This window comes from Perna viridis, chromosome 10, assembly GCF_037379345.1.
Source record: "Perna viridis isolate PV_CMFRI_1.1 ecotype Kerala chromosome 10, ASM3737934v1, whole genome shotgun sequence".
NCBI lineage: Eukaryota > Metazoa > Mollusca > Bivalvia > Mytilida > Mytilidae > Perna > Perna viridis.
In genome coordinates this window covers 21,733,413-21,805,501 of record NC_142454.1, presented here as the reverse complement: position 1 = coordinate 21,805,501, position 72,089 = coordinate 21,733,413, and the positions used below count along the sequence as shown (strand labels likewise).

At 32.1% G+C, this 72,089-nt stretch overlaps 2 protein-coding genes across 6 annotated transcripts in view; both read left to right on the top strand.

Annotated features, from left to right (window-relative positions):
• LOC148604956 (replication factor C subunit 3-like) overlaps positions 1-11,518 on the top strand; it is a 15,520-nt gene extending 4,002 nt beyond the window's left edge. For both annotated transcript variants that reach the window (XM_088548320.1, XM_088548319.1), the window contains exons 2-8: positions 1,541-1,746; positions 3,043-3,140; positions 4,150-4,331; positions 4,943-5,079; positions 5,509-5,607; positions 6,052-6,121; positions 10,036-11,518. In XM_088548320.1, the coding sequence (XP_088404446.1) occupies positions 1,610-1,746; positions 3,043-3,140; positions 4,150-4,331; positions 4,943-5,079; positions 5,509-5,607; positions 6,052-6,121; positions 10,036-10,224 (912 nt within the window). In that variant the 5' untranslated portion in view covers positions 1,541-1,609 and the 3' untranslated portion in view covers positions 10,225-11,518. The remainder of the gene's footprint in view (positions 1-1,540; positions 1,747-3,042; positions 3,141-4,149; positions 4,332-4,942; positions 5,080-5,508; positions 5,608-6,051; positions 6,122-10,035) is intronic.
• Positions 11,519-13,603: 2,085 nt separating this feature from the next.
• On the top strand, positions 13,604-71,098 carry LOC148604955 (uncharacterized). Of its 4 annotated transcripts, XM_088550515.1 has the most exons (32): positions 13,615-13,756; positions 22,428-22,639; positions 24,948-25,246; positions 27,656-27,757; positions 28,903-28,962; positions 31,490-31,536; positions 33,568-33,675; positions 35,761-35,859; positions 39,393-39,497; positions 41,447-41,605; positions 42,506-42,610; positions 42,991-43,323; positions 44,605-44,700; positions 45,261-45,512; positions 46,035-46,127; positions 48,793-48,882; positions 49,834-49,944; positions 50,440-50,700; positions 51,697-51,810; positions 52,140-52,436; positions 53,039-53,191; positions 54,756-54,845; positions 55,324-55,419; positions 56,171-56,266; positions 56,900-57,052; positions 58,538-58,636; positions 59,782-59,955; positions 61,028-61,135; positions 61,919-62,114; positions 63,448-63,534; positions 65,185-65,283; positions 65,895-71,098. In XM_088550515.1, exons 3-32 carry the CDS (start codon positions 24,956-24,958, stop codon positions 66,168-66,170), a joined length of 4,350 nt encoding a protein of 1,449 aa, XP_088406641.1. In that variant the 5' UTR covers positions 13,615-13,756; positions 22,428-22,639; positions 24,948-24,955; the 3' UTR covers positions 66,171-71,098. The 4 variants fall into 4 exon arrangements, with proteins under 4 accessions (XP_088406640.1, XP_088406643.1, XP_088406641.1 ...); XM_088550514.1 differs by lacking the exon at positions 22,428-22,639 and having other exon boundaries at positions 13,604-13,756; XM_088550516.1 differs by lacking the exons at positions 13,615-13,756; positions 22,428-22,639 and adding an exon at positions 21,360-21,493.
• Positions 71,099-72,089: the final 991 nt, after the last annotated feature.

Here is a 72,089-nt window from a genome sequence, read left to right as displayed (position 1 = left end):
CATTAGTTAGAGAAAATAATATGATTTTGAAATTGAATTGAGAAAATAATGATTTTGAAACTGAATTTGAGCAATATTGAATATTTGTTACATTTCATGCAACATTTTACCTCATAGTATGTCATAAATGTTAAGAATCACTTGCCCTTAATCTCCTTTATGGTGTGATAGTATACTGCTTTATATTCTACAAAAGTAATGTTAATTTTTGTCTACACATCATTCTTGTATTATTCAATAAGAATACATACATACAAGAAAAGCAAAAAAAAAATGAATAAAAATGTTTCTGACTTAATGGAAACATAAATCTTAAAGAAAAACTTCAAATACACCAATGTTCCTTTTTGGTGGAAAAAACATGATAAGTGTTAAAGTGCCCTCTTCCCTGCACACACTATTTTCAAATCCTAGCTAGAACACTGATTATGTGTAAATGGAATGAAGCATTCATGAAGTCATGCAATGTCTTGCTGTTATCTGTATGAAATACATGTATGTCACATGCAGCTGAAATATATAAAAAATTAAAGAATCACCATGGGAATACTGTTAAAGAATATATATGAATTTCAATATACAGATAAATGAACACAAGCAGTAAAAGCACTAGTCTGTACATAAATATTTGCAACATGCAAGTGATAGGCATAACTACACAATATGTATAAATGAAATGAAGCATTCATGAAATCATGCTATGTCTTGCTATTATCTGTATGAAATGTCTCACATGCAGCTGAATTATATAAAAAAAAGTAATGTATCACCATAGGAATACTGTTAAAGAATATATATAAATTTTATTTTGCTTCTGTTGATGCCAATAAAGCTTGGGTTTTCAACTCTATGGGTGGAAATATATCACTTCTATGGGAGGTTACCCCAATTTTCAAGTGCCTCCTCCCGTTCCATGTACTGGAACAGCCCTTACAATCTTTTCTATTTTCAGTTCTCCTATTAAAAAAGGAAATTTTTTTTCATCTTTTTATTATTCAAACAGCAAATAATTAGAGTCTGTCTCCTCTTGTCGGTAGTTTTTTTAGTTTCTTGTTGCTATTTCAAGTTTCTTGTCGCTTTTTGTCGCTAAATCAATTTCTTTTCGTTTCTTGTCGGCTATTAGTGAGACCTCTCAATATTTAATGATTCATCTCTCTCACACTTGACGGTTCATTTTCCATCACTAGCATTCATAGCTCTAATACTTACTCTGACTGTGTAATGTATCCTTTGATTATATTCTTTAAACTTCTGCTCAAATCTAAGTGTTCCATATTCATAATTTCAATCCAATGTTTTTCTTATTTTTGTACAAACATATAGCTGAAAAAATTCATAATTTTATGATATTTCTGAAGGCAAGTGAAATACATGTACATTTGTACTTTCAAATTGTGTCTCAAATGTTTTGTGAAGACATCATTCCACTCAGTTTCTCCCATAGAGTGAAGAAGACAATACTTATGCTTGATGTAGTTTTGACCTTAGAGTACTTTTTATTGCTGAGATGACTTTTGATACATGTCTCTATCTATTTCAGGTTCAAGGTGGTGATTTTCCACATCTGTTAGTTTATGGTCCCTCAGGTTCTGGTAAGAAGACCAGGATTATGTGTCTCCTCCGAGAGATGTACGGATCTGGTGTAGAGAAATTAAGGATAGAACAACATACTTACACAACACCATCAAACAAGAAGATAGAAATTTCTACAATATCTAGCAATTACCATATAGAAGTCAATCCTAGGTAAGGTGTTAAGGTGTTTTGGTGCTAGAAAAAAATATTACTGTTGACCACTTACTGCCTTATTAGAGAATTAACGAATTGAATTTACTTTAGAGAGTAAGAGGTTCTGGTTGTTTGCAATGTTCCACTTCAGAAAAATCAAAAGGTCCTGATAAGTTGTACATTTCATATCACTTATCTTCATACATGTGCACATTTACTATACTTGTACGGTGAAACTTCTCCAAACCAAACCCGCAGAAAACCGGTCTTCCCTTCAAACCAGCCGTTTTTAAAAGTCCTGACTGATATACCTTAAAACCTGTGTGTTTTGTCTTCAATAGATTGGCCATCCCCACAGTCTTAGTTACATATTTCAAATAAAAACAACCTCTCAATTCCGGCCATTCAGTTATTGTTTACCTGTAATAAATGTGTCAACAAAACTGTAAATGATTACGTAATATTACAGAATTAATAATTCATTCAGTGACCCGTTTGCATTTCATCGGTGGACAGATGATAATTGAATGGCACAGTATTTTAAACAACAAATTTAATCCAGACATTACATTTTGGTTGGCTTAAATCGTGTTAGAAAAATTAGACTCCAAATCTTATCTATGTGTAATTAGGATACCTTACACACACACATACATGTATAGCTGAAATATCTTAGCAGTGATCAGTTTGCTTCAACCGGATTTTTACAAATGCCAGTCTGATAGAGAAAATATTATTTTATATATCTTCCACACTTAAATGACCTACTTTTTTCTGTACTCTAAAAGTTTACTACAAGTTTTTTTTACAAACAATGGCATTGTTACAATGATTGTACAGTGAAAAGTAAACACCAAATAAACCAGAATCATGTCTTAACCAGACACCACATGAAGTATCTTTATGCCTGTTCTAATCCAATCAGAACTAGTATAATCAGAACACCTATTGTCATAGAACTAACTTGTCAGTCTGTGCCAACAACTTTTTCAGCTTCTGGCCCCCAGTCCAAAATTGACAAGTTTCCCTTAAATATTCAAATAAATTATCATAAAGTTTTACTAGCCCCCACCAATTTTCACCAGTTTGGGGCATAGGGCTAATGGCTGAAGACACGGACTGTTACGTATATGTTACATTGTACTTTCACAAAGAGTGTGCTACAATTTACATAAATTTACACATACTTTAATTATAATAGTTTTAGACACTTTATTGCTGAATACAGGTGGTGGTTTAGACAGTTTTTGCTGTACATAAACACTATCATCTCAGGCTAGTCTTGTTATTGATTATTTTTTCATGTGATTTCAGTGATGTTGGAAACCAAGACAGAGTTGTTATACAGGAACTCATCAAGACAGTGGCTCAGGTCAATCAGCTAGAAACTTCTACACAGAAAGATTTCAAAGGTTTGGTTATCATACTTGTAGTTACCATCTGTTAAAGTATGGTTGCTTTTTTTTTTTTTTTTTTTTTTTAAATAATTAGATACTGTAAAGGTGTTTACTTTCGTGGCTGCTTATTGTCACATATTCTGTCAAATAAGCATACTTGTTGATATCAATTTTTGTAGATTTGAAAAATGACCAGTGTTACAATGTATATTATTTTGAAATTAGTACACCACGAAAATTGATATGTTTATGATAGATATCATCTTACTTTTTTTTTCAAAATGCCCTATCCAACACATATGTAACTTCCTCATGCCGAGATGTTTTTATATGCAGATGTGATTTTCATCAACTTTAAAGTGGAAAAAAAACTTTATCAAATCCACATTTTACTGTTAGATTTCTTTTTTTAATGTATGTTTACTATCTATTTCACCAATTTCCACTTTCTTGTTGGCTTTGTAAAATCATGTCTTTATAAGAGAGGTTAATTATAGAATCGACATGACAGCAATTTGATTTTGGAAACCTCTCACATCGAGAGAAAAAATTTTCATAGTTTTAATATCAAGGCTTGCCAAGATATTAAAACTATGGAAATTCATTTCTTTAGTTGTGTGAATTTCATAATCAACAAGCTACAGATGTAGATTCTGTTATTTTTTCAAAACAAAATCATAGGTGTCATTTGGCAAATGAGATTTTATAGACAATTCAATACAATCACACTACAACCGATTGCCCCTATCTTTTTTGCCAGTAAGGGCCTGAGAAATTGAATCTCAAGAGATGAGGACTATTTTTCTCATACATGTATCAATCAGGAGTTGTAAAAATCTGTTCAAAATTTGAGAAAATTCATTTCACAAAGACAATTTTATTAGGCTTCAAAATGAAATTCTACATTGTACCTTTTATCCAGGGACATATTAAATAAATGAAGTTTTAACCTTGTTCATCACTGCCATACTGCAACTAACAGTTTTTACTCTGTATCTGATTTGTATGGTATTCCTTATTTTAGTTGTAGTCCTGACAGAAGTAGACCGATTGACTAAAGATGCACAGCATGCCTTACGGAGGACCATGGAGAAGTATATGGCTACATGCCGTCTTATTCTGTGTTGTAATTCTACCAGTAAAGTGATCCCTGCTATCAGGAGTAGGTGTTTAGGAGTAAGAGTCCCTGCTCCTTCTATAGAAGAGGTAATCAGATCTGTAATATTATATTAATTGTAATCATTTCAGTCTATACATCTTTTTTATAGCATTTGAAATAGCTGTACCCTTTTACACCCAATATTTGATATGACTTGTGTTTCAGCAGTAAATGAATTAAGTTTGTATTCATTTACTATCATCAGCTGCCTATTACTCATTCCTTGTTTACCGATGATAATAAAAAAAAATGTACAATTAATTAAGTATTAGGCAAAATCAGAAAAAATTGATTCATGCATGACAAAAAATCTCCATTCTGACTTAACTTTCACTCGAGGAGATTGTCTTCATTTATGATGACCACTATTTGATCTCTGCATCTATGGAGATTTTTTGAATTTTTTCATTAGAATGTTAGAAAATTGAAGTTTTGATATCTGTTGTTATCTGCCCTTGAAATGTTCATTTGCAGTGCAATTCAATGAAACTTTGATTAGTTTAACATTAACAGTATGTAAAATCTTATCTTTATTCCTTGACTCTGGTTGTACAAATAGTCAAATTTCACTGTCAAAGTGGTGGGTTATTTCATATCAAGTTTCAATCATTGCCTGATTCTAAGAAAGACTTGCTTTAATGAAATCTATCTTTTACAGGTTTGTCATGTCCTTCAGAATGTGTGTAAGAAAGAGTCTTTAAGTCTTCCCCCAGAACTGGCCAGAAGAATTGCTGAAAAGAGTAACAGAAATCTGAGACGTGCAATACTGATGTGTGAAGCTTGTAGAGTTCAACAGTAGGTTTACAGAGTTCTTCCAATGTCTTACAATGATCATTGAACAAAGTAGTGTTTTTGAAAAAAAAATTTTTTTTATTTCCATTAAGCTTCCTGCAAAACTGGATGTTTTAATGCAATAAATTAAAAGTAGAATTACATATTTACATGTACATATTTCTGTGTGCTTGACTAGATTATCTCCCTTTGACTATATTTATAGCTCTGTTAAATCATGATTTTTTTTTTAATATGGGCATTTCATTTTGATATTTTGTGAATTTACAGGGTATTTAGTGTGCACCACATGATTGAGGATATTTCTTCAACACCAAAAAGTTAAGACATTCCACGACTTCAATAAATTTCTATACTAATGAAAAAGTTGATAAATTTAACTACTTGGAAGTTGGAGTATTTGTTTGTCACATTGTTGCTTTCTTATTTCAGACAAAATTTTAGTGCTGATCAGGAAGTAACTGAACCAGACTGGGAATTATACCTCAGGGAAACAGCTCAATTAATAGCCCAACAGCAAAGTCCTAAAAGGTTCGAGAAATGTATTCCTAATGGCAAGACTAAATTGTGTCACTATGAGAGATTAATGTTAGTCATTAAGTGGTTCACTCAATAAATTCAAACTTTGTATCTTACACCTAGATTAGTGACCATACTTTGATGGCTGTTTGAAGAAGAAAGGTTATTTTCACAGGGCTGACAAGCAGGATGCAGTTAAAAAATTTAGAATCTCACATTACTGTGAAAGTTCTATTGTTCGTGGGGTACCAATTTTCGTGGATTTCGTGGGTAAGGTAAACCACGATATTGGGTTCCCAACGAAAAGGATTATTTTCTTTAAATTGTTTGGCAGGATCATCAATACCACGAATTAAAGAATCCACGAACTTGTGATATTCCCCATAACCATGAAAATTGATACCCATGAATATAAGTACTTTCACATTAAGTTTACAGATTTTTGTTTTGTTGTAGATTACTAGAAGTAAGAGGAAGACTGTATGAGTTATTGACCCATTGTATTCCACCTGATGTTATTATTAAGGTATTTCTAAATTAAGATTCTTTCAACTGTAATCACTGATTAACATACTTTGGTGGAGTTAATCATGGAATATATGTCTTTTTTATTTAAAATCTAAAATCCTGTTGATTTTCAAGGTGAAGAATCAAGGTCACAGTGGGACATAAATTTTGCAACTTGGTAAAAATGACATTCGTTAAATAGATGTTGGGTAAATTTTGTTAATATTTTTAAAAACTTTATCCTCATTTTTAGCTCATCTGGTCTACATGGCTGCTGTTACTGAAAATAGGCCAGTGGTCAAATTGCAGATTTTGCAAATAACTCAAAAACAGTTCGGCCTAGCTAAAATCTGGCAGGGAGTAAAATTGTTCAGCATAATGAATTGGACCTATGCCGAAATTTTCCGAAAGACCTGTTGAAGGAAGAATGAGTTGTGGGTCCTGAAATTTATTTTTTTCCAGAATTATATTTCCAACTTTGAAAATTATCTCCTCTGAGTCTACTAAGAGGATGGAATTGTAACCAAACGTGGCATGAATATTTGTTAGTATATCCTTAACAGTCTTTTTGTGGAGATTTTTGATCTGTGGAAAAACATGGCTGCTGTCACGTAAAATGGAGGATTTGTGAAAATAACTCAAAAACCAATGGGTTAAGCAAAGTTTATAAGTTAAGGTTCAGTCCAAGTAAAGGTCTAGGAGGGACATTTTTTAATGAATAATGGAGGGAAACCTGAAAAGCTTGTTCACAACATTTTTTTTTCATCTAAAATTTATATAAAAACATGGTTTTGGGGGTACATTCTTTTATGTGATTTGTGATTTTTTTTTTCAAAATTAAAAATGCATAGGCAAGGCAAATGCATATTTTTTTGCAGAATGTATGAAAATTTCTCTCTTGACATCTGGGTAAGAAATTCACTGAATTTTACATATTTTAACTATAAAACCAGTCAAAATTTGCTAAATTTTAGCCAGCCCTGTCCAGAAATTACCAGTTACAGACAGGGGGTCGGGCTAGTATTTCCAACTCTGTTGACATCATATTGATGTCCTTAAGTGTTGGTTTGATAAAGTATTGCATAAAAAATATTTTGAAGTATACAGGGTATGAAAGTTTTCAAGAATATTGCAGTTAATTTATTTAAAAAAACGAATATTGGCATTCTTATGTATGAATGTGTGTGTTATATATTTTGACATGGGAAAAATCTTAGTCAAGAAGGTCAAAGTTTCTCCTAAACTGCTCAGGGGTTTTTAAGAAATGTTATAGACCCATTGTTTGCCATCAGGGCCAAAAATAAAATATTCTTGGATTCCCCAATCCCGCCCGACCCAAAAAAATCGTGACCTGACTAATTTTATTGCTGATTGTTTGTAGAAATTATTTTTTTGTTGTTATATTCCATGCTGTGGTACTCCTGTGAAATGGATGAGTCAAATACATACGAAGGGGATGCTTTTCTTCAAAGTGCCTTTGTAATCATTGTAAATGAAAACGCCTCAATGATGCGATTAGCCTTTCTCTGGTCTTTACCATATCCTCTAGATTGTTCATAAATTTAAATGAACACTAAGTTGCTGTTGTGTTGGTTTCTGTTGCCGTTTATTCAGCTGGAAACTTTAAGAAAAACTTGGTAACAAATGTGTTGTGAAGATTTTCGAAGAAGGTTACATTTGAAGAGGACCATCCCACACTAGACTCGTAAAAGCAGACAGCTCATACTTCTCTCCTGGTGGAGGGTAGTAAAGGGATTTTTAGAATTGTTTCTTTTTTTTTCAAGTCTTGATAAACTTGTATTTGCATATAAAGTCTGGCACATACCCGAACACCACTGTCATCGGCATGGGTAGGGTCTAAAATTTATAACCTGTGCCTGTACCCATCTTTTCTCCGTACCCAAATATTGTTTTGCTAAAATATTCATTCTTACAGTACGTTAAGAACTAAAAATTGCATGAGATATGAAAAAGTCTGTTTCAATGCATTTCTAATCAAGAAAATGATATGTATTTTTCTATTCTTTCTTGTTTGATTGTTTTTTTTAAGTCAAAAGGTCTAAAATATGTAACCAGAAGTTACCATACCCACCTATTTACTGACTATTTCTCATTTTCCTGTCCAAATTTTACGTTTTTTTTTTTTTTTTTTTAATTATTAAAAGGTTAAAACTTCACCTTAAGGCTAAGGATAAAGTTTTGAAAGATTTGATATCTTTTTAAAAAAGAAGTGTTTCAGTTTGAATTTCGTAACGTATCTAGCGTCAATCCCCGTACCAGCAAGAATGGATACGATCTTATCCTGAATGAAAAACAAAATCTCATAAACAGAGTCTGATGCGATTTTGATTTATTGTCAATGAAAATTTTAATTATATTATGATGTTTTATTGTCAAATATGCAATACATTAGTACGGATAACAAAAATACCGGACTTAAATTTTTTGAAAGGGAATTTCGGGTTACACATTTTAGACCTTTTGAAAACAGTAAATCAAATAAAATCTATTTTTTCAACAAACATTTTAAAAATCATTAATTCTAGCCTAACCATCATGTCATTTTGTAACTGTGTACCAACTTTCAGCTGGAAATATCAAGTAGTAATGAAGAAATTGGCAAAATATTATTTGGGTGCGGGTAACACAGTTTAGCCCATACCATCGGCATGATAATTTAGTATAATTTTTTATAACATACTGATAAACATGTTTCAGATCGCTTGACACTGAGGACATACTATGTCAATTTGTACTAGGTTTATCCTTGTCCATTTTTTCAGATATATTTTTTAATTGTGCATGTGACTCTAATTCCCACGTACTAAAGAATTTATTCGCTTTTATTTTCCATGCACCGTGGAATCGATTAGCATTCACGTTCTTTAGTGCATTATTCCCTTTACCAATCACGTGGTAGCATTTCAAAATGATTGACATTTTTGGAAAGCATTTGAAAAATTATTTGGATTTCAATTAAATTTGGTACATGTAGGAAGACATGTTATCCTGAGTTGAACGGTGATTTTGAAAATTTGATTGGAGCAGCCATTTTCAAAATTGCTGATATTTTCTTGTTGTTTTTTATTTCCATTTGCTCGATTTTCAACAATAATTGGTTTTTGTAATAAACATGGTATCCTGAGTTGAATGATAATGGTGGATAGGTTAATTATAAACCACGTTTTACTTCAGTATCTGTTTTTCTTTTCTTTCCTGAATATTTGTGTAAAGCAAGCTATATACTCAGTACTAAAGGATATAGCTTTCTCTGCCTTCTGAGGAGCTATTGGGGCAACAAAGGACAAGGAGACCATTAAAACACGTCGTATTGTGTTACCTGTGTGCCGAGACTGCATTATTATTGGCAAAATACCACCTAAGAGAAATCAATAACATAAATGATTTCAAAAATATCCATATAGTTTTATTTAATATATCTGACATGAGGAAAATGATAAATTGATACACCCTAGAACTTAAAATACTGGCCAATAATGCTGGTTTGTAATTTTCTGTTTACAGGTACCAAAAAAACAAATTAAAAAAAAATATATATTTTACCTACCTACCTACCCACACCTGACTTGATAGGGTCAGGTTTGGGGAAACAAACCATTATTTATTTTTGGCCCTGATATGTAAATATAACTGACAAAGATCTCCATGGGGAGATGATTTAAAAATGGACTTCTGTTTTGGAGCTTGCTCACAATATCTCTAGTTAAATGTATATATATAGTTAGTTTCAGCAGGATAGAGAGTACTTTTTAGTCTGTGTTTTTTTCTCTTTGACGTATCAACTTCCTGTTTATCAAACACATTTGTAGTGATTAAAACATATTTGGAATATTTTTTTCTTCTAGTTGAGCATTTTAGTCTACTTTGAATCTTCTTTAAAAAAAAATAACGTTTTATCTTATTGTTTTATAGGGACTTTTACAAGAGTTGATTTCTAATTGTGATGGACAGCTGAAGACTGAAGTTGTACAGACAGCTGCTTATTATGAACATAGACTACAAATGGGACAGAAAGCTATATATCATCTGGAGGCATTTGTTGCTAAATTCATGGCTATTTACAAAAGATTTATGGAGGAAGGACTTGCTGATTTGTTTTAATGTGATATGTATTTTGATAATTGCTTCACAGAATAATAAAGCCACACTCAAAATAAGAATCTTGCAAAATGTGATTCATGGTTGGAAAGCCTACATGTTTTTTATTTTTGATATTTTTTTTAAATGTCATAGTCATTAGAATGTTCATAGGAGATAAAAATTGTGAAGAATGCACAGTAGATTTCAAATTTAGGGGAGATAACTCTGTAAACAACACTCAAATACAATAGAATCTATTGGATTTTCAATGTTGGTTATCTCCTAAGAGCAGACAGATATGAATGAATACTGAAACATTTCACAGTATAGACCCATAATACAACTTAATTACAAAAATAAAGATATGTAGCCTTTTTTGGCGTGTGTCACATTTTTCAGATTTTGCATGATTCTTACAGACTGCTACTTTAAATACATGGATGAAGAATCAAGTTGGTTTAATCTGTTAGAAAAAAAGAAAATACCTAAGTGCCAATGGAGAGGGAGGATATCAAAAGGGGAAATCTATGGGCAAAAGCAGGATACTGTAAAATTACTATTGTACGTGGGGTACCAATTTCATGGTTTTTGTGGTTCGACTTTACCACGAAAATTGGTTCCCAATACAAAAGGAAATTTCCATAGATGTTATTACTGAAAACCTCAAAACCACGAATTCAAGAATCCATGAACTTGTGTTTCTTCCCTAATCCACAAAAAAAATTGGTTTCCATGAATTAAAGAACTTTCGCAGTATTATGTTCGTTGATGTAGTTGCATTTTGTTCTGCTTTCTGCTAATACTTCTTGTATGCATGAGAACCTTTTTTTTTTTGGACATTTTATGATATGTTATCACTGGATCCTAGATTTGGGCTGGCTGATGGAGACAGTGAGTGCTCTTCCAAGTTGGGTGCATCCTTTTTTCTTATATCCTGTGTGTTATAGTGTTTGTGTTCTATATGGGTCTTGGGAGGTGGGTCTGAATTCGACAGGTTTTTGTGATTTGTTTTGTTGTGTTTTCCCAGGTTAAGGGAGGTTTGAATACTGAAAAATATGTTTAACCCTGCCATATACTTAGTATGTCCCAGGCTAGGACCCTGTAGTCCAGTGGTAGTCGTTTTTGTGTTCGTTTTGTGTTTTTTTTCTATAGCTTGGGTCAATTTTTGTCTTTTATGGGTAATTTGATTACAGCTGTATACTCATCTGGCAATAAATGTGGTAGAGAACACGGGTACAGTGACTTTTATGAAGTTGAATGTAAACTCAAAAATTTATGAAAGATAGAAATGAATAAAGGCAACCTTTGTTCTAAAGCTCTATTTTATAATCCTGCCATACCAAATGGCGACGTACACATGTATGCGATATCCTCTGAAAATGTGGGTGTCTGCCTGGTTGTCTTCCAACAGTTTCCAGATGATAATTTGAGAACAGTTCAATGAATGTTTTCATTCAAAGTTGTTTAGTACCATAAAGTACAGGTGATGTTCAATTTTCAGGGAAATCCAAAATGTAGTTTTTCACTATTACATGGCGGATATCACATAATGTTCCATTAATGCCCCATGTTTGAGTTGAATTAATAAGATTACTCCATATTAGAGTAACTGGCCTTGAAAAGTGAAAAAAATGATGTTCTGTTGGTTTTAAAATTTTTCAGTAACCGGTACAATTGATACAGATGTGTTATGCTTTTTATTATCCTATTTATCTAGTCTATCTTGAGTTGGCTACTTTTTTTTTTACCCATTTTCTGTGTGTAACACCAATTTACCCCAAACTCTTATGGCAAAAATCGAAGCGTCTAGTTAGAGGTTTGGCTTGCCATAAAACTTGGTTTAATCCACTATTCTGCTTTGGAATGCTTGTATCAGGTCAAGAAAATAGTGGCTAATTTCATTTGTAAGGTTTATCCTTGTTTTTTGATAGGTATTTACTACTGGTCTCCCTACCTGATGACTGAGTTCGGTTATTTTGATATTACTTCTTTAGAAGGTTTTGTTTAGCTGATTAAGGTAGAAACTTTGTAATGATGAAAATTAGGCTTTAGGATTACATATTAAAAAAGCACAGATATCCTTCAGAAGGACAATCTATCAGAAAAGTTGCCATAGACGATTTTGTTACTACCTAGCAAGCAAGCAAATGTCAATACCGCAGTTCCATTTATAGGGGTAGTATATGTTACACGTATTCTAATGACCCGCCAGAAAGAGTCAAACGCATATTTAGATACAACCAAAACTAATATGACAACTTGTATGCATAATTACTCATTATATTAAACAGCGACGATCACACGGAATATACAAAGGAGAACAAACCTTGAGCAGAAATACTTTTTAAGACTACATTCCGACCTGCTTTCATGATTATATACATTTTTCTAAAATCGTAATCACTGCAATTTTTTTCTACTCGAGAGGGTCGAATCCCTTCTGGGATTCGGCGCTGGAAACATTTTTGATGGTGGTGGTTAAAACGAAATATCTCTCCAGCGCCGAATCCCAAAAGGGATTAGAGAGGGTCCTACTCCAGCAACGCTAGAGGTTGTCTGGCAAACTATTTTCTGACTTGGGGTATGGAGAAACGGAATTCCAACCTCTTGCATTGTAGGAGTAGAGAGGGTCCATGATTGGCGAATATCTTATCCTATACAAAACATATTTTATTAACTTTAATTTCTATATCACAAAACCAAAACAGCAGACAGAAAGTCGGGAAATAATAACAGTTGATCATTAGTCCCCCGCCGTGCAGGTCCGGGTGTTTTTTAAGAATAGGCCTGCAGCAGCGCTAAGCTTGTAAAAGGCGACTAAATAGTGCTCAGAAACCTAGCCGGGGCTAGGCGCTCTGCCCACAGAGCAACTGGGATGTATGCCCCAGGTGGTGGAATGGGTATCCCCATCATACGGAAAACCTGACCACAAACCATAGTGGTGCACCGTGTTGGGAAAGACGTCGCGTTCCTCGCAAGTTAAAAAACACTGCTGTTGTATTCGATAGGACCTTTGCGCTCCGCCACAGGAGGCTAAATTGCCCGACCTTACCCATCCCTCCCTTTTTGTAGTGGCAATTAAAATTTTTCGACCCTGTTATCCTTGTGTCCCATCCTTTTTTTCATTTTATTCATTTCATGTTTATCGTCTGTTTATAGCTGAAATATTTCTGCTCGGACGTTAAACCTCAATAATCAATCATTAGTTTTCAGTTAGTAGGCATTATAAGTATCGTACTGCACTCAGTTGATTTTTTTCTTCTTTTCGGCGAATTTATATTTAAGGAAGCCGGATTTCGTCTGACTCCGCAACCCTTAAAAAATTATAATAAAATAAGGAGTTCAGACGTAATTTAATATTTAGCCAAGAAAACAAACGGAGTTATTTGCTCTTAGTATAATTTTGAATTTAAAATTCAGACTTCTGTAATTTACTTCCTGGTATCATAAAACAAACAAGACAAAACATGACAATTATCGTAGGGTTTAGAATGTGGATAATTCAAATGTTTGTGATGAAGTTGCAGCTAATTTGATCCTCAGGGGAGGGGAGGTATGTTTCCTACTTGTATGAATGCTTAATAATTAATCTGGACGCTTGTGAATGTGTAATTGAGTTTTTCGAATATTAAATCGCGCCAAATTTACTAAACTAATAACCTCTTTCCTTCTTTTCTAACTATTAACATATCGGGGGCGGATCCAGACACTTTCAAAAGGAAGGGTGCAAGCGGAGGTTCCTCAGGAAAAAAGGGGTGCTAGGACATTATTTGCCATTTTTGGTCCATTTTACACATGAGAATGGAAAATTTTCCGATAAAAAGAGGAGTTTCAACCCCCTGAACTTCCTCTGGATTCCCCCGAGTTGGAAAGCAGCACAGAGATAGGAGAAAGGGATTTAGGTGGTAAGCAGTTTTCGCTCGCCGGACATATCTACACTGTAGCAATTAACAAAATGAAATATAAAAAATGAAAGTAAAATACTACTTAGATGCACCTATTCATTTTGTTCCATTCCGGGACTGCATGACTAAGGTTTTGAATTAAGAGAATTAAGCTATGTTCAGTCCTTATCAGGGGCGGATCCAGGATTTGAATTTAGGGGGTGGGCGTTTAAATGCCATGGAAAGCAAGGTAAAAAAGATATTACGGGGTGAAACTTGTGGTAATATTTTTTCTTACCGATTTAAGGGTGCGTACGCCGGCACGCCAGTCCTTGGATCCGCGCCTGCTTACTTACGTACATAAACTATTCAATAATACATCAAAATCAATCTACGTAACCTGAAAGGATTCCCCGGAGTACGTGGTGCGATAGATAGTTCTCACATTCCCATTCGAACGCCAACCAAACATCACGAAAATTACATAAATAGGAAGGGGTTGCACTCTTTTATACTCCAGGCTGTATGCGATACAAGTATGCATTTTCTTGATGTTTATTGTGGCTGGCCAGGATCAGTACACAACTCAAGGGTGTTAAAAAATTCAAATCTGTTTTTCTTAGCATGCAATACCGACACTTTGTTTCCTGGTAATACTCATTTACTAGGAGATTCTGCACACCCATTGCAAGACTGGCTCTTAACCCCATGAAAAGATTACGGAAATTTGAATGCTTCTCAGAAATGCTACAATTACATTCATAGTGCTACTCGTATGTCAGTCAAGAGATCCTTTGGTTCCCTCAAAGGGCGATTTAGGCGGTTGAAATATATAGATATGATGGATATGGAACGCATAGTAAATGTCGTTTTGAGCAGTTGTACCCTCCGTGAATTTTGTTCGGAACACATTCAAGATGGTGGAAGGGATGAGGAAGAAATCATTTCAGTATGTTTTTGGTGTTCCAGTGTCTGCCGAGCTAAAAAGAGAACACATCTGTTCTTAGTCCGAATTTCCTCTTTTTAAAAAGAGGAGGGTTGCAGGGTCAGAGGAAATTCGGACTAATCTGTTCTGGTCTGAATGAATAGAATTATGAAAATGTTGAATTATTTTGTTTGAATAACTCTGATAGTTGTGAATAATACATTCCAGCAATAGCTGAACGAATTGTTTTTTTCAGTAAACATACTAACCAAAACCTATATACCCTCGAATCTTTTATTCTCGGGAGCATAAAACATCCTGTTTGTGGAATTATTGAACATAAACAAGAGGCTCTTAAGAACCTGTATCGTTTACCGGAAAGTCTCCTAGTGTATCGTCTTGCAACCTGCCAGACACATTTTATAAGGAGACCATAGTTTAACTGGTACTTTCAGGAAAAGATCTTTTTGTCCTTTTCCAAAAGGGTCCAATGATAGACTATGAAATGCGCTGGTAGTCACGCTTTATATAGCTGAAGGACCTTCCATACATCAATCCTGTAAGGTTTGGTTCAATTTGACAAATGGTTTTAGAGGAGATGATCAAAATATGTTTTTCCTATAGGGTCCAATATTAAACTAAAATCTACGCTGGCGGCCCTGTTTTTGGCGGAACGGAAAGTATTGTACAATCTTGGTAAAGAACTTTCCATACATCATTCCTGTAAAGTTTGGTTCAATTTGCCCCAGTGCTTACAGAGGAGTTGATCAAAATGTGAAAAAATTACAGACAGACGGATGGACGACGGATGCCAAGTGATGACCATAGCTGTCACTGACCCTTTGGGCCAGGTGAGCTAAAATGCACCAGTTTCATTCAAATATCTCAGTGATATTTTTGGGTTTATGTCTCAGCTAATTCGCTATTCAAGAAAATGTGGTCGATGCAGTGACTTTCTTTACAAAGCTCAGCTGCTGACATACAAATTACTCGAAAAAAGGTATGTTGCTCAAAGGTTGAAGTCATTACTACTGAAGTTTTAAGAACTACATCATGATTTAGTTAATGGCTACGAGACATCGGTCTCTGAAATGAAAAGATATTTTATTTTGACAGCTTGCACACCTCCTTTTTACCAGATTTACTTACTAGGTTACAGACCACCAATTCAACCAATGAGCATTTGGAACGTACGCAAAAATAGTCCTACGCAGGAATTACCCCTGTTCCTCATAGTGTTGTGAAAAAAGTTCTCATCTCATTTAAAAAATTTAAACAGTTTCTGAAAGGAAAAACATTTCTGTACATTTTATAGGTGCATTTTGCTTCTTGTGATGTGAAGCCTAATCTCCATAATGATTTCTAAATATACCCCTATCTTGTGAAAACACTGGGATTTCCCATGCTATTTATAGACACTTCACTTCCGGTGACCAGTACTGCACTGCAAGTCTGCTAACCCCACATGCCATTCTGAGGATTGTGAGCTGACATATGTAGAATCATGCTGATATATAGTCCTCTGCAGGTTAAAGTTAAGGTAAAGTCCAGAGAAGCCATTGAATATTGTGAAATTAGCATAGAAGCCTATGGGAAGTGGAATTAGTGGTTTTTAGCCTTACTAATCGGACTGACATGATCAATATAAGGAACAGGAGATGATTACCTTGTCGGTGCACCTGCTCTTACCCTTGGTTTTATAAGGGTTGTTTTGTTCATATAATTATGTACTTTTTAAAGGGTTTTTTTTGTGTCGAGTTTGTGTTCTGTCTCCATTCTTGGTGCTTCCGATTTTGTTGCTGCCTTTGGATTTTCTCTTACTTATTGCTGATGGTTCGATTTCTTAATTACCTCAATGATAGCGCAAAGTAAGTAAATCAAAAACTACATATGTACATATTCTACGGTATCAGTCCATCGATTCTTTATGAAAAATAATAACATTAATGCTAAAATAGAAACGAATCACGTGACCAAAACATGCCTTCTTCATAAAATATCAGAAACATCAAAAGTCCAGGAGGAAGCCGACCACATCCCATTCTGAAATTTAACATAATTTTTAAGTTACTTTATACTATCCAAAAAGTGCTGTGACTAATTTCTCTGAGATTGTAAACATATTAAAATTTTAGTCCAAAGCAGTGTTTTTACAAATTTCATCAAGATTTTGAACTTCATTTGCTTTTTTTCCTTATGTTAAAAAGTTAAGGGAAATTAGTCACTGTAATTTTTAAAACATTTAAATTTCCACTATCGATCCCACCATAAATGTAGTGAGTCTATTTAACTCTTCCTCCTGGACTTTTGGATCAAAATAGAGTTTTATCGTATAATTATTTCATATCGTAATGGATGACGTAAATCGGCGGGTGTTTCTAGAAAAGCAGAGGACGCTTACCCTACCGGTGCACCTGGTCCATGCTCCCAGTTTTTAGTGGAGTCCGAGTTGCTCATTTACTTTTGTTACTTTGTATGTATGATTTTAGTTACTTTATGTTCTTTGTCGTGTATGTCTGTTTTCCATGTCTGGTCTTGATTACCGCTATAACCTTGGTTCCCTTGATTACTCAAAACGTTCAAGAGAATGACAATAGTAATGTAATATCAAAATCGGACAACGGGAAAGAATGGAATAGACTTTCTAATTGTACTGATGACATGACGTTAAAATATAGAAGTGGCACTACTGGTTAATTAATAAATTTTAATTTCAAAACACTTTGTTCTCATTTTATTAAAATATTAAATTAAAAAAATATAATTTTAATGAACTAATTATAAAATAAATTGATCTTCAATATTACAAACCCCGTGCAGGTCCGGGTGTTAAAAGAATAGGCCTGCGGCAGCGCTAAGCTTGTCGTAAAAGGCGACTAAATAGTGCTCAGAACCCTAGCCGGGGGCTAGGGCGCTCTGCCCACAGAGCAACTGGGATGTGTGCCCCAGGTGGTTGAATGGGGTACCCCTGGCGTGTTACATGCTGGGGTTGTCAGGCTACAATACGGAAAACCTGACCACAAACCATAGTGGTGCGCCGTGTTGGGAAAGATGCCACGTTCCTCGCACGTTAAAAAACCCTACTGTGGTATTTGATAGGAGTAGGAACCATAGGGCTCCGCCACAGGAGGCTAAATTGCCCGACCCTACCCACCTCTCCCTATTTCCAGTGGCAATCAAAATTTGTCGACCCCATTGTCCTTGTGTCCCAACCCTATTTCATTTCATCATCATTTCATGTTCATTTTATCATCAATTTCATGTTCATCGTCTGAATATAGCTGAAATATTGCTGCTCGGACGTTAAACCCCAACAAACAAACAAATCAATATTACAAAGTCGAGTCTCCTTTTTCGCACGGACTGTTGGGGTTTAACACCCGAGCAGCAATATTTCAGCTATATTCAGGCGATGAACACGAAGTGGACGATACAATGAACATGAAATGATGATGAAATGAAAAATGGGATGGGACACACAATTAATGGGGTCGAGAAATTTTGATTTCCACTGGAAATAGGGAGAGGTGGGTGTCTATTGAAGCACGTGTTTCGATGCAAGTACATGTACCTTATAATCAGATAAATGTCCAATGTTTAGGTAAAGGGTTATTGATAGTAGAATGATAATTGCTGCCAACTAGCGGAACTATAAAGCGACCCATAAGTAATGTATCTTAGTATCATCCAGCATTATCTTTAATGATACAATGAAAATAAAAAGAACAATTGAAGATAATAACATAATGTAAATTGGAAAGTAAATCCGATTTTATATCGGGCATTTTAATTTTAGTAACTTGTCGGGGTTTGCCTTGCGAGACCCAAGATTGGTGGATCTGTCTCTTGAATAACGCAGTAGTAAATTCGGAGGGACGGAGGGAACGTTCGGGCCCCCGTTTCTTTGTTGTTTGTTTTTTTTTAGTACGAAAACTTGATTTTCCACCAGTTTTGACACCCGTTTCTTTGTTGTTGTTTCTTTAGTACAAACACTTGACTTTCCAACAGTTTTCACCCCCACCCCCATTGTTTGACACGCTCTGCTCGGCATTGAAGCCATTTTACCCGAACCCTGAAATATTCGCTCTGCTCGTTAAAATTGTAAACAACTTCATAAAAAAATCTAAAATTTAGTCAGCCCTCCCTCCAACCCCGGGTGACCAAGGTCTGGGTCCGACACTTAGTTTTGTTTGGACACTTACAGCGTATACATGTACGTACTATCCAATCAAATGCTAAATGAACTTTGAATTTTCTGACAGTGCCATCTGTAACACAATTAGCATACGATCAGATCAAAACGACTTAGAAAAAAAACAATAACATGCACCTATTATTCATCTACAACTACGCAAATTATAGTGAAAAAGAGTTAGGCTCATTTGTCTTACTAGTTTTTAAACATAGCCATAATATTACATTAAAATGTAACAAATACATGTAATCGCATATGTGACACATTTTTGTGCTCTCAACCACTTTAGCCAATGACATGTACATCAACCGTATTATGGGCTACATTTTCTTGGCTTTGATAAGGTGTTGTTTATGTCTAAATTAATACAAACTTGGCTGATATACAAGTTGGTTTTGTAAAGAAGAAACAAATGAAAGTAATTTTTTGTGTTTAAACTTGCCCATTCACAATAAAAACAAACAGCATTTGTAAAAAGTTCAGATAAAAAAATATTTTTCCCTTTGAATTATTAATTCTCACAATCTACAAGAAATATTTCGAGATTCAAATTGTTTGCTAAGGAGAAAACATTGAAACAAGGGAATGGTGTAAGGTTCACTCCAAAAATAGTAATTGTTTTTCCTTAGGATTCATTATTTTACTCCCAGAGTAAATTTTCTTTGGAAGCAACAGGTTTTAGTTACTCGAATGATACTACATTTGAAGACAATTCATTTACATATGTTACAATACTTGATTGACCTGTAATATCTGTAATATTCAAAATAATTTTATTTTTGAATCCATGCCCCTTTGAAGACACTGCAATAGATTTTAAGAATTCAAGCAAATAATCTTTATTTTCACCATATTTTGAAAGCACACATAATTATCCTGTTTATTTTTGTCAATGCATGTATCTACATGTACATAGATGTTCTATACATGATGTGTAATTGTCTATGTATACATTATAAGAACCAATATCTTCTTTACAATTGGCTCTTTCACTCAACATCTCCTCACACTTTATCTTATTATAAGCACAGAGATTTCTTTCTTGGCGTTCATCAACATGAACTTTGGGTATACTTCATTTGTCATTCATGTACATGTGTATTCACACATTTAACACTCTTGATATCATGTTATCATATGGGTCAAAAGAGCTCTCCAGAGTATAAACTAGCCATTATTTTGTTGATTCATTCATGATAAACGATTGGTGGTATGAGCCAGAACCCAACAAAACCTTTGGTGCAACCTAAAATGTAAAAGAAATAAAATGAATCACTTTCAACATTATGCATTTATAAAATGGGGATCACATTTTTACATATAGTGTCCAGATTTGTAAGGTTTTGCAGAAAATGTTACAAATACATACAGATCTAATTTTTCTACTTGTCTGTAATAGTTGCCAAGATATTTCATATACCCACAATTAAAATCATTTCCTTATGTTTTTTTTCTCTGCCTGTTTTATGACTTAAACCTGAACTACTAACTTAAGCAAAATAGTATTTAACTTGATAATATTTTGCCAGTTTCAAAACAATTGAAAAATTCATTCCTCAAGAATTCTACATGCAGTCTCATACTTTGAACTGAACATTTATTCATTCCTCATGCATTCTATATGCCATTTCATACTTTGTACTGCACAGTGGCACTGTGGCATTCTATGAACAATAAAATTCTCATAACTGCTTATAATTTATCACTTAATGCATTTTACATGCAACTATATACCCTTTATTGCACAGAAATTCATTCCTAATGCATTCAACATGCAATTTCATACTCTCTACTGCACATAAATTCATTCCTCAGGCATTCTACATGCAGTTTCACACTAAGTACTGCACATAAATTCATTCCTCATGCATTCTACTTGCAATATTTTACTCTCTACTGCACATAAATTCATTCCTCAGAATTGTATGTAGAATGCTTGAGGAATCAATTTCATTTTATATGTACTAAGTATCAAATAATTCAGATAAACAGGGCACACATCACAGTTGCTCTGTGGGCAGAGCACCTAGCCCCCGGCTAGGTTTCTGAGTACTATTAGTCGCCTTTTACGACAAGCTTAGCGCTGCTGCAGGCCTATTCTTTTGACATCCTAGCATGAAGGGCCTATTGAGCTGTTCGTTGACATTTCACTCCCCTGTCTATGGGAAACCCTAAACATAGGTATGGGGCAACGGACACAATATCATATGCCTTAATATATATATTTTGGATCACAACATAAGTGTGACATGTGCGAATATGATATTGAATGAATCAAATGTCGAGGTAAATGGATGTTTTGCTAATTCATTCAGTGAATTTCCCGAATTTAACTGTACGATGTATCGTAGTCTCACACTGTCACAGTGACATGATTCGCTGAGGCATTTTTCAATCTGACGTTTATATCAAAGGGAGCTCGAGACCACCATGCAAATTAAAAGTAAGCCTCCCATTAAGGCATAATGTTTGGACTACCATTAAGTAAAATGCCAGTCAGCACCCAATATAAAAGGGATTCATGGACGGAGAGCCTCTTCAGGCTAATCGTCCATGCATCCAGTTTGGGTCAATTACATATTGAATCGTGACAGAAATGGCCGATTTGTTATGGAAATATTGTCGAACTTATCCACAAATGTACGACTACAGTTTTCTATTTGTTTCATATACTAGCCATGCTGCATATTTGATAGTGGGATGGATTTTATGTTTGTCAGACACAGAACAAGTTGCAGAAGTTATGATATCTGGTGACAAAGTTGATGCATTGTCTTTTTAATAACCAGATGTCTCAAAAAATTTGTCATAAAATCTTGGAGGAAAATGTAAATATCCTGCGTATTAAAAAGTATTTCAGTGGTGACGCATGGAATGTTCTTTAATAACGTGAACATGTTTCACATGTAAGGAGACCTAGACTCACTAGCTTGTGATTGCTGTCTGGAATGGCAGCATTATGAGTTAAAATGTGCCAGACTGAATCATGTGCCAAAACATTTTTTCTGGATGTGCAAACTTTCGGCTGTCATTTTCATCCCGGTAGGGTTGTTACACGCCATACCTAATAATTCATCTTAAATTTGTTTAAAATTGTCTTCCAAGTTTGTTAATTGTATAGTTTGTTTAATTCTGAATGATTATTAATCAATATTTGTTACATCAGACACGATTTAATGATGTTTATTGTATTTTTATCATTTTGTATATATTTGTATAGAAGGAATTTCTCAGAAATTTCCACATCACTGACGTTAATGGAGTGTTTCTGTCATGATCATGTGTGTTATTGTCTCAAACCAGATGAGTGAACAATTAGCCTGAAGAGGCTTGCCGTCTGTATGAGCTGCCATTGCCAATATTAAAGAGCTGTAAAATCCACAAAATATCTTATTTTTCAATCAGTGTCTTCATCAGCAGGATAACTCACGTGTAGGTTGAAGTCTCTAATGTATTATTTGTCTCCCTTATAAATTCTCATATGTATTTTATAGGTGGCACTAAAAAATTAAAAGGCACAATACAAAAAAATTACAAAAATTAAAGTTGGTAAAAAATCAATATGTTGTTCAGTTCTTTCTGTAAAACGACTTCTGATGTGCTTATTCTACTTGAAGAAGAGTGTCTTAATCCATGTATAGGTTTCCAGATTTCTTGTAGCAATTTTTCCTTTGTTCAGTGTATTTCTGGCAATGAAGAAAGAAATATTCTTGTGTTCTCTCTTACTCCACAAGGTGTAATACCACTGTTTCTGAAACGAATCCCCTGCACATAAAGTAGTTTATGACAAGAAGTAGTCCCAATATTGCACTTTATCATTCTCCTTGTTAAGTAGAGGTATACAAACTTGGTGTCATCTGAAAGCTAAATGAATCAGAAGTAATCTAAAAATTTCATTTTCTTTATTCAGTGTAGGGTAAAAAAATTCTGAACAAAAACTCTAGGCCCCTTGATATGGCTAAATTTCAAAATGAAAGTACTGTAGTGATTTCGGCACCTGTCTACTTTCACTGTATTGTTCTTTCTTAGACTAGGCACATATTAAAACATGTACACTATTACCACTTCTGTTTTACACTTGAAATATTAGAATTGATTAAATGAGGTTGAACAAGTTTTGTATGTGTAAGAAATGCCCCCCTCCCATCCACTTCATGATCTTAAATCATATTAATCCAGTGAACATATTTCTTACAAATCAAGTCAATGAATGAAATCAGTCTGTTAAGTCATTGTCAATATGGCTGGTGATATTAAGTTTGGGACATGTTTTTCGTCCTTTGTAGAAATCGAACATTTTTGAGTAAACTATGAAAGTTTAAATTGTACTCAGCTTTATACATCCTTTCTGCCTTTAATAAACTGTTTTCCAATGTTGATAAGTGAAACCAAACTTGGGGACCATTAGCTGCATGGCTCTTCATCCCCACATTGGGGAAGGGGAGCCACTGCCTTTGGTAACAAGTGCAAAGAACCCTGTAATGCTTGACCATAAAGTGTGCTTCAACATGTTTTTTTTTCTTTGAAATAATTTTCCCCATTTACTTTTGAAACCTCTTCAAATAAAAGATACAGGTCAGTTATAAATTTATAAGGGCTTATGGCCTTAAAAATAAAATTGAAGCCCATTGCTTATATTTATTCCATTGTCACCACAACACAGTTACAGACTGTCCATTGAGAATGGAGACCAATGTTAACCAGGTCGAATATTGTAATTATCAGAGAAAAGCTAAGAAGTAGTCTTTTTTGCTATTTGTTTGTTAATATCATTGGCTGAATTTTACTAAAAAAAAACTTCCCTTGAAACTCAGCAATTTATTATATTTTGAAATTCCCGTATCTAATATCCTAGAATAATCTCCTGCCATTCATCTTTAAATAATATAAATACACATACATAAATGTATGTTTTTAATGGTTCAGTTGCATAGATCACATTGTGAACACATTTTACTTGTACAAATGTGGATAGCATGGTCCAGTCTGCGACTTGGTCCACTTGTTTGATGTTCCTATACTCTCCCAGACTTGTAGATTTTGATCATTCAGACTAATTTTCTTTAGCCACTGGTCCAATCAGACTAAAGATATACTTGTACATGCATATCCTACAGAACTTTCTTTGAATAAAGCAAATGTCTGTTTCTTGATCTTAGTATGCATATCAGTAATGATAAACTTACATGTTGTAATACTACTAAAACTTCTGATAAAAGAATGATTTTATTATCATGATTTGTATTCCCTTTTGTTAGCTATCTGTTTTTAGATGGTGGAGTCCCTTTGTCACCATCACATGGCCCAATACCTCTAATGAAAAAGTAGAACTGGCAAGAATATCAGTTACATTCACTACCCAGTGTGAAGTATATTGGAGACTTTAAAATCTTGGGAATAATTTTTGGTGTTTTAAATTGTGTACAAGAACAAGGATCAGAAGGCTGGATTTTTTGGGGATTTGACTTGCAAACTTTTCAGAAATTCAGGACCAAAAAAATAATGAGTGGTTGTAGTTTTATTTGGTCTATGGTGAAGTAATCTCAATCCATGTATTGCACACTTGAAAATAGCTTGAATAGCAAGTTTGATTTAGTGTAAAGCATAAGATTTATGTTATTTATTCAAAGACGAAAAATATTTTAATCATTTATTAAAACTTTTCTCATAACTTTTGATCTTTTGTTTGTCTGATGAACTTATATAGATCTTTATTTTTTCATATTATATTTCAATTCAGCTATCATCATGACAAACATGAAAGGAAAAAAAGACAGATATCAGACACCATCGCGAGATCGGCATAAAAGTGAAGCTGGGTCTACACATGTACAAAAATGTAGGAAACGTTCACAATCTCCAGGGGATAAAAAGAGGAAGGGAGAAAAAAGGGTTGAGGTTAATCTAAATCATCTGAGAAAAGATTTAGATATGAAACATCATAAAGTTGCTGCATTACTGGATAAGAAGACCTTTCCAAGTCCAACAGAGATAAAGACCCTTGGAATAGAAATAGTAGAGTGTTTAATTACTAGAAAGGTAAGTATGTTTATTAATTTTTTGTGTGATTCAAAAACTTTTGCAGTTGTATTACATGTTATGGCAATGGCATTGTTTTTTGTTGTCATTAATTTATAATCATGAATGAACTAAAAATTGAGTGTTAGGGTATCGCTGGTGAGCATTTTCTCACAGATTTCATGTTGTTTGTTTAATGTCATATCATATAAATTGTATCTTGAAAGTATTCTAGACTTCAATGATCAAAGTACTAATGTGCTGAATCAATTTATATAGATTTTTTAAAGTTAATTTTTTTACACCTCAAATAATGGTCAAATGGCAAATAAGGAATAAGATAAAAGGAAATAATCAGCATTGACTTAAAATGTATTATAACACATGTTCATTACTCAGGTCTTAAAGAATAAAGCAATGGAAATGTTATAATTTATTTTGCATAATACAAGAAAATAAATTTCTGATATTATAAGCGATATACACATGAAATATGTACACAAATTAATATAAGTTTGACTGAGACTCACTCTTTCTCACCAAATAACAAATCAAACGGCCATCAACAAAAATAAAATACACCAAAAACAAAGCCTGCCAAACAATCTAAAAGAGTCACAGGATTTCAAGAAAAAAAAATATACATGTACAATGTATATAATCATAATTGCACACTTATTGAAGATTGAAATAAGCAGAAATTGTTAAAACAAATGCTGGAGAATAAAATAGAAGCTTAAAAAGAACGAAGTACTTAGTTTAAACATATTTATTCAAGTACATGCACAAGCAAATACAGTATACACATTTACACACAAACTCATGGTAGGATTCGGAAAGAAACTAAATAGCTTATACAAAGTTCTGTGTCCTTAGAGGAAGCACTTCTTCAAAAGCATGAAATATTTGGAAACCCTCAGGAGATGAAATACTCTGCTGGCTGTCAGAGTTGACTCTCATGAACTTGCTCCAAGAGATGATCTGCTCTCTAAAATTTTTACTAAAAAGCCCAAACTTCTTTTGATAAGAGTAAATTACTTCCAAAGGATGAAGTTTTCTTTGTAGATGTACAAGAAAGAATCTAGAATGAGAAAGTAAAACAACAATTATTAATTATTTAACAACAACAAAACCTCTACATGCATATTAAAAATAAATAAGTAGATAGACCAGCACAACTCAAACTTTTTCTGTTGACAGTGCAATTTAAGATGCCTTACAGCCTTGATTAAACACCATCTAAGCTGCTTATATCTAAGATGCAAACCCCTGTCTCTTCTTGCAGATAGAAAACGTATGGGTTGCCCGTTCTTTAAAAACCTTTTATAAGATTTTATGAATCCGACATCAAATTGTTGGTATAACTTATGTAAACTACAGTTAATACTGGTCCTGGAAGAACTGTAGGAAAACAAAATATTGGAAGCCTGAAAATGATGAAGACAAGCTTTGATAATGAAACTCAAATTATTTTCCAACACAAATACTAGACAAGTAAAATTTACCCACCACCCATTCAATATTCAGATGATTCAAAGGTCAGAAAATCCTAAGATACATACATGAATAATTTGACCTTTAAACTCATAATTACTTGTTTTGAAAATATAAATCTAACCTATTGTTTTATTTTTTTAACATTAAACCTTTGATTATAAATCACCATACTGATTACCAATAACATTTACATGTAGTTAACTTTGAAATGTCATTAAAACTTCCACATGACCTTGTAGCAGTGCCCCAGTTTGGGTAATATTCAGGTTCATTGACAGTTTACATGGAATTGGATTATCCTGAGATAAACAAACACAAAACTCTTGGATATCCTGCATAACTAAATTACAAACTTGTAGCTTACCTTTTCCAGTTGCTAAATTTCAAGTTAATATTTAGTTTATTGAACTCCAAATCGAAACTGTCAAATCATTCAAACTTGGGCCACAATTGCTGAAGTCAATCCATAGATACACAAACATCTCATCCAGCTATAACAATTTATCAGCAGATAAGCTATAGCTCAAGTGCAACGAAATTTTCAAATATATAGAGACCTGTGTGTTCCTCTAAAAGTGCTTAGTTTCTGGTCACCTACATGTATATCTAGCTCCAGAGGCAGTTATAGGGGTATGTAAATGGAACTATGTTTTTGTGGCAGAGTAAGAGATACTTGCAGATACTAACTGGATTTACAGATCTATAGGCTCTTGCAACTGTTACATGTACATCAATTGTGATCTTCAATCCTAAATGATAAAAAGTGCTTAAAAGTTGTTTCCCAATTTAATAATTCACGTATGAGATTTGGCTATATAACTGTTATAGTAACTTCTTTCTCTTGGAAGAAGTGAGCCACTGAGGTTGTGCATGTTATTTACAATTTACATGTTGATCAACAACAGAAATGTATATATGTTTCTTCAATTTTAGGTTATTAAGAAAGAGGATCTTCTAAACTTAGATTTTGAAGTAGCAACAACGCCAAAGAGGCCATGTTCTGCAGGGAGAGGCACTCCACAGTCATCACCAACTGTATGATAATATTCACTTATACTTCCAGTTTAGTGTGGTGTAATTTTAGATTATGGTCAATCATGTCAACAAGATGGATTTCTCACTGGCTTTAAGCTATAAGAGGGAAAGCAGGGAAAAGAGTAATGAAGGGAATCAAAGATCTGGTGGAATTAAAAAAAAGCCCAAAAAGTGCCAAAATTAAATACACCAAAATATAAGGTTTTAAAAAATTTTGCAGCCAATATATATTGGTGTATTGGTAGGTTCAGACGAAAACAAGATTAATATTGTAATATTATATGTGTCTGCATAGGAATTAACTTGCCGAAGATAACCAATGATGATATCATAAATTTGGTTTTCTGTCAAAATGTGCATGTTTAATGTTGGTGCATTCAGGATAAGTGTTTCATCTTTGCGGTATCTTTACAGTGGAATTAAACTTTTATTTATTATCCTAAAAAGAATCTAAAACTACTAGTGTAATATATGTTTCTACGTTTTATCTGGATAGAATTATGGGCAATTTAATTGCTATGCAGACACAAATGATATTACGATGTTATACTTGTTTTTGTCTGAACCTACCATTACACCAATATATATTGGCTGCTAAATTTGTGAAAATCTTACATTTTGGTGTGTTTAATTTTGGCGCATTGAGAGAGGCACCAAAATAAACCAAATTGAGTTAATGGCCAAAATATCCCAATTTATAGTGATTTGTATACCATCTTTAATGAAACTCTGAAATAATTGCAGTAATATAATGATGTGGCACTGTTATCATCTTTTGTGAGAGTGCAGTTGTCATTGTACTCCTGCATCCGTAGATACAAATTGTATTAAATGTCTTGAGTTAAATTGAGTTAAAGTGTATTGCTCTCTATGAACATGACTAATTTGTACTACAAAGTTTCATGCTACAAAATGAAGGCTTTGATGAATGTAAAGGGTTATATTTCCTAACCTTTTGGGCACTTTCTTTAACTTTGTCTTATTTTTTTTATGTAATTGCAAATTTTAAATTTCCTTGGTCAAACACTACGTTACAAGTTCAGGGCTGTGTTAAACATGAATTGTCCCAACTGTTCATGGTTCAAGTCTGCAACCATATTATTTGCTTATGACTTAATATAGTCATTTCTTTGTATATATTAAAGGACTCCAAGAGAAGGGCCAAGTCACAAACAAGATTATCACGTCATGATGGGTATTATCAGGTAAGTTCATTGGGTTCTAAATTATCTACTGTTTCTTGATCTCATCAAAAATGAAAACTTTTGTTTTAGAATAAAGAACCACTATTGTTATTGTATTTCCTCTTGGAGTGTAGAAGGAATCTGCTGTTTTCCATTGTTTGGTTATTTTGTTTCTGTAGTGGCCATACCTGTGTTAACCTAGTCCAACCTAATTGTGGGAGATCTCCTGCAATCCATCATAAAATTGTGGGAGTTTTTGCATGACGACATTATCAACATATTTTGTTATGTTATAAATATTATCAATTAAATTAAACAGAGGATTTTAAATATTTATCAAAACCTTGAATACATGATATATACAAATGAATCAACAAAATGAATTATACAGGTACTCACAGAAGTGATGCATGGTATGGCATTAAGTAGATTTTGCCCTGTTCCAATGTTCAATTAATCTGCTTTTGATGGACCTGTATCCGTCTTTAAAAATGTGAACCAAGAGAAGCCAAGAACCTTTTGTCATCCTTACCATTGCTTCATCACATAAAATAGTGAATGGTTTCTGTTCACAGCTTTCAATCTCTGTATGTTTGTAGCCTCAAGACTTGGTATGATAATCTGCTTTATGATTTGGGTGCATTTAATCATTTTACATGAAAATTTCTCTGCAATTTTATTGTCAGGGAATGTTTTTGTTTCTCTCACAGTCAGTAAAATGATCAGCCACACAGAATGGCAAGGATTTTTGGATCAATTAGTTCACAGGCTGAGATAACACTCTGTGCTCCCCCACTGATCAACCAAAATATGATTTTCAAGTACCCTTTTCCTCCCATTTATCAATTATATTGTCACAAAAAATAAACTGAAACATTTTTGTATCTTTTTGTCACTTTTTATACTTTGTTGAGGCATGATTGTTTGTAAGGGGAATCCTGCGCAAAGTTTATACACTGTACTTTGAATTTTGATCAATCGAAAAACAAGGCTGCCATTTCTAAAAATAGAACAGAGGGGTCTAACAGCAGTTTTTTTACAAATATCTCAAAACCCATTAAGATTAGGCAAATTTTGGCAGGATGAAAGTGTTCAGCATGATTAGAGCTACCTGTGTGGCGATTAGGGAAAAAACTGTCAACTGACATTTGAGTAATTGCTTTTTTTTTCAACATTTTTGGCTATTTTTGATGTTATTTTTTCAAAAACCTTTTACTCTGTAACAACTATTCAGAATCAAATAAAACTCATTAAGATTGTTCCTTAGGGTATTCTGCACAAATTAATCATGAAAAGTTTTTGAAACTGAATAAACATCACTGCTGTTACTAAAAATTGAACATAGTGGTCATAATACATTTTTTCAAAAACAACGTAACTCAAAAACTGTTGTATTTAGTGAAATTCTGATAGGAGAAATATTGTTCACCACCAAAAGATAGACCTATGCAGAAATTTTCAAAATGATTCCTCACCTGATGTAGGAGTTATGGGCCTTGAAACAGATTTTATTTTTGCTTTTCATGTGTACAACTTTGAAAACTTCTCTGAAACCATGTGACAAAACTTACTGAATGGTTGCACAATTGTTTTTTATGTATCCTGCACAAACTAAATGCGTAAAAGTTTTGATCGCTCAAAAAACATAGGAATGTTATGATTAATAGAACATAGAAAGGGGAATGTGTACATTTGAATTGTGTACAGCTTGATTATGCTATGAATGACCATTTTCTTTAGTACAGGCTCAATTTTTAGTGGGGGTAAAGGATATTGTTTTATTTTCAACTAAATGGTTTTAAATAAGTTTAATTATGCATTACTTGGCTTATTAGAAAGCTTAGATGTTACATTAATATATTTGATTATACAAGAATTGTTTTGAGGACAGTGTTTGAAAAAGAAATGCCAATTACAGGTCAAATGGAAGAAAATATGAATTTCCAAAAAATTCCCCTTTTTATAAAAAGTTATTATTGGTACTTTTGAACTGAAAATTAGTAGATGTATTGAATACATGGATAATTAAAACAATATTTCACCACATGTCTTTTTAACTTTGTTTTTATTCTAAAAATTAACATTTTGTTTCATGTTGAGGTATTTTTTCTGACATTATCTATCGAATGATACCGATTTTGAGACGTCAAATTTATGTGACTTTTTATGGGAAAATTGAAACTCAAATTTCTCTTTGTAAAATATATGCTTAAACTGAAAAATAATCTGAGAATATTTTTTGGCGAGGAATTGATTTGGTAATTGTAGGTATAAAGGTACCTGAAAATAATTTATTGGTTGATTATTCGGGGTGCATAGTAGGTCCTCCCAGCTTTTGGGATAATTGCAGTTGTATCCAACTGTGCAGCACATTTTATTCAAAATAAAAATGTAGAAAAACAAAAGTTGAAAACTCCTTGGTTTTGTTGACTATGATACTGTCTTTTCACATTTGATTGAAATAATTCAAATAATGAACATGTATCATGAATGATACAATGAAAATACAATTAAAAATATAAAACATGTATGTTCTGTCTTATTGCAGAATCAGGATGATTTGAAAACTTGTCTCAGTTTTGACGATGATGACCGGTAAGTAACATGATACTATGAATTTGTTTAATGGGAGCAATCTTTTTTAGTCCACCTGTCATCTGCTGTTAATCTTTCTTCAAAAATATTTTCCTCTGAAACCAAAGGTTTGCAACAGCATCCTTGTGGTATCTACTTTTAAAAATATATTGATGTAACTGAAAACCTTGGAGAGTGAGTTAGTGAGAGACCTGACATCTTTTTGTTTGGGAGAAATTGTGTGACCAGTTTTTGAGCTAAAACTAGAAAGTGATGATACTGAAAAATGATAAAATTTCTGTTGAACTTTTATTGTTCTTAATAAGCAGCATCTATATTAAACCACCATTTTAAGTCTATAGACTGATGTTTTGCTGATTTTAAAACACGTGCATTTGTTTCATAAATGTAACATGTCATGTCTTCTTGCATATTATAGAGCACATGACATTAATTGTTTAAGTCTGACCTCAGTCTAATATTTTTTAACATGTTTATTCCTTCTGGCTTTGCATTACGATAATAATGTACTGATGTAGCCAGTAAACCTTTACTTATTTATTTTAATTTGTGAGTTAAAAATATCATTTACTGCCACATTGGCTCAGAATATTTCTGTTCCACATTTTGTAGGTAGAAGGTCCTCCATTTGTGAAACTTGACACACCATTGTTACATACATCCTATTTTTTTTAATCAAAACAACCTTCTGATTATGAATATAAAAACTTAAGTGTTACAGTGTCATGGCCATTCATTTTGATTGTTTTGTCTCAATTATAATTGAGATGGTTAAAAGAATTAGTGTGAATTGCCATTCCATGGTAAAAATATTATTTATTTGCATCACCAGGAATCATTTTGATTCTATTCATAGGAAAATTATGAGCATTTTATATTGCAGCTGTTCTACAAAGTCCTATTCAACCACAGGATGGCATATACATGTATATATCTGTATATACACTCCTTGAAACGTTTAGGTTTCCCGCACGCACGCACACACGATACATAAATGCACACTAAACGCTCAATAAACTATTGATAAATGAATGCTTTTATCGTGCTTTTAAACGTACACTCCCGTCGTGCATTTAAATGCACGATAAACAAACATTCTATCATGTGTTTAAACGTAATCTCCTAGCATGCGTTTAAACGCACGATAGACGAAAGATGAAAAATAAAAATTACAAATTAACAAAAGATGACGAAACAAAAAACAGAAAATTAATGAAAATATTGAAATAATAGCAAATAATATAAAAATAACTGTTGAATCAAGGAAATAATCAAAGTACAAAAATAAACAAACGCTTCTATCGTGTGTTCATCGTGCATTTGAAGTTTTGAATTTCTTATATGACATATTGGGTTTGCCGGTAAAGAAAAAATGCCATTCTGAACAATAATATTCTATTATTTCTGCAAACAAAATTAAGATCTGGTCTTTAAATGAACTGAAGATTTGAGGGACTCCTTTTTGACCCTGACAGATGTTTAAATAAAAAATTGCATTTAGAAGAAGTTCTTGCAGTAATCTGTCAAGAAACATTAAATGTACTAAGCATGTTCCATTTAAAACAATTATCAGTTGAAATCTCCCTCATATCATCTATATTTTATGATTAATGAATAGAAAGAGTAGAGCAGTGATTTTAACCAAGAAAAAACAAGATCAAAAACCCCCAGTGCTAACAGTTTTTTGATTTAACCATGCTTGTGGACTCAAAGTCTTTTAACGCAAGTACATGCAGATATCCAATGAAATCTAACATTTAAATAGAAAAATGCCTGTAAATGTATTAATTTTCAAGATTGCTAACTCTTTTAATTGAACACATTTGGTTGTATCAGTTTTTGCCGGTTATAAAGAATAAGAAGTGTTTATAGGGCTAAAAATCAATTTCAGTTGTATTATTTTTTAGTTTTTTGTCCACTGTGAAAAAATAGAAAATTAGTACATAGTAAATTGATATGCTTACAGTAACCATTTTTAACTTATTATGTGCAGTTATCATAAATGTACATCTTGAACATTCTTAACAACAGGGATCCTAAGCCCGAACATCGAGGTTCTGATGCAAAAGATGTCAACACCCAGTTGTATATAGAGAATGGAGAATTGAAGAAAGAAGTACAAGATCTTAGATTAAAGATGTATGTATATGTATTGTATTTATCAGCTTATATGATATTTAATGATTATTGCATTGCAATTTCCATATCTTACTGGTATGAGACTTCCATATCAGGCCCAATTAAGGACTGATTGATGGGACCAAACTGAACGATGCATGTCATAATCCTTTTATCACATACTGGAATCGTTCTAAGAATCTGTACAAGCACATGAGGATGTCTGTGTTAATAAAAGGGTCATTGCATTTATATTATATGTTAATAAATATATAATTTCATATTGGCCTTGTTATAGGTTTGAGGTCTGTCATATTGGTCCGGAGGCATCCCTGTGGGCCAGTATGGCTGTTGAGGCCAATATGATTGACCAAAACCTGCAATATGATATCTGGTTGGGATAATATTTACCAATATAAATGCAATAACCCATTAGTATCACATGCTTTATTGGTGTCATATTGGGTATTCCTCGGTCTGTTCTAATGTATGTTAATTGAAAAAAAGTATGTGAACATCAACTGTTTCTAGGTGTATAGGTAAATATAGTTTTGTGCACCACATGTATCAATGCATATTGTATTTTTTTAATATGCACAGAAAAAGAGTCTTACAAACTAGCCTTTTTTGTAAATGTATATAGTGTTTTAAAATCATTACAGTTTAGGGGACACAATATCAATGTACATAGTACTGGCTTAATCTTTAATCTTTACCTTTGTTAAAATCCAAGAATATAAAGGTTTGAAAATAAATTCAAATATTAAATTTATATTTTGGATATCATTATCATGGGGATTTGTCATGATAGCTTTCTGCACTTTTTTTTCACAGAGACATTAGAACACTGTTCATTTATTTTGCTGTTTTTAATGTGATTTCTTTCAATAATTTTTTCCTCTGACACTATATGACCATCTGGAACCAAAGTTGATATGAATGTTATCTGGGGTATACTGAAAAGAACTAATGTATGGAATTTTGATTCGTTGAAAAACATGGCTGCTGTTACTGAAGTAGAACATACAGGGTCATACAGTTGTTTTTTGCATATATCTCCAAAATCATCAGGTTTAGCTAGCTTTTTATTTCTGAAATGATTCTATTAAGGCCTACAAAAGTCTCTAGGGATCAAAGTTTTCAGACGACTCCTTGTAAGAGTTGTTGCCCATGAAAGGTGAAAAATTTCGGTTTTTAGCAGTTTTCAGCCAATATCTTGAAAACTATAATAGATAGAATGAAACTTTGAATTGATTAAATGATCCTTATGGTAAGTCCTACCAAAGTCTTCATAGAATCAAAATTGTTGGACAGCTCCTTATTAGAGTTATTGCCCTTGAAAGACAAAATATTAACCAGGTGAGCGATTCAGGCTCTTGGGAGCCTGTTGTTGTTCTTTTATAATTATTTCAAACGATCCTAAACTATTTAGCAATATTTTCATCTTACATTTTAGTATTGATTGATGTTTGGGTTTTGAATACTGGCAACATCTCTCTTTATTTTCAGAGAATCAATGCAAGTCATTGAACAACAATACAATTATCAATATGAAGAAGTTGACAATTAAAATAAAAACATGCAGCCCTTAAATCTGAATTGAAAGTTTATTTTATCAGCAACATTTCAGACCTACTTCAAACATATTGCATGTATTTCAGAATTGATAATGGGCAAATTGATTATCTTAACTCTTCTTTAACTCGTTCAACATTCTTAATCATTTTTGTAACATGACAGTACATGGAAGCATGCCAACTTTGCCACTTGGAAACACTATTCTTAGATGAAAATATAAATCTGTCTTTCTATATGGCCTGAACCTTAGTGTAGAAGAAGTGACTACTGATTTTAAAGTCCTTTAATTATTAAGGTTGAAACTTTGAACAGTTTATCACTAAGATTCAGTTGTTGATACAAGTCCATGTAAGTTAATGTGCATGTATATTACAACTTTTCATTGGACAGTAAAAATTATAACAATATAATTAAGGCTGTCAGGTTTTGGTAAGCTAAATGCATAAGATTCATTAACATTTTGTATTCTATTACATTGCTGGCCAGGATTATCAGTGAGAGACAACATTTTACTATTTTTTTTTTCAGAGAAAATGATAGTAGAGAAAAGAAACAATTAGAAAACCACATAAGAGTATTAGACAAAGAGATTGAAAGATTGAATTTAAATGAAAAAAGATCACAAAGGTATTCTTATTAATATGGTGTGACTCAACCACAGTGTGACGTGTACTTATGATTTTTATATGACCCCAAAAATTTGCAGTTGTATATTGGTATGGTGTTAATGTCTGTAGTCGTTGTTGTCTGTGTAGTTGTCTGTAGACACTGTGTTTTTGTACAATAACTTAAGTTGTGGTTGTACAGTTGTTATGAAATTTTGAAATGCTTTTCTTACCACTAAAGGAAGATTCTTATTTAATTTGGAGTTTGTGATCCCTGCAGTTTTAGAAATGGGGGTCAAAAATGGTAAAAATATGTGTTTTATTAAAACCCATGTAGAATGTTTGTTTTTCATCCATTCTTGATAATTTCTTTTTAGTACCTGGCCAAAGTCCTGGCTAGCTATTGCCATCACTTGGCATCTGTCTTGTCTTCCGTCATCATTTCCAATTTTTTTTTAAAACTCTTCTCTTCTGAAGCTATTTGACCAATCAGAACCACACTTGGTATGAATGTTCTTTAGGGTATTCTGCATAGAACTGATGTGCTAATATTTTATCTGTTGAAAAATCTGGCTACTGTTATTAAAAATACTACACAGGAGTCAGACAGAAGTTTTTCGCATTTATCTCCATAACTGTTATAAGGCTTACAAAATTTGTCGAATGACTCCTTGTTTGAGTTATTGCCCTCAAAAGGTGAAAAATGTTGTTTTTTTTCTTTCATTATGTTTTTTTTTTTATTTAGAGAATTATGTGACGAAAATGCCTTCTGTGGCCATAATTATATAGTGTAGGATTTCGACATACTGTCTAATGCAAAGAAAGGCTCCATTTTTAGCTCACTTTGGATCTGTCGTCGTCTGTCGTCGTCTTTAACAATATTTCAAAACTCTTCTCCTCTGACATCACTTGACCAATTGGAACCAAACTTTAAATGAATGTTCCTTGGGGTATCCTACATAGAATTGATATGGGGATTTTTGATCTGTTGAAAAACATGGTGGCTGTTACTAAAAATAGAACATAGGGGTCAGACAGTAGTTTTTCACATATATCTCCAAAAGCGTTAGGTTTAGCAAAATTCTGTCAGGGTAAAAGTGTTTAGCATGATAAAATCTATCTGTGGTCAAATTTTTATTTTAGTCTGTTAAGCCATGTTTGAGTTATTGCCCTTTTTCAATGTTTTTTTTGCTATTTTGAATGTTATTTTCGTCAAAAATCTTCTCCTCTGACAACACTTGACCAATTGGAATCAAACTTAATATGAATGTTTCTTGGGGTATCCTACATAGAACTGATGTGGGGATTTTTGATCTGTTGAAGATCATTGCCACCATCACTAAAAATAGAACATAGGGGTCAGACTGTGTTTTTCGCATTTATCTCCAAAACTGTTAGGTGTAGCATAATTATTTCAGCTGCTGAAATGACCCTTACTATAAGGCCTTCAAAAGTCTTCAGGGATCAAAGTTCTCAGGCGACTCCTTCTAAAAGTTATTGCCCTTGAAAGATGGAAAATGCTTTTTTTTTTTTACAGATTTGAGCCAATATCTTGAAAACTATAATAGATAGAAACTTTCAATCTCTGAAATAATCCTTAAGATAGTCCTACTAAAGTCTTGTTGAGTCAAAATTGTTGGACAACTTCTTGTTGAATTTTTTGCTCTTGAAAGACGAACTTTAACAAACCAAATTAATCAGCATATTAAGTTCAGAAAAAAGATTTGTTTATTGGTGTAAGTAACATGAAATTAAACTTGATATTTTATAAATAACTGTAAAGATGTCCTATGTGTTTGCATTTAAATCTTAACAATATATGTTAATGAAACTATTTTCCTGTCAGTGTAAGAGATAGTTTCACACGCTTAAAGGCTTATCAAATCTATAGTATCTGATGACTGCTATACTGATTCTGATCTTCAACCGAAATTGATAATAATCATAAAAAAAAACCTGTTTTTATCTTAAGGAGGTAGAACTAGGGTAAGGAACAAAACTCTTAAAAATCATAGGAACAATTGTATTCAGCATTTTACATCAATCTCATGTAAGCCTCAAGAAACTTGGACCTCTTCAAATATCTAAAGCACAGGAAATATGTCTATCATTACTGTTTTTATGCCCCCGCAACAATAAGTTGGGGCATATTGTTTTACCCCTGTCCGTCTGTCTGGAATTCCGTCCGACTGTAATTCCGTCCGTCTGTAATTCCGTCCGTAATTCTGTCCGTCACATAAGTTTTCTGCACTTTTTTTGAAAATCCTTGAAGATATTGAACTGATTTTGTGTATGTGAGTCTTTCATGATTAGTTACAGATCAAGTTAAAGTTTTGTTCCACTATGCTGAGTTTTACGAAAATTATGGACCCTGAACTTGAACAATTCCAAGGAAATAACAGTTTTTGCACTTTTTTGGTAAACCCTTGAAGATATTGAACTGATTTTTTGTATGTGAGTCTGTCATGATTAGTTACAAATCGAGTATAAGTTTCATTTTTCTATGCTGAGTTTTACAAAATAATGGGCCCTGCACTTTAAAAATTGTATTGAAATAATAGTTTTTCGCATTTTTTTTGTAAATGCTTGAACATATTTGACTGGTTTTTGGTATGTGAATCTGTCATGATTAGTTACAGATTGAGTTTAAGTTTTGTTCAGTTATGCTGAGTTTTACTCAAAACCACATGCGGGGGCATCATTTGTGTCTCACAGACACAATAACACATCTGACAAAGTGCTTTTTACAATTATGAGTTATGATATAGCTGTATGAAGGTTAAATGCGGGGGCATCACTTTATCTGTTTTTTTTTTGTTTTTTTTTTTTGCATTCATATAGAATTTTTTTGTTGTGTCATATGCTATTATGGTAATAGACTTTAGTTTCAAAAATGAAGCAAAAACTGTGCAAGGGTAAATTTCCTACTGAGCTAAAATTCAGAATGGGAAAACCTCAAGTTTTGGCACTTTAAAAGACTTGTCTAAGACCAGTTCCAGTGTAATTATAACTTTTATATGCATGCAAGACAAAAATAAACCCTTGTTGAGAAAAAAAAAAAATCCTAATTAATTATTATGACTATTTCCTTTTCCATGATTAGAACTGTCAAATTTGCAAGCTAAGTTTTGGTTGTTCCTTTGACAGGACTCAAACTTATACAACAGACAAATTTATGACAACATCGCTTGCACTAAGGCTAATACCCAAGACTTCTTGGCCAGTGTGTTTATAAAATATGGCTTTTGCTGGTCCAGTTGATTCCTCATTGTAGGTTTAATCTAGAACTGTGAACTAAGTACACAATATCTAGTAGTACAAGACATGCCATTCATCAAGGTGGTGTTGTAATGCAAGTCAGAGGATCAAAATAGGGATACATAATATACATCTCAGACTGTGACAACTCTATTTGCTACACTGCTCCATCCAAATATAAAATAAGTATTTTTACTTGAACCATGCTTTCTTTCTATTGCTCTTGTTGAAAAGATTTGTATATATCTGCATGATTAAAGTTAAAGGTAACTGATATTCATGTGCTGTGTATTGTAGAGATGTCCAGAATGCTGTGTCCCTTAAAGTCCACATTGATCAATGCAGATCTGAACGAAACGAAGCAAGAGAAAACCAAAAAAAACTTGTTGAAGACTTTAAACAGTGAGTATTGTTTATTGTTTTTTTATCACAACAAACACCCTGTCTGGCTGTCCATCCATCTGTCCACATTTGTTGTAAGTGCAACTCCCTCTTAAGTCCTCAAGGGACTTTAAAGAAATTTGATATGAAGAAATGTGCATGAAGGAATATAGTTACTTTCTTGGACTCCAAAGAGAGATAATCCAATTTAAGGGTTTTACATGTTAATACCTCATAAGCACAACTCCTCTCCTGAATCATTCAAGGGATTTTGATGAAACTTTATAGGAAGGTTTTGCAAGATATGTGGATATGCATAAAGGAATATAATTACTGTCGGGGACTCCAAAGGGAGATGATTCCACTTAAGAGATTTACATGCTAAAAACTCATAAGTACAACTCCTCTTAAACCATTCAAGGGATTTTGATGAATTTTTATTGGAACATTGAGCATCGTATGTAGATGTGCATAAAGAAATATTGTTACTGTTAGCGATTGCAATGGGAGAAAGTTGAATGCACTGGCTATACATTCAAATGCATTTGAAGCAGAGGTGTTCTCTTTGTGAGCTTGCTTGCTGTATTTCTAGTTTTAAATTGCAGAAAAACAAGTACTATCTTTAAAAACAGATAGCCGACCCAGTAAAATTTGCTTATAATTTTGTACATTTCATTCAGGAATTAATACATGGCGCACAATTTTCTATATAGTCTTTTTTGTAATGCAACTAAGTTATCAGTATTTGGCCAATCAGTAAACAGAATTGTGATCAGGTGACTTGCGTTTCCATGGAAGAGCATCTTTAAGGTCAAAGGGTAAAAAGCGAAACTATACTGACTTCATCGGAAAAATAACTTTTTTATACTAGACATTATATAATGGTGACATGCTGTTATTGATAATTGTTGTCCTTGGCATCAGTTTAATAATTTTATACCATTTATGATAGTATTCAACATTTTGGCCCAATCTTTAAAAATAAGACGATTAAGTTGCTAAAAGGAAGAAAGTAGGTGTTACAACAATTATAATTTACAGTTATAGTCTATTGGTAATCTGATTTGGATTATTTATGTTGAAATTTTGTTTTAAGAGTTTTTTTTATTCTCCACAACACAAAGTGGTATTTAGTAAGGAGGGCCAAAAGGGTCAAAAAGGTAACATTCATTTATTTATGATAACTACGGTTAAACTTGTCTGATCTTATTGTCATTTTTACACATTGTTCCTATGGTCATGTCGTGGTATCGAAGGATAAAATGATTTGTTGTTTCCTGATTGAACACTCAACAAATGTATTATTATACTTAACCATAACAATGCCTTCTTAATCAAGTCCAACTGTGATTGTTAATTGTTCTCTGATCATGCATTATTGAGATTTAACGTTGTTCAAAGATAAACCGAGAGAACAAATGAACTTTGATAAGCCAATGAGAATTTGAGAATGAGAATCATGCTCTTGCCCTGGTCAATAGTAAAAACTGTTGACCTAGTAAACAGTTCAGGCCTTCAGGAGTTATAAGTTACAATGTTACACTTGATCAAAAATAAAAACAAATGTATACTTAAGTATGATAAATGTTTTTAAATTCATAGTTCTAACTGTCCCTCTTTGTGTGTGTATTGGTCTGTTTGGAACTTAATTTCTGTTATATGTTTTGCTACCACTCATCACGTTCACTTTACATTATAAAAAAGCCCTTTATTGTTATGCATACTGCTGAGCACATTTGTAGACCCAGCAAAGTCAATGTTATTTTTGACAAGTTAATTTTTTTAAAGATTTTCTTACCTAATGGTTTATATACATATTTCATGTCACTGTTTGATTTTGCATGAACTAATCTGAGAAGTCACTTGATAAAACCTTCCCATAAGTAAGAAGTACAAATATTACCAAGTGCTCGCTTTGAGTAGTAATATCATATGCATATAAAGTTAAACTTGTGATGTTGCTTTTACAGATATAAAGAAAAATGTGAACACAAAATTATTTGCATGCAGTATGAAAAGCAAAAAGCAGAAGAAAAGGTCAAAAGTTTAATCAGTTGGCAGTTTGAAAGGGACGATGCTGAAGAAAAGATCAAAAGTTTACAAAATGATGCAACCTATCTTAGAAACAAGTAAGTCAATGTTACTTTTGGATTAGTTAAGAAATTTGAGAATAACAGTTCCCTATACCAGATGTGGCCAACCTTTTTACCTGCTTTGGGAATATAGACGGTAAGTGTAGCTTGTTTAGCAATAAGAATGAATGTTTCACCCCTTCATATGTTTTTTTTTATTTTCTCTAAGTTTTCAGTTTATTTCATGCAGGAACATATGAAAGGAAAGTATAATGGATTGTGGTTGGGTCTTACATGCAGTGCATGAATAGAACAAAAATACAGGTTTTATATTGGTAACATTTACAGAAGGTACACAGGCAAAACACATACAAATGTGCCACACATGAGAATCATATGGTTTGCATCATATGATTATCATATAAATCGAGCACCATATGATTATTATATGTTTTTCACAAACATATGATTGTCTTATGTTTTAAGCTAAAGTTAACATATGATAATCATATGAATCAAGCACCATATGATTATCATGTGTGACACATTTGGCTGTGTATAAAGTGATCATGGTGCCTGTGCTTTCCTCTGTCTCCTCCTTTTTTGTTACATTTTTCTCTGCAACTACTAATCTGATAGCCACTTGATATTTTGACAGAAGCTTTATATTATTGTGCCACATTTTGGGACATGTTTTCAGACTATTAACAACATCAACTATGTGTTATATGGCTTCATTAATAGGTGGGGTTTATAAACCCCATTTATTAATGGAGCCATATAACACAAAGTTGATGTTAAATACCAGGAAAACTATGAACAATTTAATTTAAATGACTTCTTGAAATATATATAGGTGTTTTTTGTTTTGCCCTGAGTAATTCAAAATTTATTTTTCATAGCATTTTAGTTAAATAGGTAAATTCCATGTACATTTCTACAGAGTAACTATTTCAGACTTGAAGAACAAGAAGAGAGTCTGATGGCAATGACAGAATCAGTAGAGACATATAAAAGAGCTAATGACAACCAACAGAAATACATTTTAGAATTACAAAACAGGTTTTTAACATTGTTATTGTCTTCATGATATATACTTTTAATGATTACTGGACATTAGTTCAGAGGTTGATAAAAGGGGAATTTGGTTTTTTAGTGGAAGCTAAGAGCTTACTGAAAACATTTATGAAAGTTCACCCCATCTATGCAAAATGCAATATTCCAGATCTGTGAACTATACACTTTCTAGTTTAATTTGATATTGAAGCATTAATCTACTTGTTTCAAGTAGAATGTTGATGTTAACTGATGAGACTATTTTTTGAAGTGACTATTGTAACTTCTGTCCTGTATTTTACTAATGCACCACTTGCTATAATAACAGTGTATTGCATGTACTTTTTTTAAAATTGTGTTGTGCATGATATTTTAAAAATTAACAGGGCCAGTAAACAAGATGATGAAGTTGTAAAAGATGCAAAAACAGCCATTGTGCACTACACAGCTGAAACCAAAAAGTACAAAGAATTAAGTGAAAAAGCAAAATCTGACAATCATAGATTAAAAATGGAAAAAGAGGAGTTACAAACGCTTGTCCAAAAACTGAGGACTATTTCTAAGGAGGAGAAGGAGAAAAATGAAAATGAAATTGACTCATATAATATTAAGATAAAAACATTAGAACACAATAAAAAAGAAATGGTGAAAACCCTTGAGAAACAAACTGCAGAACTATCATTATTGAAGAACAAATGGAAAAATATGAAGGACACCAGGTATTTATTTGAGCTGTTTAAGAGAGGAGTCATTTTTAGCTTTGTATTACCCTGAGCATATGAAGACCATCAGGTATTTATATGAGCTGTTATAGAGAGGAGTCATTTTTAGCTTTGTATTACCCTGAGCATATCAAGACCATCTGATATTTATATGAGCTGTTTTACAGAGAATTCTTTGTTGGCTGTGTATCATCCTAAGCACAGACAAAAGAATGACAATATATATTTGTCGTTTTCATTTTAATTCATTTGGTTTTGTTTTTGCAACATGTTTGAAGTTTCATTGAAACAATTTCTGACATTTCCTTCCTCTGAAAGATGACATGCAATATTTCCCTATATTAGAATGATAGTAATGGTTTTTATAAAAGCTTGAGATAAATTTGTTTTCAAGTATTAAAGTAATTTTTTACACTTTTTAGCTGAAAATGCAAATAAGACAAAGGAAATTTCCAAATGCTGCTAAACTTCCCTTTGGCATGGGCACATAAGTTGTTGATAGTAGATTTATTTATGAAATATTGAGAGGCTCTTGCCGAATGTGGGAGACTAACATCTATGGTCTTTCCAACTGTTAGTTTTGACTTTTATTTTGTGTATTTTAAGTTTTGTGTATATATTCAAATGTTAGTTAAAAGAGAAAATTTATATGTGTAGATGGAGGAGCAGCAGTATCATTTTGTGAGGTTTGCCCACTGTAATTTTAATTATCAAACATTCAACCATAAAGACTCATTCTTAGTGAATATGTTAAATAGCTTGGTTAAAGGTAGTTTGGGTTACATTTAATGGCTTCAATGCTTACGTAAGAAGTAAGACATTTGTTTCCCTTCAAGATATCTTTATCCTCTCTATAGTGAAACAATTAATCAAAATATCAATGGAAAACCTTACATTTTGATTTTCTACTTACATGAATTAAATGGAGCTTAGCTGTGGAATATTCATTTTTCATGTACAAGCACAAAAATGTTCAACAGTAAAAAAATGGCTCCAGAAATATATACCCATAAAAGCCAATTTATGCCATAGCAATGTAGAGTGTAGTTATTAATGAAACGAGGAACTGTATGTTTCTGTTGTGTGTTTACCATTAATTTGCATGATACGTTTGTCTGCCTTCTCATCTAATGAATTCTTGAACTCATCAACAGGTATATAAAACAAGTGAATGAATTAAATTTAACATATTTTTTTATATTTGAAAGTAAAGATTTACAATTAAACCAGGAATATTCAGTTCAATACCCTCTTTTATAAACTCCTTTTTTACCACAGAGACCAACAAGACATGAAACGGCATGAGCAAGACTGTATTAAACTTAAACAAGAAAATGAGGCTCTAGAGGATAAATTGGGCAATGCAGAAGATCAGTAAGTAATGTAAAATAATTATTTGATAAACAGGAATAACCCAGGTAGCTGCTTCAGATTTAAATAACTAGGAGCTAGCTATGAATAGATTCATAAGTGAGTATTCATCAACTCTTTCAATAGCAACTGGTCATTTTAAATGTCCCAATAGCTTTGTCAATCCATTGAATTGTTAACCAGATTGGTAACAAAAGACTGTCATGGTTGTAGGAAAGTCACTGTAAAAGATCTAGCTGAACAATATTCTTTCCTTTGGATAAGATCAGCTGTTAAGTCAGCTAAATAGAGTGAAGGAATAGGACAGTGAATAGAGGAGCACAACTTTTTTCTATTGGAATGCCGACCCTTTGTTGAAAAATGTGCCAACCATGCTCAGGACAAATATGTCAATACAAAATTTTAGAATTAATAAAAAAAATCTTCGATATATTTGGAAGATGGTTTGGAATCATTTTAAAGAAATCAATAATATAAATTCCAAAAAATTTTTGTTTTTCTTACTAATTTGTTGAATTATATTTCATTGACAACCCATGAAAATGACAGTCTTCATTTTGTAGACATGCTGCTGAAATCAGACAGCACATAGAATCTGAGAAGAAGTTAAAGAATGAAATGATTCGCTATAGAAATGAACGGAACAGACAGCAAGAGAAAGTGAAGTCATTGGAAACTGAAGTTGGTAATATGTCATCTAAATTAAAGGAGCATCAGGTTTTGTCTACCTTGGAAAAAGAGAAACTACAGTCAAGTATCAAAAGGTTGAGAAATCAGCTTGATTATACTGAAACATACCAAAATAATGAAATCAGGTAGAATATATTGATTAGTGTTCAAATTTTGATGCTTTGATGTAAAAACTCTTTTAAAAAACAAATTATACAAAAAACTAAAGTATTATGATCAGAGATGGATTGAGATTAATATGACTTAAATGTATGCAAAAGTTTGCTTTGCAGTACATAATACTATCCAGAGGCAGTGTAAAAAAAATAAATGATGTGTGAAAAGATACCATTTAATTTTAAGGCTCATTTAGAAAGTAAAAAATGTAGATTTTGACATCTAATAAACATGGTAGAAGTACCGGTGTTGTGTGATATTTTGACCTCACTGACCACCTCCATGGTCCATAAAAATGTTCAAATTCAGATCACACTTAACACAAAGAATATAAACATTATAGATACCAGGAATTGTTTATTGGATATAACATTTTTATCTATTGAAAAATAAATTTATGCTGGACAAGGTACAATGATAATTGTAATCTTGATGTTAATACATGTAAGCCAATACTCACTGATCTTTTCAAAAATTAATTTTACTTACAGCTGTCGTGCATCAGACTATCAGAAGGAGGAACTGGATAAGAAAAATGAAGAGTTGGTCAAATTGACTAGGAAATTGTTTCTTGTGGAAGAGGAGTAGGTTTCAAATTTTTACATGTAATACTACATGTATTTAGTCATTAGGAACCAACATGGACGAAACTAATTTTTTTTTTTTTTAAAGTTAGGCGTTAATTTCTTATTTCTGATGTTAATTGCAAATTTAGAATTTTATTGACCATGCTTTTATTTTAAAATTAAAATAAAAATTAAAATAAATTGTTAATTATAATTCAAAATAAGAGTTTTTTTTTTTTTATTAAGTTTAAATGATTGCACACAATTTTTCTTTGTGATCGTATTATTAGGCTCTCTCATGAAGAATTTTATCAATTTTGACAAACTAAAATGGCTGTTCATGAAATACAAAATTAATTGGAACTCAAAACTTGTATTACTTAATTGCAGTTACATGTAAATCAGTAATACTAAAAATTACGCTAAAATTGACAATTAGATATCAAGGACTCTATTTTTAATCATTTGAGACTACAGTCTTTTTTTTAGTTGAAACATTTTTATTTTAAGTCACAAACAAAAACCATTACAAGTATGTTACATGTAGATCAATGAAATAAACTTTTTGTGGATGTATTACTCTAGATTCAAACCCTAGGATTTCTATTTAACCGAAAAAAAAATTGTTTTCGGTCAAATAATGGTATCACCAAGTTATCATTGTTGTTGGCATAGTTGGAAGCTGTTAACTTTCGGTTTTTTAACGACAACTTGAGTAAAAGTTATTCAAAATTTTTGAAATTTTAACACTTCGTACCTATGGCCATGGCGGAACACCCTATAGTTTTAGGAGGTACTTGCCCAACACCTTTTGATAATAAGGAATTTAAAGGGGGAATAGGGTTTCATCATTAGAACTGACAGCATTCTGGTTTGAAAAGTTTTTTGCATGATTGACTTACATGTATCTATAACTATTTGAGAGTAAATGGGGTATGAAATTGGGCCACACCAGAAAAAAATTGCCTTTTTTATTTTTTGTCCATTTTAAAAATTTATTTTCTATTTTTGTACTTGATTTCTTATGAAAATCCATACCTGCATTTTTATATCAGCTTTTGATATCTATGATTAATTTAGTTTTTATGAACCAAAGGGGCCACACCTGAAAAAATCCAACTTTTTAGCTCACCTGGTCCTTTGGGCCAAGTGAGCTATTGTCATCACAGGGCAGTAGTCATCTTGGTTGTTGTGGTACGTCAACATTGTTGTCTGTTGTCTTTAACAATTTTTCAAAACTCTTCCTATAGTACTAGACCAATTACAACTTGGTATGATTGTTGCTTAGGAAATTCTGCATATAAATATCGAGGAGATCTTCAATCTGTCAACTGACATGGTCGCCTTTAATAGAAATAGACTAGATGTCAGACAGGAGTTTTTTGCATAGATCTCAAAAACTTTTAAAGTTAGCCAAATTCTAACACTGGGAACAGTATCCAGCATATTTAGATCTCTGTGTTCAAATTTTAATGAAATTTTGTTTTGCCATGTAGGAATAATTGCCTGTTTTGGACATTTTTCACTATTTTTAATGATATTTTAAAACAAAAATGGTCTCCACTGACACTAAAAGACCAATTAGAACAAAACTTGGTATGAATGTTTCTTGGGATATTATGCATAGAACTGATTAGGGGATTTTTGATTCTTTGACAAACATGGCTGCCATTACTAAAAATAGAACATAGGGGTCAGACAACAATTTTTTTGCATACAACAATCTTCAAAACTATGATGAGATCTATCAGTGGTCAAATTTGATTTAAATCTGTTTAGCCATGATTGAGTTATTGCCCTTCTCAGACATCTTTTTTTTTATTTTCAATGTTAGTACTTTAAAAAAAAAATTCTCCTCAGAAAATACTGGAAAGAATTTAATGAAAATTGTTATGATTGTTCCTTAGGTATGAGCGTTAGGAATTTTCATTAAAAAAACATGGCCGCTTTTACAAAAATGTAATGTTACTTACCAAGCCAGGTGAGTCATTCAGGCTCTTTAGAGCCTCTAGTTTATATCCATTTGGTCCTATTTTTGGGTTCATAATGATAATTTCTGCCTGTATTTATTGAGTCAAGATTTTAGATATATCTTACAGTTTTCGAGATAAACTGTATTTGGGACCAAAGGGAATCACACCAAAACAGTCATCTTTTGAATTCTTGGTCTCAGATGTAAAAATTTTTTTTTATTCCTTTTTGAAATTCTTGCCTGTGTTTATTATTAAATTTAAGATGCCTACATTTTTTGGTTGCAAGAATCCAAGGCAAAGGTCTTTTATAAGCACCCGTTATGCAGAACTTTTTTTCACCTTTTATTCAATTTCAAATTTTGTGCTATATTGTGTCCAAATCAGTTGCTGTGTCCTTACTGAATGTGAGCAGAACCTTTCTATACCAAATCCCCCTCTTAGAAACAATAAAGGAATATCATTATTGATAAAGAAATTCCGAGAGGTGTAATCCAACATGGGTTTTAGCTTTTTAATTTATGCGAAGTGAGGATATTTTCTTTGTGAGCTTTCACACAGCGTTTCTAATTTTTATTGTACACTTGTTAACTCCTGATTTTGTAAAAAGAAAAAAATTTGCAGTGTCGGTTACATTTTTTTAAAGATAGTACTTGTTTTATACGTTGCCTTTTATTTTTATCAATTTTCAAATTAAATATTTTCTGTTTCAGGTTGGAGTCATGTAGAGGACGGATGGCTGCACTAGAGGTAAAAGCAGAGGAACAAACTCAAATTATCCTAAGATTGTCTGCAGAAGACAGGTATTATTTTGTAAAGTACCATTAACTTTTATGTTTTGTAAGATAGACCTTAAAAAATATCAAGTTGAGATATTACTCAAATTTTCAATTTCAGGCGATCTGATTGGTGAAAATTTGAGTTTAGGAGGAATTTGAAAAATCTCAATTTGAGATGCGTTAGGAAACCAGGCCCTGATATTGTGTATTAATTGTGAAATTTGTATATGACCATAAAAAAATGTGCAGTCATAGAATGGTATCATGCTGTGGTTGTTGTCAGTAGATATTTCATGTCCAGACATTAACTTGAGTACTGATATATATATATATGTATAGATCTTTATGGAATTATACCACAAAACGAAGCCAGGGATTAATTTTGGGAGTTGTGACTAACTGTTTCAGAATGAAAGGGGAGTGAAAAGTGACCAGACAAGCATTTTCATGATGCCTTGTCAATTTCTTGAGTAAATGGGAGTGTGTCTCTTTGAAATTGTACAGCTAGATGTCATACCACTCAAGAAAGGCTGGGAGTGATATTTGGAGTTGTGAGTTAAACTGGTTAGGAATGACATGTCAAAAGGGGGCCAGAAAAAATTATTTTTGTGATGTCCAGGTATTAATTCTATTAAATATGAATGGATCTCTTTGTACCATAAGATACTATACCCTCTTTCCCCAATGAAAGCTTGAATTGATTTTGGACATTGTGCTCATTGAGGAATCGGAGGCCAAAAAGGGGCAACTTTCATCATTTCTTATCAAATTCTTTTCCTGTGATGAATAATTAATTGCAATAAAATTCAGAGTGTTATTAAGCTTGAATGATGTGTCCATAATACTCTACAGTTCTGGATTCAACATCTGTGGTAATATCAAGCTGCACCCTGCTAAGCATTTTATTTTAATTGGGAAAGGTTTGTTGTGTCACTAAAAAACTAAGTTTTTGTATTTTTTCTTTCATATTAATAGGACAAGTTCAGCTAAAAGATTGTCAGACATCGAAAAAGAAAACTGGAGTTTAAAAAGAGAGCTGACTGAAGCTGTAAAGAGTTTAGATGGAGATAGGAATTTGAAAGATCGGTAAAAGCGTCTTGTGTTCTTATTGCTATGTTACTGATATTTTTTCATGTTATTTTTATGTTAAAAATTTTCTCTGAAAGAAATGAAAAACTTTTATTTCCCTCCACAAGAAGTGGCAAGGTATTATGTGATACCATCCAAAAAGTTGCATGTCTGTCCATCCAATTGTGTGTTCATTTGTCTTTCCATCTGTATGTCCAATGACAGTTTCCAAATTATAGTTTTACAAGACATTGAAGAATCTTTTTCAAACTTTGTATAGTCATTAAGTATATAAAATTCAAATCAAGTTCAAATTTGAGTTTGATAAAATTATTTCACTCAAACAAAGGTGTATCCAGATGATTTTAAGAAAACGAAGATTCTGCTCACTGGCCCAAAAGGGGCTAACTCAAGTGAATTTCTGAATAATCAACCAATCTTTTACAGTGTAAGGGGTGTCCTTGGATATGCCTGTGATAAATCACGATTTTTTTACACTTTTTTTCACACCAGATATGACAGAAATTGTAACAGACTCAAAGAAGAAATTGAAAGATTAAAAAGAGTAGAAAAAGAAAAAGATTCGTTGGAAATAGACAATGATAGACTGAAAGACCAAATAAACCAGTTACAGATTCGATGGGACAAATTAAAGTCAGACAGGTTACAGGAGAAGGAGATTGCACAGGAAGTGATGAATCTGAAGGAACAAAAATTTAAACTGGAGAATGACAAACTTCTATTGAGACAGGAAATACTGTCTTTACAAGAAAAGTATAACTAATATACATTTTTTTCTAATTTTATGCTGCTGATTAGTAATTTATGGTAAGAAATTCCTAATATAATGTGGCGGAGGCTTAGATGAAATGTTTCATGTTGAGACAATACACCTTGGTGTTCTCAGAGTAGCATTCTCACCTCCAATATGGGAGGTCGTAGGTTTGATTCCCCGTCGTACCACACCAGAGACATTAAAATTGGTAGTCACTTCTTCTCTGTCAAACATGTGGTATTTAAGGATATTCGCTTGCACTATTTTAAAATAAAAAGCTTTCTAAACTTTTGGTATAGATTTGTAAACAATTGTCTTGGGAACAAAAATACAAAATAAAATTGTAAGTCAATGACTTATTTTCAAGATATAAGGAGTTGAAAATTTGGTGGGAAAACAGACTCCTCTTGATTTTTCCTTGACTTTGCTTAGGGTCTCTAAACCTTCTTTAAAATACTAAGAAATAACAAGGATTTGAAAATATTTTGTCACATTGATCATAACATTATATATAATGAAATAGGAAAATAAAAACATAGGGTCATTGGACAAAAAATTTACAATGTAGTTGTGTAAAACCCAACAATCCTAAAACTCTTACAAAATCTGACAAAAATTCCAAAATTACAACATTGGACATCCTCAGGGAGATAGAATGATGATTGGTTAGCTCTAAGGCAAAATAATATGTCCAGGTGAGGTGGCATGCCTACCAACAGGCTGTTGCTTCTTTGAGCCAGCACAAGAAAGATCTGGCTCAGTGTGTCATACTAGTACAAACGATGGCCTGTTTAATTGGTCAATCTTTCTAGTCCTTTAATGCATGAAATATCAGGCATAAGACATTAAATTATGATCAATAAATCAATATATTGCTATATATATTATTAGTTAATACCTAATGATAATTAGTTGTTTGTAAATTGTGTGCTTTAACCATAATTTGTTCAAATTTAGATTCAAATTAAATAATTTGTACATTTGTTTACCTGCAGAGTTAAGACAGCTGATGAATATCGTCATTCAAATGAAGTTCTTAGGTCTGAAATAGTGAGTCTGAATGCAACTATCAATGGACTGAAATCAGATATTAAACTAATGGAAGACAAGTAAGTCAGCAGTATTATCTGTTTTTAACAATTTCTGCAATCAATCTACTTAGCACAGTTTTAATTTTGCAACCATCCCTCAAATCCTGATATAATGTTCTTTAAAGAAAATGTTTACTAGAGTTTAATATTCATGATACTGGTAAATACAGGAAAGTAGCAAAAACAAAATTGCTGCAAAAAATAGTTTAAAAAAAAATTGTATATAAGTTGTGGACAAATTTGCTGTCAGAGTCTCTGTGATTTTAAAATTAGACAGTTTTTTTTATCTGTTTAAATAGATACTTCTAACAAATCTATTATTTGAGTATTTCTACTACCTACCTTAGATGTAAATCAGAAACAACTGCTAGAATGACAAGAGATGATCTGTCTAGTAAATACAAAGAAGACTGTGATCGTCTGAGGAAAGAAAGAAATACTGCCCAACATGAATTAGTTAAAGTAAATAGAGAAAGAGAAGAACTGGCAAATAGACTGAGAAGTGAAACTGAATCATTGAAGTTGGAGGTAGATAAAACCAGGAATGAGAAATCTGAACTTGGTGTCCTCTATAAGGCACAATTGAATAAGGACGCAGAAAAAATAAAGCAATTGGAAAAACAAAATGAAATTCTTCAGAAAAGGTATGTTCTTGATGAAAAACACAAATTTCTTTATGAAGTATTAATACTAATTACTCATATGGTTTGCCACAATTTAAAAAGAAATTTCCAGTGCATGTAATCATAATATTTAAACTGTACGTTGGAGCATTGTCCTAAATTTTTCTTCAGTCAAAACTGTGAAAGTATTTCTATTTGTGGGTATGAATTTGTATGGTCTTTCAAGTTCGGTTGGTTCATTTTAATTAGTAAATTTTATAAGAGTATCAAAGTTTTCATTCAGAATGTAAAGTTTTGTTGGGAATTTGATTTTTTTTTGTCAGTCAGAACAACATGAATAAAAGCATACAATTTGTATTATTTCCATAGAAACAAGAACAACTTATTTAGTATACGAGTCAGCTTTAACGAGATAATTAGTATGATTTGTTGTATTTATATTTGAATCAAACATCACTTTCCTCTGAAGAAAATTATTTATTATTAATTATAAAAGCTTATACTCAGTTATTGATAGCAAAAAGGGGTATATGTCTTTTTGGTTGTACAAGATGAACACAGGTTGTAAGTACCTTATTATTTATAGCAAAAAATATTCATCAAAATCGATAACATATTTTTAGGTCTAGATCTGAGGATACAGTTTCCCAACAGCAAGCATATGAACTCCTTCAGCTAAAGAATGATTATGAAGCCTGTAAAGTACAAAAGGCTCAACTTGCTGAGGAACTCAAGGATATGAAAGACGAGAATGAAGAACTCGAAACACAACTTAAGTAAGTTGTGTAATGTTACAGAGTTATATGTTACTTTTTCTATGAACAGGCTCCAGTGCCACAAAACCTGAAAAATTGCTTGTCTGAGAAAATTCTTAACTGTTTGTGACATCATCAATTTTAAAGACTTTGATTGGAGTAACCATGGAAAATACGAATACTCTCAGACTTATGAATTTTTTAACTTTTGTGGCACCAGGGCCAGAAGTTTTCTTATGCATTTCAATGTTTTTTTTTCCATGACAAAGATCTTTATTAAAAAAAATTGGAAATGTTACCATTTACTTTCTTTATTTAATTATTCTTATCAATATTTACTATATGACTACTCCAGTCCATGTTTTTCCAGTCTTGTGTGTACTTGTTAACGGAGATTAAATCAATGTAATTATGATAGACTAAGAATAAAATCAAGGTACAGGAGCCAAAATTGTGCACATAATAAAGTGGAATTACCAATTGTAGACGTTCCTGTTGTATAAACTATGGGTTTGGTGGTAGATGTTTTTTACTATGATAAAGTAGAATGTAATTTAGTTATGGTAGTATTGATATAGTCTTGTTTTGGAAAACTGAATTTAGAATTTTTCTTTATTTCTTGAAAACAAGTTCTACAAATGTTAACTCTTCATATACTGTAAATTTGTTGTGAAAATAAATTTGAAGAAGTGTTAAAAATGCAATTTTTTTTAGAGTGTGTTTGTCCTAAATGACAAAAATTTCCAAAATAACAACACAGACTTGTCACAGTAGACTTGTTACAAGCCCCTCTTTATTATATGTATGACACAGAAAATTAATTTAACTAAGGTCTCTGATAACAACACTACTAATTGCTGTGAAGGGGATATATTCAGTCAATAAACTTGTTCATGTATTATTTAATATAAAGAGAGGGACTTGTAGCAAGCCTATACACACATTTACAGTACCTGATTCGATCCATGCAACTATTATTGTAATATGTCATAGCTTATCGATCTGTTTTCAATCAGTTATTGATCCATCAAACGAATCTGGAAAACTGGTGATCATTTCCTTTTTGACACCATGCAACCAATGATTACTTATGTACATCCTACAGAATGGTTTCTTTCCTTTTCCCGTATTACACAAATTTACTGAATGATTTAGAAATGATTTAGTTACTTCGAATATTCTGAAATTTACATGATTTGATCATTTGTTATTTTAAATAACGAAACCACAATCAGATCATACACTGTTCATGGCTTATTGATCTGTTAACAATCAGTTATTGATCTACTAAAAAGTTGCACAGATTAATTAAAGGACTACATGTCTGTATTTACATTACTTCAGATATAATTGTTGTGATACTCTGTTCAGTTCATTTTTTCTTTGCATCAGATTGTTGTCCTAAAAATTAGTGTTTTTGAGATTTTTCAAAGCTGTTGAAAGATGCAAAAAAATTAATAACCTCTATAAATGAACACATCACCATTACCTATTGTATTTGAAGAAGGAATCTTCTCTTTTATCTTTTTCTGATTGAAATGTAACCAAACAAAGTATATTTTATGACTGCTGTTATTCTATATAGAACTGCTGAAGACCATGAATGCACCCAGTGCCCAATGCTTAAGAGAGAAATTGAGAGCTTAAAAAGGAAGTTGAATGAACAAAGTAGCAGGTGTGTCTTTTATCCTTAAACTTTTACATTTAGTGATTTGTAAGATGAATGTATAAAATAATTATAGGATTTTATATTGCCATTCTCATGATCTCCTAAATTAATGACAAAATACATCATGTACATAACCTGCCTTGAATTATGAAGTTAAAGTAAAGTTTGAATTTTGAAGTCCAAGTATTGTGTTTTTGACTGCTCCATTATTTGTATTTACACTGAAATACATTGAAATAAGACCTTCCTTGTTCATACAAAGTTGAGAAGGTGTTTAATGCACTTCAAAAGCTGCATTTAGATTTAATAAAATGATACTTTCTTGCATCAGATTTCTAAACTGGACAGAAACTTTCATTTTTTACCATATCTCTGTAGTTGGAAGAATGATTTCAACATATTTTTTTAGGAAATTTGGTTTATCTTTTTAAATATGAAAAAACAAAATATTACTATCCAGATTTTCCAATTGTTTTTTTTTCAGACTAGATGAAATAAAATCTAGAAAATGTGAGTCATGTGATGAGCTGAATCATCAGTTAAAAAGAACTGAGGGTGAATTGGAAGATATCCAAAGAAGGTTTGTATATTGATTACATTAGATATAATAATCAATTATCTTTCTTGATGAGAAAGTTTTTTAATTCTGCCTAAAAAATGATGATAAATTGTAGGGAAGATATAATAAAGGAGTATCACTTTTGATTTCACTTTATTGAACAATATGGACATCTTGGTACTTAGAGAACTACCCAGGGTAGATAATTTTAGCTTCTTAGTGGCTTACTTTCAATCTCTGATTTTACATCTACCAATTTAATAGTAATTTGTTCACAGTATTTGTAGTTATACATTACTGCCTGCATTGTGAGGGTTAGAGATATGATTTCTCTTCGTTCATCAGCACTTTTGTAATACAGAGGGTATTAGTGCTCCTCCTTTACCACTACATGAAATTAGATGAAACTTTCATGAGATCATTTTAACATGGATTATTATAAATACATTGCACCTCCTACTTCAGATTTTAAATGTTTCCTAAACAACATTTACCAATACATGCAATATGGGCTTAGGAATTAAATTTTTTAGACTGTATGTTATATGCTTGTGCACACTCTAGAATCAACATTCCTCAATGGCTTTTGATCATATTTGGTACATATGTTGTCCTTATCAATATCTTGTATACTATTTATTTTAATGATCTTTGGTCAGTATTGTGTGATATGAGGGTGTTTAAATTTGGTCAATATTGCTAACATTTTCTCTAGCTATATTTTATACGAGTTGATGATAATAGAACTTAAGGGGTATATTTATGATTAAAGATTGACAAGAGAAGAGAACCGTAAATGTCTGAAATGTGATGAAAATGAAAGAAAACTGTCCCAGGCAAAACAAGATAACCTGGATTTGCAGGAGAAGTAAGTTATATACTACTTGTTTAGGGTATGATATTGTAACTGTAAAGGACATAACACTTAATAAAATTTACAGGGGACTAAAACCTTAAGCCTGTGGCATTGTAACACAATACTCTACCAATTATTTAAAGGGGTATTCCACTAGCACAGCTAAAAGATCATGGTGATTAAAGAAGCAATCGCTACAAAATGGATTTTATGTGGGAGTATAGATCTACTGTTACCAAGAAAAATATAGATTGATAATGCTTTGTGTATGTCACATATTGAAGTTATGAGCTTTGCTAGCATTTTTCAAGACTGCCTTTGATAGAAAAACAATGGAATAGGTTTGGTTATGTGTGATGTGTTGTAGGTTAGGTTATGTGTGATGTGTTGTAGGTTATTTCTGATGTGTTGTAGGTTAGGTTATTGTGATGTGTTGTAGGTTAGGTTATGTATGATGTGTTAGGGGTTAGGTTATGTGTGATGTGTTGTGTGATGTGTTGTAGGTTAGGTTATGTATGATGTTTTAGGGGTTAGGTTATGTGTGATGTGATTTGTGATGTGTTGTAAGTTAGGTTATGTATGATGTGTTGTAGGTTAGGTTATGTGTGATGTGTTGTATATTGAATATGTTTTGATTAATTTCAGGTTTAATGTTGCTAAGACTAATGCCCAGAACACAGGACGGGATGTACATGACATGAGAGAACAGATAGAATCTGAGAGAAGCAATATAAAGTCATTACAGAGGAAAGTAGAATCTCTAGAGAGGGAAAAGACAACAGGAGAAATGTTCCTACGGTAATTAGTTTGTATTAAAATATGTGCATATCATTATGTCATTTACAGTGTCACAGTTTCAAATGTTCACCTAATGTTTGTTTATTGGTTATTTAAAATCCCTATGTATGTCTGTTTTCCATGTCTGGTCTTTGTACCTGGATTACATTCTTTTGATTATCACTTTAACCTTGGTTCCCTTGATTACTCTTGAATATATAATGTTCAAAATGACATTCTGTCTGTTAGTCCATAACACTTATACATCCTTAATCTCTCCTTAACTACACTCCTTGAGACGTTGAGGTTTTCTGCATGCACCATACCTATACTCACGCTAAATGCACACCAAAGCATAATAAATGAATGTTCTATTGTTCCCTTAAATTGTTTAAATGCATGACAAACAAATGCTCCTAGCACATTTTATAGCATGGGTTTAAATGCATGATACATTAATGCTCAACATGCGTTGAAATGCACAATAGACAAATGATGAAAAATAATAATATTAACAAATATAAATGAAGAAAGTAAAAGTCAAAAATAGAATTAATAAAAATACAAAATATAATACAGCAAAAAAACATAAAAATAACAGTTGAATAAAGGAAATAATAAATATACAAAAATAAACGAATGCATAATGATGTGTAAACAAATGATAAACAATGCATGAACACTTAAATGGGAAACATGAATGTTTCAAGGAGTGAACATAATAGACTTGTTATAAGAATTCTCAGTTCATGTAATGTGGTATCGAGCTGTCATCATTGTTATTATAGAAGATTTTGTTGTTGTTGATAGATATTTCAATTTCTGGAAAATAACTTAAGTATACGTATGCATGTAGATCTCTTCAAAATTGTATGACATAGTGCCATACCTCAAAATGTAGGCACGTTTGATTTTGGGCACTTGGGTTTCAAAGTGTTTTGGAATGAAGGGTCACAAAGGTGCCAGAAACAAGCAGTTTGTTGGTTTTTAGACAATAACTTGAGTAGATGTAAATGAATCATTTTGATATTATACTTCAAGGTGTCATACTATCAAAGGAAGGCTACAATTATGGGTATTGTGACTTGAATTATGCTCATGTTTTCTTGCCTAAGTCTTGAAAGTGAAAGTGTATGGATCTCCATGACATTGAGCTACTATTTTCAAACCATAAAAATGTATCGTTGGATTATAGCCCAAAGTTTTAGGGGTCACAAGGACCAGAAATAAACATTTTCCTCAACTATGTATAAAAATCTTATTTTATTTGTGTTACTGTCTAATTTAAATTCACTGCCAAATTTATCAAGTCAGATTCTTTGGCCGTGTCAAACATTTAATAACAATCAAAATTCAGTGCTGTAGCATGTTAAAATGTTGTGTGCACACTTATCTCAACTGATCAAAGTCTGTTCTCTTCAGTCATATCAAGCTGCACCCTGTGAGGAATTTTATTTACCCAACATTTCTATTTACAAACATGAAACAAAATTCTCATTTTTACAGTGACAAAGAATCTGAGTTAAGTCAAGTTAGAGGTGAATTATCTTCACTGGACAGAAGAATTACAAATCTCCAGGACGAGAATGGAGATCTACAGAGGAGGTGAGATTGACAGTACCATTCCTTCTTTGACATCCCTCTTTAATGAACACAGAATTTACCTCAACATAAAGAAAAACAAAACAAACAACACAAACATGAAATTAAATAAAAACACAATGAAATAAGGAGCTGGGTACTGCATACATCGGAACTGATGTGATGTTTTTATTATTGCAAAAATGTGATTGGGTTGAAATGGCAATAATTTACTTCAGATTTTTGAATTTAGATATTGAAGAAGTTGCATAGCCTACAAATTTAATCACATTTTGGTGTTACTGCCGAACTGTAAAATTAATTGACTTTTGCTCTATAAGTACCTGTTTTATAAAGATATGGAGGTACACAAGAGCAACATTGGTCTGAAATGAAATTAACTGCAAGGTCTGAGTTGCTTCAAAAGTTTATAAAATTGATTATGACTACATGTGTAATTTATTTGATACTTCTTTCTGAAACAACAAAAAGCTGTACGATATCTATAAACATGGAAGTGTAATGTCTAGACCATCTAGATATTATACTTCCATGCTATAAACTACAGCTTACAATGTTCCAAATATTATTGAATATTGGGTGCAGTTATACATAAGTGAACACAATATTTTTTTTTTTTAATTTTAAGTACAGTTGTAGTATATTTTCTGAGTAAACCTTCATTTTTTATTCAGATGAAATATACTATATCCACACTTTGGTCTTTATTATAGTTGTATTATAATTATTCTGTATTGTGTATATCTCACATATTCCTTTTTCAAAACACAAAAATATGAAAAACAATAATTGTTAAAAAATATTTGCTGAAAATGAAAAAAATGATTGCCTGATATGAAAAAAAATTGTCAGAAAGTAAGTGCATATTGCCACTTTGTTTTATAAACACATTTATAATTGTTATTTGCCAAAGTAAATTTCCACAAAGTAGTATGGTTTCTATAATAAATTAATTTGATGTTGGTAGAGTAGTCCAGTGCACTGTATTGAAAAATCAAAGTAAAGTTATAGCAATGCACTAATTTATTGAACTATGTTGTATATTGTGTAGGTAATGTCAGTGGTATATCAAGGTAATTAAGAAAGAAAACTGATTATATCCATAGTATAAATAATTAATTAGAAATCAATGATTTGTTGTTGATTAGGTGTAAATCTAGAGAAGAAGCTCTGGTAAAAATGGACTCTGATATAAGGCAGTTAAAAAAAGAAAACAGCCAGTTACAATCTGATATGATAGTGGTGAAACAAGAGAAAGAAACCCTTGTTAGTAAACTGGAGATAGAAAGAGTGGACAAGTTGGAACTACAGGAAAGACTAAGGTAATTGTTCATGGCTGGTTTCATGGCTTATCGATTATATATGTAGGGGTATTTTATTGCTTACTTAGGTACCAGTTGCTGTAAGAATCAGGCAGAGGGTGAAAAAAGGTATTAAAAAAAAACACCATTTGGAAGTGTGATTTGACCATTTGCACCATTAGAATAATAGAAAAGACTAGATTTTCCATTTCAGTTTGGTTAATTGAGTTTTAAATTCTTTGAAATGCACTGACAATGGACATTTCAAGGGCAGATAACTCTGTCAAAAACCTCATAAGGGTTATGGACATGCATGTTTCTGATTTTTTCCATTTTTTCTGATTCTTACAAAAACTTACACTTCATGTTCAAACTTATAGGTGCAAGTGCACTTATGTCATCATTTTGCTTCTGTTGTTTGTTTACTTTTAACATTTTTGCTATACATGTGCATGAAAACTTCTTCACTGATTATTACCAAACTTGTTTGAATGATGTACGGGAAAGCCTCTACAATGGACCCTCCTTTGATTTCCTTTAAGCAAACAAGATTCTCTCTAGAGGCTATCTAATATATTTTGATTGACATATTAAAAAAAAAAAACTTCTCTGAAACCACATGTTCGGAAACTTATTAGGGTTTTAACGTCAATGTGTTCCACAAATGATCTACTATAATGTAAAGTATCACTCAGGTGACTGGAGGGTGGCTGGTGCTGCTATCAAAATTTTTACTTAATTCCTATGAGGAAAGTTATTTTGGCATATAATTCTGCTTTAATTAAACCAGATAGTTTGTATATTGCCGTGCCATTTCATTTGGTTAATTCTTTAATAATTATCTTTTTGCAATAAGGTATATGTGTTAAATTTTAGTATCTTGTAACAGTGCGTAAGTTCATTTAAGAAGACAATTCTTCTGTAGTTTTTGTCCATTTTTGCAATACTTGTTTATACACAAATTTAAGTCTTGCTTTCTTGCTTGAAGTATTCTCAATATGGTCCCAGTTTGTTATATTTAGATAGTACTGTGTACAAATTATCAATTGATTTTTGAAGTCTAGTTAATAAAGCAAATTGTTACTTTTTTCAGGAACAAATCATCTCCAGTTGTTTCGGATCAACGATCTTGTCAAAACTGTTGGAAGTATAGAAATGAGATTTCAGACTTGAGAAGAGAACTGGAAGAGATGAGGGATAGGTATGATATTGAGATAGATGTATATTGGTAATTTATTTCCTCACTTTAGCTGGCACAGCCAAAACCAGAATATCTGAGGGAAGTTAATCAATTATAATAAGTTCATACACCTGGAAAATTTTTTTCATATGGCTTAAAAAATTTGTGTTTACCATTTTAGTGCTACTTTTGTCTATTCAAGTGTATAAATATCTTCCCATTTATTTCTATGTGGAAAAAATTGAAAGAAACCTCTGTGGAAACTCCTTGGTGTGTATTTAAATGTCTAAATATGTTTAACATCACCAAATGATGGTAAAATTTACATTGAATATATCGGATAACTGATATCCTTCATCACCATAAAACTAATAAAGTTCAAGATCAAAACATATATTGTGAAGCTGTATCATGCTGTGGGTGATTATACCTTTATCAAAGGCACACATCTGACGGCAGATGATAAGGAATCTGAATGAAAACGAGGGCCAGGGTGTTTTTATCAAAAACTAGAAATGAATTAAATGTTGAAAACAATTAAGAAATAATTTAACCGACTTTCACCAAATCTACTTCCAGTTTGTCTGTGACGTCATTTGAGACTAACCAATGGGTATGATTTAATAATAAAACACAAATCTAAGGTTTTAGTCGAACAAACTGCATGATGGAAAACACCTGGTGTAAAATTTTTCCAAGGCTTTAAAATCAAAGGAAGAAGTAAAGATACATAAAGTAAAAAGTAATGAAAAAGAAATTATGTTTGTGTATAGTTTAAGAAATCTACAAAGTATTTATTGTTAGATTGAGTGAAGCAGCTGGAAATAAACTCAGGGACAACAACCCAAATATAGCTGACCTCAGTGATATGAACCGCCCAACATCTCTTGCGGAGAAATTTTCATCACTTTATACAGATGAATATACAGATGCTATGGAATCAATAGAAGATGACATGGATGAACCTACGGCTGTAGAGGTCATGCTTAGTTGGCTTAAGGTAATACAGAAAAGCTTAGTTATTGTATAATAAGAAATAGACTTTTATTGACATAACAAACAGGTTAATTTATGTTGTAAAAGAAAGACAATCCTGGTGTATGTTATTATACAAACAATATATATTTACATGCAAGTATTTCATCAATAGATGTTAATTCTCTTAGAAGAGTCCAAGCTGAAACCATATAAAAACCAAAATGAAAATCCATGAACATAGATAACGATTGTAAAGGAGATTATGAATGCAAATCGTGCTGAGGCAGTTTTTAAAGCCTGTCTGTCTGTTTGACGGATAACTCTAGAATTCTTTGTAGAATTTTCATAATTGTTTTGATTAAATATTTGTCATAGGTGGGAGCTGGGTTTTATTTTCAATGTATTTAAACCCCTTGCAAAGAAAGTTTATTTTGGATGTATGGGAATCATCCTGTTTGTCTATCTGTCATTCTGTCAATATGTTGACCAACAGTTTGTCTGTCTAAATATCTTGTAGGGGTAATTCCTAGTAAATAGCTTAGTGGATTTTTTAAAAATGGTATGTTCATATTATAACTAAATGGGTCCTGAAAATGAACTTTGTGGAAGCAGAACTGTTGCTCAGTATTCGTTAAAATATGTGTTTAACTTGCCAATAAAACTAAGACATTGAAACCTTATTTCTGGATAGAGCCAAATATGTAAATTCTGCCAAGTCAGTGAAAAGCCCTCGATTTGTTCTTATTTTAAGGAGATAATGGTCATTTGCATTGAAACCTTGAAATTGATATTCAAGCTATGAAAGACAACTGTGAAAGTAATGCTGTTTGTGGGGTACCAATTTTCATGGTTTTTTGTTCATAAAATTATTAATTTTGTTAAACTGCCTGATGAAGTTGACCTAGAGTAAGGGACACACCTCTTGAAATCATTGATATGTTTGTATCATATTCAATTTCACCAAAGACTTCCAAGCTTTCATTTTAAAAAGAATGAAATAAATCCAAGTTACTTTGATGCTTACATGAGACTGATAGAAAGATGTCCATTGACTTGTAAGAATTGTGTCCCCTACCTTATGTCTACCTCCTTAAATGGCAAATATTTGCCCCTTGTTTGTTTACAAGAATCTGTAAGGCTACCTTTCCAGTTCTTTGAATTTTAAAATTCATATATGTTTGCATGAATTTATTTGTTTTGGAAAACAGTATATAGTAAAATCCTTGAGAAAGAATTACCTCATGAAATTTTACCGGTAATTTAATTGATACATGTATTGTGGACTACTCATGCAAAACTCATTATTCATCTCTATCAAGCAGAGAAATAACATGTTATAATTGATTTCTTACTAGCAATGTTTTGATTGGTGTGAAAAATTAGCCAAAGAACAGAGGAAGAATCTGACTGAAGAATCCATTGGATTTATGAGACAATATCATGTAAGTCCTTAGTTACCAAGTATAATCTTGTTGGTCTTCTCTAGAAAATGACTCAAGTCTAGATCCTTAGTTATTGTTATATGAACATTGTAACAAATTTTTAAAACATCTAGAAAATTACTTAGTTAATTTTGAATTGTATGATGATTATGTACCTACATGTATATTAAAGGTTGATAAAATCATTACATAAAAAAATGAAAATCTTGACTGATATGACTCATACGATTATACCTCTTGCTCAGATATACTGGTAAAAGCATGCCATTGTAATAGTGGGAGATTGGCCAACTTAGCATAGGTCTTCATAGAATACTCCAGATGAACTTGCATTTGCTAATAAGAATAAACAAAGCTTTTGGAAATTTTAAGATCTTTAAACATTTAAAAAAGAGGCACCAAAACAAAAGAATATTTAGATGAAAAATCTGTGTAGACTACTGACCTTGTAAATAGAAATGTGTGGACAGAAAACACCATTAGCCATGTTGTAGCAGATGCAAATTTAGGTGATATTTATTACCCTCCCAAGTGAAGGAATAATCAAGGGAACCAAGGTTATAGCAGTATATGTAAATGGGTAACTCGGACTCCACGAAAAAACTGGGAACATGAAGTTTAGGCCTTATATAGGTTTCACACTGTCTGTCTGCCTGTCTGTCCGCCCATCGATTCATCCCTCAGTCCGTCTGTCCAAACTATGTTCTTAGCAGCCTGCAGCATTGTTATGAATCTTTGAGGAATTTAGTTTAACCATGTGTAGATATGCAAACTGTCAGGAATTCATGTCTGGACAAAAATTGTAGAAATGTTGAATTTAGGCATTTTCAGAGTAACTTGGTCTTATGTGTTGTCAGTAACTCCTCCTCAACAATTTTCAGGATTGTTATGAAACTTCTTGGGATGTTGAATTACCATATGAGAATGTGATTATTGTAAGGAATTTATGTTTGGTATAAAATTATATAAATGATGGCTGTTGGGACTTAGGCATTTATCAACAAAACTAAATCTAATGCTCTGTCAACAACTCCTCCTTGATGACTTGTAGTATTGTCATGAAACTCAATGAAGTGGTAGATTACCATATGGAGATGAACATGTTGAAAATTATCAGCAAAACATGGTCTCATGCGTTGTCTGAAACTCCTCCTCAAAGACTTGTAGGATTGTTAAGAAACCTCTTTTAGATGTGCATATTGTTAGGATTTATGTTAGATGAAATAGTGGAAATGACAACCCTTTGAACTTACACATTTTCAGCATAATTTGGTAATTGCCTTGTCCACAATTCCTCCTTAATAACTTGCAGGATTGTTATGAAACTCAGTGGAGTGTAAAATTACCATATGGAGATATGTGTATTGTCTGGAATTAATCATTTACCATTGTTGTGTTGTCAACAAAAATAGTCCTGCTGCTGTTTTCAGTTAGGTGTTTTAGGAAAGGCAGCAAATTGTGTGACAAAAGTGCTTATTCTATCCACCAAAACAATTGTGTCCAATATGAATCAAATCACCAAAATGGTCCCCAAAGGAACATTATTCAACAGGCTTTAGGGGTACTAGTCCTGTTAAGTGCAATGTGTAGTTTGTGTAAAAGTATTCCTAACTGTTGAAGATGGCATCACTCAACTGTTCTGTTTTGTAGAAGCTGAATACAGATGCAGTAGTTTCGGATAGGTGTCTTATTCATGTTAAAGAATTTCAGAAGAAAATTGCCTTGGATTCATTGTCTGCTGTTGACCAGGTATGTTTATTTCTACAGTAAAAGCTCCAAAATGGAATCCATTTTTAACTTCAGATTGTTCAAGTTACACTGGGTTCTTAATGTGTTGTAATTGAAATTAAGTAAAATGTCTGGTATGGCAGGGTTCACTGTTCAAGAAGACAGTTATTTGTAGACAGGTTTTGAATGTTATTTGAAACTTAATTTAAATGGAATTGTTTGACTTGTTTGTTTCAATTTTAATATTCATTCTTCAAAAACTCCTGAAGATTCCATACAAACAATGCTTTAAAGCAAGATCTACTACCAAGCTTCTTTCAAAACTATGAACTTTCATACAACTTACAGCTGTGTAAGAGGGTCTTCAGTCTTACCACAACACTTGTTACTACTTAGGTGGTATCAATTTCTTAGGTTATATAGAAGAGTTTTGCTTATTGGTTTCAAATTTTATTTCTTCCATGAGGAAAAAACTATTAAGGAATGTACCAATTTTAAGTAATATTATTTTTTTTACAAGAAACTGAAGTGTATTTGACAATCGATGTTAAACGTGTATCAATCAATCAAATAATCAGTGTGTATTGTGAAGAATGGATATTTTGTAATTACATGTACATTTTTTGTTTCAGATTTGTCATGCAAAAAGTATTACTGAGAAAAAATTTAAGACTGACCAACAGATTATTAAGTACATAAAAAGATGCACAGAACTGTGCTGGATGATGCAGATAGCTGATCCACCACTCTATCTCAAGTTTGACGTTGCACAGGATGAAAATCTTGACAAAAACATCTATAATGTATTTACAAAAAGTGGCAGCAAAATTGCATATTTAGTATGGCCTATACTATACCTTCATAAAAATGGACCCATGCTTGGTAAAGGTGTGGCACAAGGGAGGTAATCCAATAAAAGTGGTCAGGTCCTTCGTATTCTGTGATATTTTTATTTGCTTACAATAGACTTTTAAGTAAATATAACATTTTTTATTCACTAGCATGTAGTTTATGATGCATTTAATCTGGTTTCTGGTCAATACTATGAGGAACCCTAGTGAATTATCTTAATTCACTTTACTATTGTACATTTGTATTGAAAATAATATATTAAATTTGATAGAAATGTTTAAACTTAAAAAAAAAAAAGTTGAATATTCAAATGTACATGTATAAAAGTATGTCATATATAATCAGCCAATCAAAAGACAGAAGATGTCACTTGTTACATGACCTAGGGTTATCTTTGGGAGAAACTTGTGGAACGAAAATATTTCACAGGCTTCCAGCTTAAAAAATGTTTTAAACATGATAAAAATGCAACATAAGTTTTTGACATGTTTAGGACAAAATTGCAAAAATATGATAAATGTATGTTTAAGACTGTAGAACGAAAATCATGAAAAAATATCAATATAATTTTTTTAACTTTTTTTTCATATGGTGCCAAATAAAAAGCATATGTATGTTATATGAGATTATTTTTTTGTGATTTAAGACTTTTAACACAGGTCCTAATGATATGTTTCTATGGTGCATGTTTTAGAACACATGAAAACATATGTTGCAGTTTTTTTTAATGTGTTTACAGAAAGTTTTTAAGAAAATCCTTATACAAATGTGGGTTATTCCTCATTGGACATTTGAATTTGAATTTGAATAAGTGGACTTACATTTGTAAAGTAAGATAGAAAGGTCTGAAAATGTAAATTATTTTCTTTTACATTATATTGTACCACATTTACAAATACTTAGGGTAGATTTTACTTTGAAAGTTTGTGAAAATATTTAAATATTTTCTTCATATTCTGTATTAGATCTGAGAATTGTTTTCTTTAAACATTAATTATCAAGCAATCTCAAAAACAGTTCAATTTCCTTCCAGTAAATACATTTTAATCAGGGAATACTTTATATTGTCTTTTAAAAACTCTCCTTCAAGATTTATCTCCCTTGTGCAGTATTGTTTCCCTTTTAATCTTGTTAAGATGTGACATGATTCCTCAAGAACTTTACATAAGATTTTGGCAATTTTATTTAACTTCATTATCTCAACCCATAATTTGAATTATTTTTTTTGAAAATTGTTGAATTTAAGATTTCTATCCCTAATGAAAGACAACCATTTTCTTACATGAGGAGATAACTCTGACTAATTACAAATTTGACAAAATTGTGTAAGAACTACCTGATGTTAAATACATGAATGATAGTATCTATATTAATTTGATAATACCGTGTATACAGTTTTGAACAATCTAATTTTGTTCTCATTCTACTGAATTTATCTTTATTAATATATTGCATTATTTTTGGTTTATAGTTTTAGGTTTATATACATAATTGTGGAGTTTGTTTTACTTTAATCTGTCTGAATTATGGTTTTAATTGACTTATTAATGCTTTCAATCATGAATGATATTCAATTTTGTAAACCGTCCTGTGTATTTTATTTTTGTAACCTCCTAGTCTGTCTTTTTTTTCAAAAGATGAAACCTCATCATATTGATTATTTAATTTAATAATTTTATTTTCATCAGAATTTATAAATTAGATTTTATCGCAAAGAAAATGAATTGAATAGATTTTGAAATAAATGATTTTTTTTAGACATTTTCAAATGATTGTTAAAGTGCCAATGAATTTAAGCAGTTGAATTAAAGATTGAAGTATTGTCAAGTAACTTTGAATGAATGAATTGATATGTAAATTTAGATTGATGTATAGAACATGGTTTGAAAACTTTAAGCATTTTTAAGAATTTTGTTTGCATTTTTATTTTATTTTCTGTCAAGTAATTTTATGTGAAACATGCTGTGGAAATGTAATACACATGGAGTTTTTATCTTATTGATTTTCAACAGGATTTGTTTACATTTATGTGATAACATGATTTAGGATATTAATATTTAAAAACATCTTCAAATGGGAGAACCTGATCTTACAGAATTTTGCAAATGATCTTATATATGGAAATTAATAAGTTTTTGTTTAATTGATATGTAATTGATACATGTATTGTGGACTACTCATGCAAAACTCATTATTCATCTCTATAAAGCAAAGAAATAACATGTTATAATTGATTTCTTACTAGCCTTGCGTGATTTAAGACTTTTAACACAGGTCCTAATGATATGTTTCTATGGTGCATGTTTTAGAACACATATGTTGCAGTTTTTTTTAATGTGTTTACAGAAAGTTTTTAAGAAAATCCTTATACAAATGTGGGTTATTCCTCATTGGACATTTGAATTTGAATTTGAATAAGTGGACTTACATTTGTAAAGTCCATGTAAGATAGAAAGGTCTGAAAATGTAAATTATTTTCTTTTACATTATATTGTACCACATTTACAAATACTTAGGGTAGATTTTACTTTGAAAGTTTGTGAAAATATTTAAATATTTTCTTCATATTCTGTAATAGATCTGAGAATTGTTTTCTTTAAACATTAATTATCAAGCAATCTCAAAAACAGTTCAATTTCCTTCCAGTAAATACATTTTAATCAGGGAATACTTTATATTGTCTTTTGAAAACTCTGCTGCAAGATTTATCTCCCTTGTGCAGTATTGTTTCCCTTTTAATCTTGTTAAGATGTGACATGATTCCTCAAGAAATTTACATAAGATTTTGGCAATTTTATTTAACTTCATTATCTCAACCCATAATTTGAATTATTTTTTTGAAAATTGTTGAATTTAAGATTTCTATCCCTAATGAAAGACAACCATTTTCTTACATGAGGAGATAACTCTGACTAATTACAAATTTGACAACAATTGTGTAAGAACTACCTGATGTTAAATACATGAATGATAGTATCTATATTAATTTGATAATACCATGTATACAGTTTTGAACAATCTAATTTTGTTCTCATTCTACTGAATTTATCTTTATTAATATATTGCATTATTTTTGGTTTATAGTTTTAGGTTTATATACATAATTGTGGAGTCTTTTTTACTTTAATCTGTCTGAATTATGGTTTTAATTGACTTATTAATGCTTTCAATCATGAATGATATTCAATTTTGTAAACCGTCCTGTGTATTTTATTTTTGTAACCTCCTAGTCTGTCTTTTTTTTCAAAAGATGAAACCTCATCATATTGATTATTTAACTTAATAATTTTATTTTCATCAGAATTTATAAATTAGATTTTATCGCAAAGAAAATGAATTGAATAGATTTTGAAATAAATGATTTTTTTAGACATTTTCAAATGATTGTTAAAGTGCCAATGAATTTAAGCAGTTGAATTAAAGATTGAAGTATTGTCAAGTAACTTTGAATGAATGAATTGATCTGTAAATTTAGATTGATGTATAGAACATAGTTTGAAAACTTTAAGCATTTTTAAGAATTTTGTTTGCATTTTTATTTTATTTTCTGTCAAGTAATTTTATGTGAAACATGCTGTGGAAATGTAATACACATGGAGTTTTTATCTTATTGATTTTCAACAGGATTTGTTTACATTTATGTGATAACATGATTCAGAATATTAATGTTTAAAAACATCTTCAAATGGGAGAACCTGATCTTACAGAATTTTGCAAATGATCTTATATATGGAAATTAATAAGTTTTTGTGGCTTTCTAATATAATTGGAGCCTTTTCATCAGAATTGTAAAATTGATTTGCAACTATGTAACAGCCTAAATTACTACTTGTAACCCTTAAATTATATAATTCCAAAGCCGAACTGTATTGCTGTTCCATTAAACCATGTTTTAGAAAATATTTAAACTAAACTTGCATCATTTGGTAAGTGTTAATAGTTTTAGCTGCAAATACTAAGCCTTTCCTTCACAGGGATTTGACTGGAATTTTTTTTGCACTATTTAATTCAGCCAAAAATTCAAAAAGTTCATGATTTTTTTAAAATTTAGTTACGGAAAGTATTAACTGGCAAAGTGTCTTCAGAAAACAGGTTGCAGAGACAGGTTCATAGTACCATGGAGACAGCAGAGGTATCAAAAGGGCAGAAAAATTCTTTTTTTTTTTTTTACATTTTTCTTCACCGAAAATTGGCTTTAAACATTTGTTGAAAATCAGTGTGAAATGGTAAGGTAAGAAACATAGTAAATCCATAAAAATAGCTATTGAACAAATTTTAGGGTGTTGTGCTTAGAAAAGTAATGTAAGGCCTCTAGATATTTATGTCATTTTTTTAGTTGAAAGACTATCAAGTCAAATAATAAAAAAAAAGTGTTGATAAATCCATGGTCTATACAGGTCCTATGAAAGGGAGGCAGTGTTTTAAAAATAGGAGCGTCGAAAGGCGTCATTATGAAGGAAAGGGCTAACTATTTTTCTTCATGAGCACCAAGTTAGTTGTTCAAAGACCATCTATGCAATGATGTATTTTTAACCATTCCAAATTGTTGTGTTATTTTGTTAGTGACTTTATCATGTTGGAAAATACTTATGTATGCAAATTAATATGTGTATTTTTTATAGTATGAGAATTTGGTTCAAGGGACAAATTTTGAAAAATGCTACTCTAGGCCTGAGTGCCACAAGACTATAAATCATTCCTAAGAGTGAGAATATTCCTAACTTCTGTAATAACTGAAATCAAATTATTTGAATTCTATGATGCTACAAACAGTTTAGAAAATTCTTAGAATTCAGTAATTTTTCAAGTTTTGTGATTCTGAAGCCCAAATTTGAGTAATTAAAAAGTATAGTAAAAACGTAAAGTCTTGTTTGCTAGGACTTTTCCGTCGATCATAAATCATTTAACCTGGATAGACCCTGTACTATAACATGTATAAACATATTTTTGACTGAATAAAATACAAAGTACATATACTTGTAAATTTGCTTTCCTTTTTAGTCTTGACCTCTATGCAGGCTCTTGGGTCAGTTTTTTATTTATAAATTGCTCGTATCTACAAGATAGTAACAACACTTATGTATATCATATACCTTTGAAACATCTTGAATTATCATTAATCATTTAAGTTACAAGTTATAGCAAGCCCAATTTTATAATGCTCAAAATATGTTTTAGATCACAAGGTAAAAAATCCATCCCGTATAACTGATTCATGAGTTCGTACCGAATTGTTTTTAGAAGAGTGTAATGTTGCTACAAGATTAAAGTCATCACTACAAAAAATTTATGGTCGTCACCATGAACTCGTTAATTGTTACGGTGTATTCATCTGGACTGTGATAACAGATTTCTTCAATGTGTCATAGTTTTCCTTTCCTCTTTCGGCTACTCCGAACTCGACTTTTTGTGATTAGCTCGGCGGGTGTTTCTAGAAAGCAGATGACACTTACCATGTTCTTTGCTCCCAGTTTCTAGTGGAGTCCGCGTTGCTCATTTACTTTTGTTGCTTTGTACGTACTAGTTCGGTTATTTTATGTTTTGTGTGTATTTTCCATGTCTGGCCTTTGTCCATGGGTTAGATTCTTTTGATTTCCGCTAGAACCTTGGTTCCTATGAGTACACATTTGCCTTAATACTCAGATTTCTGCTTCCTCTACGATTTTATGGGTTTTATTAAGGCTTTCATGGTTTCATATAGCTTTTCCTAGATTGTTGTTCTTTCAATGCCCGATTCTTCTTGCATGTCTGTAGAATGTGGGTTTTATCCTGTTTTGCCACACCACAGGAGAAAAACGGCTAAGATTAAACACAATAAATGCACCAGGATATACACTAAACGCGAAGTAGGGACCTATTTGAGATGGTGTCATTGCTCTATTTTGATGGTGGTTAGTCTGCTGTGCCATGTCCTCGGTCTGAAGATGACACTTTGTTCTTGTCTCTACAGCTGTTGGTACATGTAATTTTATCGG

Bases quoted from the DNA above. Each gene is read 5' to 3' on its own strand.
- LOC148604955 (XM_088550514.1), top strand. From the start codon at position 24,956: ATGACAAACATGAAAGGAAAAAAAGACAGATATCAGACACCATCGCGA. The intron at 49,945-50,439 runs GTAAAAGCGTCT...TTTTCACACCAG, and splicing joins GATAGGAATTTGAAAGATCG to ATATGACAGAAATTGTAACA. The intron at 59,956-61,027 runs GTAATTGTTCAT...TACTTTTTTCAG, and splicing joins GAACTACAGGAAAGACTAAG to GAACAAATCATCTCCAGTTG.